We start from the raw sequence: 72,089 nt of genomic DNA on the forward strand, positions 1-72,089 counted from the left end.
TATGTCTCATTGACTGATTAATAAAATAAATATATTACTATGCATAAGTCTTTATTTTTATATATATCCATTACTATACGACCCAAATAAATTTGATTATAATTCAATTCGTGACTCGGTCATTTATATCGTTTTGGTTCAAGATATATATATATATGCTTTTGAATTAAGCTTAGGTTAATCATGCATGATCATGAATATAGCAAAATTAGTACTATAATTATAGCTTATGATACCCAATATATGAATTAGATTTTCTTTACTGCCATCACACTTAAACTGTAGAAAAGGAAAAAAAAATTCCAAAATTATTATTTATTTATTTATTTATTTTTGTAATTCTTTTGTGACATTTTGGCTGGTCGGATGTTAAATTGAGCAATCTTTTCTCACCAAAAAGGTTTTTTTGGGGTTTTTTTAAGTAATTCAAATTTTCAAAATAATTTTTTTTTAACATGTTATGTCATGTCACAAAAATTTAGTTTAACCAATGTTAAAAATTAAACTTCTCGATCCTCAGGGGCGGGATTTAAAATAAATATTTTATAGTTTATTTAATATTACATATATCAACATTTTTCTTTAATATGGTGTAAAATTAGATTGTAAACTACAGTTTTTTTACTCGGGGTCCGAAGTAATTTGATCTATAAACCATGATTTTTATGTTTATGATGTAAAAGTCACGTTTAGACTACAGTTTGTACGGTTGAAATTAGCCTTTAGACTATAGTCTATATAGACCTTTAGACCAGTAAAGTGAAATTTTAGACCACGATGTTGTTAAGGATCCCACATTGATAAAAGAAGGGACTTAACAATGGTTTATAATAGACATGGATGACCAGAGTTTGCTTACTGTAGTGTAAAGTTAGGAGGTTTTAGATTATAAATGCAGACAGCAAATCAATGCCAAATGAGCAACAAACATACCCCAACTAGACCGTTACTAAACTCATAATTCTAGCCACCTTTGGAGCATTTGTATTAATTGGTTAATCCTTTTATTTATTGCATTTGTATCTTTCATAATTTAGGCCGGGATTATTACCGGTGGTTTATCTTACCTTTCTTTATCCTAAAATCAAGTTCTAATTGTTGAATTGCCCTGCCGTCAAATCGGTAGAGGTGATATTGGTGTATAAGATTTATATAGTTTTTGTCTTTGAAAAAGATGTATGAGAATTATTTCAATTGAATCCAGGTTGAATTTGTTTTATGGTATCAGAGCGCCTAAACAAATCGGTAGAGGTGATATTGGTGTATAAGATTTATATAGTTTTTGTCTTTGAAAAAGATGTATGAGAATTATTTCAATTGAATCCAGGTTGAATTTGTTTTATGGTATCAGAGCGCCTAAACAGAAACTGCTCTCAATATACAATCTTTCCACCAATGCACCAGTCTTATCTCAATTAAGCTTAATTCTGGAAACTAATTATTATGGAGATCACAAGTTCTTCCTCTAATCAGGAGCATGGGAATACAACACCATTTGACAAGTGAAGAAGCACCAAGAAGCACCAGATTATGAAACGGAAGACAAGGATGGAACCACAAGTATCAATTCTCTGCATACAGTATGGGCTAACAATGATGGCCTTCTCACCTCATGGTTGTTGGGGATCATATCTGAAGAAATTCTGAGCATGATTGAAGGTACTGAAACGTCATATCAGGTATGGAAATCTCTAGAAGATCAACTCCTTACAATGACCAAAGAAAGTGAAATTCACATAAGTGAAAATCTTCTTACTTTGAAGAAGGGTTCTCTAACTTTAGATGAATACTGGAAGAAATTCAAGGGATTATGTGATAAACTTGCTGCAATCAAAAAGCCCTGGGATGATCTCACAAAAGTATTTCATTTAGCTAGAGGACTAGGAACTAAATATCAAGGTTTTCGAACAGCAATGTTGTCAAAGCCCCCATATCCTACTTTTAATCAGTTTATCTTGGCTCTCAAAGCACATGGTCAAATGCTATCTGTTGAAGTTGAAGAAGAAAAATTCTCCCAAATCAATCACAATCATGCTTACTATAGTCAAAGAGGGAGAAGTAGAGTTCGAGGAAGACAATTTTCTTCTAGAGGAAGGGGTTTCCTTCAAAACAGACAACAAAACTTCCACAATTCCAACTCTGCTCAACAGACCTTTCATAAGGAGATCACTCATTCTGCTCCAACAAAACAATTTCCTACCAAATCTAAAGACCAGGTAACATGTCAAATTTGTGGAAAAACAAATCATGTGGCAATTGACTATTGGAATAGGTTTGACCACTCGTATCAATCCGAAGATATACCAAAAGCGCTTGCAGCTATGAGTCTTCTTGAGGATGGAGACCCCATAGTCTACACTGATTCTGGAGCCACAGCACACATCACCAATAACACTGGTAAGATGACTAGTATAAAAAGTTACAATGGTAGAGATAAAGTATATGTAGGCAATGGAGAAGGACTAAAAATTACTCACATAGGCAAGAGCACAATAAACTCAAGAAACAATAAACTCCTTTTAAATGATGTACTAGTAGTTCCTGATATAAAAAAGAACTTGTTATCTGTTAGTAAACTGACCTCGGATAATGATTGCTCTATTGAATTTTTTGCTGACCATTTTATTGTGAAGAACAAATAGGGATTGATCATGGCCAAGAGAGTTAGAAGAGATGGACTCTATGCTTTAAAGGAACAAGAAGTTGCTATCAACAAGGATTTTACTGCTTTCTTTGCTTCTAATAAATGCTCTTCATCTATTTGGCATAAACGCTTAGGCCATCTAAATGAACGAGCCTTAAAATTTTTAGCTGATAAACATCTTATTGATATTTCTAGCTGGAGAAAAGCTGAAAATATTTGTACTAGCTGTCAAATGGGAAAAAGTTGTAAGATTCCCTTTTATCCAAGCTCGACCTTAAGTAAATTCCCCTTAGAAAAGGTTCATTGCGACTTATGGGGTCCTACTCCTATCAACTCCTGTCAAAATTTTAAATATTATGTTTGCTTTATTGATGACTTCTCTAGATTTTCATGGCTCTATCCTTTAAGAAGGAAATTTGACTTTTTTCAATGCTTTATCAAGTTTCAAAAGGAGGTAGAAAATCAACTTGATAGAAGGATAAAAGTTTTTCAAAGTGATGGGGGTGGAGAGTTTACATCTCTTGCTTTTAAAACTCACTTAGAACAACATGGGATTCATCACCAATTCTCATGCCCACACACACCTCAGCAAAATGGTGTTGCTGAAAGAAAACATAGGCATATTGTAGAAACCGGTCTAACACTGCTTTTCCAATCAAATGTTCCTATGAGATATTGGGTTGATGCATTTTTTACTGCTGTTTTCTTGATAAACTGTATGCCTTCTACTACTCTAAAGATGAAATCTCCTTTTTTACAACTTTTTAAAAGAGAGCCCAATTACAATTGTCTAAAAGTATTCGGGTGTAAGTGTTTTCCGTACTTAAGAAGTTATTGCTCAAATAAGTTCTCAAAAAGAACTTATTCATGTGTTTTTATTGGATATAGTCCTATTCACATAGGTTATAGATGTCTTGATCCTCAAAATCATAGAGTCTACATTTCAAGACATGTAATCTTTGATGAAGAAGTTTTTCCTTTATCAAAAACACACACATACCATTCATGATATAACACCTACTCTTGAAGTCACTGAGTTTACAGGTTTTGAAGAATGGATCAAAGATCATGCTTCCAAAAACCAGAACATCAAGTATGATCAGCAAGCAAATTTTGAGGAAGGACATAGCACCAACAGTGAACAACTATCCATTGCTCCAAAACAACAATTGGTCTTTTGAGGAAGATCAACTTGATGGAGAACAACTCACTCCCTCCATCGTCGAACATCAAGGGAACAATTTTGAGGAAGGACAAATAAATCCTTCAAAATGCACTAATAATATGCTAGAGAGTGATCCATGTGCAGGTTTAATTGATGCAGATACAAACCAAGAATTTCATGCCCATGCAGAACATAATGTCTATCACATTCCAACAAATAAGCTCTCTAATCCCTCAAACTTCTCTAATTTATTTGATATTAGTGAGCAACTTTATGTAGACTTACCTATATGTTCTGTAGGTACTCATTCTTTCTCTGAAGCTACTACAACGACCAACCAAAATACTCATCACATGATAACCAGAAGCAAGCTTAAAAGCCATCCCAATTTTGACCAAACTGCACCAGGAGTGATTCACTCAAACCAACATCTTTCCTTCCTAACCTCTACCTCAATCAGTGAACCAAAATTCTACAAAGTTGCTCTTTAGATTCCTCATTGGTACAAAGCTATGGAAGAAGAGATGGATGCTCTCCATAAAAACCATACTTGGGATCTTGTTCCTCATCCTCCAAAAATAAATATTGTAGGATCGAAATGGGTGTTTAAAACCAAACTCAAGGAAGATGGATCAATAGATAGATATAAGACTAGATTAGTAGCTCAAGGTTACTCTCAAATAGAAGGGGTTGACTATGCAGAAACCTTTAGCCCCGTTGTCAAACCAGCAACAATTCGTTTAGTTCTTAGCATTGCTGTCACATCCAACTGGCTCCTACGTCAACTAGATGTCAAAAATGCCTTCCTCCATGGGATTCTCAAGGAACAAGTCTACATGGCTCAACCTCCAGGTTTCAAAAATCCTCACCTTCCAAATCATGTTTGCAAACTAAATAAATCTATCTATGGCTTGAAACAAGCTCCTCGTGCTTGGTTTGAGAGGCTTTCAAATTATCTTATGAAACTTGGATTTAGTTGTTGTCATTCAGATCTTTCTCTCTTCATATTTAGGCATAACAACATCATAATTTTCATGCTTATTTATGTTGATGACATAATTTTGACTGGGAACCAACCTACTGAACTTCAAAATCTTATCTCCAATCTTGGTAGCGAATTTGCCTTAAAAAATCTAGGAACACTTCGTTACTTCCTTGGCATTGAAGTTCTTCATACTCCTCAAGGTCTCTTCTTATGTCAAAGCAAATATGCTAAAGACATACTAATCAAAAATCACATGCTTGAAGCATCTCAAATTGGCACTCCTATGGCTGTATCTACCTCTGACTATCCTTCTGATAATGACCAAACTGATGCTACAAACTATCGAAGCATAGTTGGATCACTGCAATATTTGACTCTCACTCGTCCAGATCTTACACAAGCTGTTAACCATGTTTGTCAGCAGCTCCAACATCCCACTGAGAAAGACTTAAGGGCTGTAAAACGCATTCTTCGTTATATAAAGGGAACTTTAAATTATGGAATTCCAATTCTTAAACATAGTAATCTTAATCTCTATGTTTTTTGTGATGCAGATTGGGTCGGATGTTCCACAACAAGGCGCAGTACCACTGGCTTTTGTATCTTCCTTGGATCCAATTGCATCTCTTGGTCCTCCAAGAAACAATCTACAGTAGCTAGATCAAGTGCGGAAGCTGAATATCGAGTCATGGCTAGTGCTACAGCTGAACTCAAATGGATAACATTCTTACTTCGCAACTTGGGTATCCCTCTCTATCGAACACCACAACTATTTTGTGACAATATGAGTGCGCTCCATTTGTGTTCCATGCTAGAACCAAGCACATTGAACTTGACTATCACTTTGTCAGAGAAAAAGTGGCTAATGGCTCCCTAGTCACTCAATTTGTTCCTTCTTGCAAACAATTGGCGGACATTCTTACAAAACCATTGACTAAAGCGTCTTTTCGGTATTTTCGACACAAACTTGGAGTTCAAGCTGCGCCACACTCTAGTTTGAGGAAGGATATAAATGCAGACAGCAAATCAATGCCAAATGAGCAACAAACATACACCAACTGGACCGTTACTAAACTCATAATTCTAGCCACCTTTGGAGCATTTGTATTAATTGGTTATTTATGGCATTTGTATCTTTCATAATTTAGGCCATAAAGAGATTATTACCGTTGGTTTATCTTACCTTTCTTTATCCTAAAATCAAGTTCTAATTGTTGTCAATTACCTCCTTAATTGACAGCCACCCCTGCCGTCAAATCCTTTCCTAAATTGACAGCAGGTATAGGTGATATTGGCGTATAAGATTTATATAGTTTTTATCTTTGAAAAAGATGTACGAGAATTATTTCAATTGAATCAAGGTTGAATTTGTTTTATAGATGACAGTTTTTTCCATTGTTGTAGTCTATTATAGGCGTTTAGATGGTTATGCTAAAATCAGTAGAAATTTGTATATTTTTTTAGACCACAATTTACATCAATTTCTACTGTATTAGACTAAAAGTTTTTTAAAAAATCATGATTGAAAGTATAAAAGCTAGTGTAGTCTATTCCTAATTTTGAAGGAGTGAGATGTGTAAGATTATTTTGTTATATTCTAATTTTATAGATGAAAATATGAATTAAGTTTATAATTTGCAACACATCATATGTGTTAAATCACCAGTAAACCCAAAATATATTATATTATAGAGATTTGAACGCACCTATTCTGATAACACCTTAAATTACCATTTAACAAAAAAGCTTAAACTAAATGTATGGTTCAAATGGTAACCTTTTTGCAAGCGTTTCAAATACACCACCGAACATGAGCAATAGTTCGATGGTAAATGACATCTACTCCCTCCTTCGAGAGGTTGGAGATTAAAATTCACATATATGTCATTTTAAATATATCCCAACACAATTTCCATCTCAATATTTTTTCAACTGTATATTATAAAGTATCTCACGTTAAAAAGAAAATGGACCTTACATAGAAATTGGTTTTGAGATAGAACCACATGAATATTAATATGGTATCAAAGCCCAAAACACTCAAACAAGCAACCGGTCCAAAAATGGGATCTAGCCAAGATCGATGAGCCAAAATAGCTACGGTCTTGAGAGTATATGTTAAGGATCGCACGTTGAAAAGAAAAGTGATCTTACATACGTTTATAATAGACACCAGATACTCAGCCAATTGATTTTGAGATGAAACCCATAAATATTAATATATATTTCTCCAAATATATAATTTAACCTACTAATTCCACTGTAGAGTTCAAATTTTGTGAATTTCTCTTCGAATTTTAAAATCAGAAGTGAAATTTAAAGGAAAAAAGAATGATACGTTCAAACAAAGTATAAACAAAGCGAAAAACAAGTAGATGATAATAATTAAGAGAATCTTAAGTTCCATTCTTCCACATAATTATGAATGAAAAATTAAGCGCGTTTCTTCATAACCAATTCAATTTTATATTTTTTGTTTTTCAAAAATCATTTTGAAATTGAATGTAAATTTCAATCAATCAAAAAACAAAAACAAAATAGTTTTAAAAAAACAGGCAACTTTTTTTTTCTCTCATATTTATCAGGAAAAAAATTCTTTTTGACTCTAAAATTTTTTCTTTCTAAATTTATCTCTAAAAAATTTATTTTTCTCTCAATAAAATTTCCATAATTTTAAATATCTATTATTATTTGTCTCTCTCTAAATTTTTTATTTCTATGTATTTTTTTTCTAACAGGTCAATTTAATTTCTCCCTCTAAAAATTTAATATTTTTCCGAATTTTTTTCTCTCTAACATTTTGTCTTTTATAATTTTTCTTTCTTTTCGTAATCTACTTTTTCTTCTAAAAGTTATATCTTCTTTTTTTATTCAATTTTATTTCACTGTAACTTTTATTTATCTCTATATTTATTTATTTTCTCTTAAAAGTATATTTTAAATCTTGTTTTTATCTTTAAATTTTTTAACTTATATTTTCTCGTCTCTACATTAGAGATGACAAAAATTTCCGCAGGGTTGGGCCCTACTTCAAAATAGGAAATGCATGTCCCGACCCCGTTCCTGATTCGATTTTTTAAATAATTAATATACATTTATTACACTTTTTATTTTTTAAATTCTAATAATAATTAAAATTAATTATACGACCAGCAATTTTTTTTTAGAACATCTCTTGGACCGAAGAATAAGATGGAGACAGGAGACTAAATAGTTTACGACCACGAGAATGGCGGAGAACATCCTCATTTCCACCCATATCATTGTCATCTCTACTCTATATATAAATTTTTCTAATATGTATATTCAATTTTCTAACTTTTTAAAAACAAAAAAAAAATGGTTACCAAACATGTTTGGTTTTTTGTATTTTAAAAAGAAAAAATAAAAAATGGTTATCAAACATATATGATTTTTGTTTTTTAAAAACAGAAAACTAAAAACAAAAAATTAAGGACCCGTTTGATAACCATTTTAGTTTTTGGTTTTTTTTCTTTTTAGTTTTGGGTTCTTAGTTTTCTGTTTTTAAAAAACAAAAACTTTGATAACCATTTTTTGTTTTTTTGTTTTTAAAAAACAGAAAACCAAAATATGTTTGGTAACCATTTTTTGTTTTTTGTTTTTAAAAAGTTAGAAAATTGAAAATACATATTAGAGAGAGAAAATTTTATGTAGAGTAGAGATGACAATGGTGTGGATGCGAGTGAGGATGCTCTCCCCCATTCTCGTGCAGAAAATTTTTAGTCTCCGTCTCCACCTCGTTTTTGGGTCCAAGAGATGTTCTTGAGAAAAATTATCAGTTTTATAATTGTTTATAATTATTTTTAGAATTTAAGTATAAAAAAAGTGTAATAAATATATATTAATTTTTAAAAAAATAGAATTGGAGATGGGGTCGGGACATGCATTTCCTATTTTTGGGACACAACCTGCGGAAAATTTTGTCTTCCCCTAATGTATAGAGATGAAAATACAAGTTTCGAAAGATGTAAATAAACTTTTGGAAGATAAATTTTAGAGAGATAAATAAAAAAATTTAGAAAGAAAATAGTGAAAGAAAAGTTAAAGACAAAGAGAGAAAAATTGTAGAGAAAAAAAATAAAGTCAGAGGAAAAAAATGTTAAAAAAAAATTATAAAGAAAGTGAAAATTTATAGTGGAAACAAATTTGGAGAATAAAAACAAGATTCAAAATATAATTTTTAAAGAAAAATAAATAAATACAAAGATAAAATAAAAGTTACAGTGAAAGAAAATTGAACGAGAAAATAAAATATAATTCACAGAGAAAAAAAAGATTACAAAGAGAAAGAAAATTTATAAAATATGAAATTTTAGAGAGAAAAAAGTTAGGAAAAATATTAAATTTTTAGATAGAGAAATAAAACTGGTCTATTAAAAAAGCAAAAATACATAAAGTTTTGGAGAGAGATAAATAATAATAAATATTCAAAATATGAAAATTTTAGAAAGAGATTTAGAAATAGAAAAAATTAGAGTGAGAAATAAATTTTTTAGACATGAATATGAGAAAAGAAAAAAAGTTGAGTATTTGAAGAAAAAAAATCATATTTTGGAAAAAAAAACCTGTTCTTGGAAACTACTTTTTTTTTTTAAATTTATATAGAATTTCAAAATGGTCTACCTTTCATTCCAATAAAAAAAAACCCGGGTATAATTTAAATATGAATATTTTGTTTACGAAATGCTTGGTGAAACTAGAATTAACTTATATTATTTTTATAAAAATATATTAATAGAGGGTGGAAAAAAATAATTTAAATTCATAGGGCTCATACTCGGGACCAAAGAGAGGAAGGGCACAATTACGTAGGATAAGCATACTACTATACCAAATACTATTTTCTACTTGTTTCATGGAGTATTTGGGGAAACTATTAAGCATAAATCTATACTCGATGCAACCAGACAACCCCGAAATAATTATTATCGTTAACAAGGCTGCAGTTTTTCCGATATAAATGAAACGTGCTCAAAAGCATTTGTTTTTGCATGTTATACATTCTCAAGATGGTCTAGGTAATTGTCATGGAATACTTGAATTTTTTTTATTTTTCTTGACAATTATAAAATGTCATAAAAGCATGAAAATTTTCGTAAATTGCCGTTTTTTCCCGCCAAAATCGCTCCCTCCACCATTTCGTGACAGTTTTTCACTGTCATTGAAAATTCAATTCTGTGACAGTTTGTCATAAAACTTACAAAATTCGAAAAATAGAGTTTTTTCCTGCAAAAAACGCGCCTCCATCATTTATAACAATTTTTTTTCCTCCAAACATTTTTACTGTTCACAACTGTGATGGAATACCACTTTTCTACTAGTGCATACTAATTTGTAATCTAATAAAAAACATAAGGCATGACTAATGATTGAACATCATACCACAATAGACCCGAACAATAGCTTCATTTCATAAGAAAAGATCAAGCAAAACTGTTCAAACAAACCTTCCATGAGACAAAATATCAAACTCCTACATGTGGTGGCCAACAAAATGCATGTTTGTATCAATGGGTAAGCCAAAAAACAAAATACCACTATTGTCTCGTTTAGTTGGCTCATTTAATACTTATACTTCTAGCTTATCGTCCTTTGAAATTCTTAAGACTATCGGTACGCAAAGGGAGGCAGATAGGAACGCACCTGGTTCAAATTGTTCGTCACTATTAATATTCATGGGGTTTCATCTCAAAATCAATTGGCAATGAGAGGAGTAACTCATGTCTATCATAAACCTATGTAAGGTCCATTCTTGGGATCCTTAACAGTCACCGTTGGGAGATGGACGCTACCGGTGATCGTGGCTGTTGCCAGGAGTTGATCGCCGCGGGGTTCGCTTCAATTTTCCGCCATTGAGATCTCACGAATAGCGCACCAAGTGGGGAGGGGTGTGAAAAACGTGTGATGAGGGAGTGAGATAATTTGCTTTATATATTTTTTTAACAAATGGATATAATTTACCCTCTTTTATTTTGTTTCTTTATTTCTTTCTTTTTTTTTCTGAACAAAGGAATATTATTTTCATTTTGTTTGAACAAAAGGATAGAATTTGTATTTTTTGTTTTTTTTTACAAAGGTTTATAATTTGCTATTAAAAAGGAAACCTGGGCCATTATGGTGGGGATGGGCATGGGATTGATTGAAGTTCAATAAACCATAAAAATATCATAATAACAAAACTAACACAAGAAAAACTCAAAAAGTAAAACAAGTCACGAACTATTTGTGACTGACGCGGAACATACGGTAAGAAAAAGTATTGAATTCTTGCAAAAAGCAAAAACAAGCTGATCAAAACTATTTGTGACATTTTTTTTTGTATAATCCAAAATGGTTAAATAAAGTTGTGATAGGTAAAAAATGTTTTTTATTTCTGAAAATGATGGCAATACTCTATATATCATGTTTTTTTTTTAATTGTAATGAAATCCTAAAAAAATAAAAATAAAATAAAAACTGTCATTGAATCAAAAGAAAATTTTACAATTCGAAATTATACAAAATTAAAAAATTAGCGTTCTTCGTGCCAAAATTGTGCCTCTACCATTCCTTCACAATTTCTAATTGTCCTTGACTAAAATAAAAATACAGTTTTCATGACAGTTTTTAACTATAAAAAATTTAAACAAAATTCGAAAATTAGCATTTTTTTCCCGCCCAAATCGTACCTCTATGACAATTTTTAACTGTCATTGAATCAAAGAAAAAATCTCAATTTTCGTGACAGTTAAAAACTATCATAAAATTTTAAAAATCTTAAAAATAACGTTTTCTCCCGCAAAAAATGTGCCCCCACTATTTGAGACAGTTTTTTTTCCAAACTTTTTTTACTGTTCATAACTCTCCTGGAAGGCGTGTAGTACTGTTTTATTTATATTTTTATGAGTTTACCGTACCTTTGAGCTTTCTATTACCCCTACGTGTGTGAGTTTTTTTTATATATATTCTAATTTTATAGATGAAAAATATGAATTAAGTTTATAATTTTCAAAACTTATATTATATGTCTTAAATAACCATTGAATCTAGGACACAGAGGAGTCAAAGATAATATTTCATATGCTGATTACGTTAAGTAACCATAGAATCTAAAAGCTTAAACTAACAGATGAACCATGTTATCAATATTTTAACAATATATGAACCAAAAAGTAACTTTTAGAAACTAGCCAATATGAGCCTAGGTTAATAATAAATGACATATCTACTTATTTATACGAGATTGGAGGTTCAAATCCTCATATATATGTCATATTTAAATATAGTTAAAACAGTTGAAAGTTCAACTGTTAGCCCTCACATTTGTTGAAATAGGTATATTTCTCCAAATAATTTAACCCTACTTTTGAGTATAGAGGATTTTATTTTATTTTTTCATTATTATTAGTATAGAGTTCAAATGTAGGGAATTTCTCCTCTTCATATTATCCAATTAGAAGTGAAATTCAAAAAAGAAAAAAAAAAGAGTGATACGTTCAAACAGAAATATAAACCAAGCGAAAAACAAGAAGTAGAGACGATATAGTTAAAAAGAAGCATAGCAACATTCTTCCACATAATTATGAACGTAAAATTAATTAGCCAGTTTGGGACTGTGTTTTCTGAAATATGGCACTGAATTATTGTTACCTTAAACAACTCATTTAATGGAAGGCAGAAAATTAAAAAAAGCTACCAATTACTGATACGAAGCCTAACATATATTCTATACTTAGAATTTTTCCACAACGCCCAAAATTAAGATATGAAACCAATTTTAAATTTTGTTCCAACTTCGTAAATATGGTTTTCTCATTAAACATGAATAAATAGGGCTTCTGATTATGAATAAAAATATCCAAGAAAAACCCTCTCATTTCCTTTGCAGCTAAAGAAAAAAAAAGGACATCTGTAAAAAGAAAACCCTAGCTTTGGAAGCAACTTTAAGAATATATTATAGTTTACTATGGCCATGGCTAGAAGTTTTAAGCTCCTTCAAACCCTTTTCTTAGTATTTTCTTGGCAGTCCTGTGGGAAGACTTCTGCCGCTCTCGATACCATCTCCGACGCGGTGAATGATCTCGATGCTGTTTTGAGCAGCGGTAATAGAGGCCGCGGCAAAGTTTACGATGTTAGAAAGTATGGAGCTAAAGCGAATGGAAAGAATGATGATGTTCAGGTATGAAAATTAAATATCAAACAAAAAAATTCTCTCTCTTAAGAAAAAATGAAATGAAGTACTTTAATTTGTTTGATTACACCTTCTTAAACTCTTGAATCGAACGCTTGATAACAGACACGTATCAATAACAGCTGAAAGTCGTTTAATAAAAAGATGTACTTCCTAACTTAAATAACAAGAATTTGTAATTTGGTTTAAGTTTCATCCAAACAAATTAATCAGACTGCTAATTATTGTTTGATTAATTTTGCCACACAGGCATTCATGACAGCGTGGATTGCAGCCTGCCGGAACACCAGCGGTCCGGCGACGCTTCTGATTCCCGGCGGCCGATTTCTGGTGGGTCCGCTGGTATTTGCCGGTCCGTGCCGAAGCTCGCCAATCACCCTCGAAATTCAGGGAACTGTAAAAGCCACTACCGATATCAGCGAATATTCTTCCCCAGAATGGTTCTCCATCGAAGATATCAAAAACTTCATCCTCACCGGCGCCGGCGTCTTCGACGGTCAAGGCGCCGCCGCCTGGCCCTACAACAACTGCAAGAAGGACATCTCCTGCCAAAGTCTTCCAATTGTAAACTAAAATTCTCTAACTCCAATCACCTCTCCATTTTCGATAATTATATTGAAATAATCATGATTAATTAATAGATTTCTTTCTTTTTTATTGATTTTTTGTAGTCGATTAAATTCTCGAGATTGAACCATACGATTGTGAACGGGCTGACTTCTGTGAACAGCAAAGGTTTCCACACCTCTGTTTTCGACTGCTATAACTTCACGGCGATGAACATGAAGATAACGGCCCCCGGAAACAGCCCCAACACCGACGGTATGCACCTCAGCACCTCGAAATTGGTCACCATTTCTGATAGCGTCATCGGCACCGGTGATGGCTGCGTCTCCATCGGCCACAGCTGTGAAAAAGTCACCGTCACCAACGTCACCTGCGGCCCCGGAAATGGCCTCAGGTAAAACATAACCTAATTAAGATGACTTTCCAATTTGATTTAAACGCGTGTTCGTCAATATTATATTTTCAACGTGGAATCCTTAACAACAAACAATATAATATTCAGTGTGGGCAGCCTCGACAAGTACCCAAAGGAGAAAAGCGTGGTCGGCGTTCTTGTGAAGAACTGCACCATTTTCAACACCACCAACGGTGCTAGAATCAAGACATGGGCAGGGACGGTGTCAGGGTTAGCAACGAAAATTATCTTCGAAGACATCATCATGAGAAACGTCAAGAACCCCATAATCATCGACCAAACCTACGGGACAAAGCAAAAAAAGGTAACACAAAACACAACATAAATCTATAATCTATCTTCTATCTTCGCGTTTAAACAGCCTTAACTAAAACTCGATGATTAATCTCTAACTTTCAGGAGTCCAAGTGGAAGATCAGTGACGTCCACTTCAAGAACATTCGCGGTACGTCGACGACAAATGTGGCGGTGTTGTTGGAGTGCAGCGCATTGTTTCCATGCGAGGGGGTTGAGCTGAAAGACTGTTAACTTGGCTTACAGCGGCACCAACTCGAGAAACACTACCATCGTCTCGTCGGGTTTGAATGCCAAGATAGCTACTTCTGGGGTGCAGATCCCTCCTCCTTGTGATGTATAATTTCTATAATATATTAGATCTCTTACAGGGGATTTGATTCAAAAAATTTTGTTTGTTTCCAAAGGATGAATGAAGAATGTCAAAATCTGATACTCTTTTTTCTTCCTTGCAATCGTAATCATTGATATATCTTTCCTTTTTCCTTTTGATCTACATGGAGTTAGAGAACCTGCAATACTGAAAAATGTTTATTATTAGTCTATGCTTACTTGGGCTTCAACCCCAATTCCCTCTCTCTAATTTCATTTCCTTAATTTTGATTGAATAATGGAATCTAAGTTGGGTTTTATTAAAAATGTAAAAAGAAGACGTACCTAATTGGAGACATTTCGTTGTGTAAATATAGTCTCACACAAATTAGAAAGTCTGGAATATTTAAGTTTATAAGGTAATTGGAGCATGCTCTCCCGATTCCTTCCATAACTCACACCAAACTCGATTATCAGGGAATCGAAGACCTGCAAAATTGAACACAACTAGATCGGTGTGATTGAGTCACACCGGGCTCCGATGCCTAAGTTAGCAAGGAGAGTAGTTGAGCAATGGAACTCAAGTGTAGAATTCGGCTTACCTTAGGGTTAGGCTACATGACCTACTTATAGTCGCTTGAAAGATTTCAGATCTTTCTAAATGTGCCCTAATTCATTGTTGCAGGGCCCAAGGTGCATGGAGATTAGAAGAGGGCGAGTGTCGGGCTTGGCCATGGGCCGAGCTCGGCTGCACCGAGCACGGGTCGGGACTGAGCCGTGCTCAGCTCGATTCGTCTGGTTCGTCTGGTAGTCTCTTTGATTCTCTTCTCGTTGCTTTGTCGTTTGTCCTTTGTATAACAATTGCCTCCTACTCCTAAGGCGATGACTTTGTCTCCGTCTCCTTGGGAGTATGTTGATAGGAGTTTTGGGACACGCGAACAAGGAGCTTTATCAAGGGTGGTCAGATCATACTTAACCTTTCACAACTTGCTAGCTATCATACAGGAAAGACCTTCTCGGCTGTCCTGCCCCCACAGTAGTCGTGACTTGCCATGCTATGTCAGGCCCGTGACTGGGGAAGTCACAAGCTTTTCGGGTACTGAGCCGAGCATGCCTCGATCTCATGGTTAAAGTCTTTCAGTCCAGGCTAGCCGAGTTGTCCATTATCACGAGACCCGAGAAGGTCAGAATTGTCCCCTCACTGTAAGACTCGTGACCGAGAAGATCATAGGTTTCTCGGGTACCGAGCCGAGAAGGTCTCGGACCGATGGTCAAAGACCATCAGTCCGAGAACTATACTCCTATGTTGAGGGCTATTTAAACCCCCTTCAATCCTTCCAGTGTTGATCATCCCTTCAACTAAGGTACATTTCTCTTTACTTTGCTTTTGTTGTGTTTCCTTACCACCATAGAATCTGATCTTAACTTCGAGTGGACCTCTTTTGATGACGGGTCGTCGTCGAATCCTTCTTCTGGGTCTCGACCCTACCGTCCCTCTTGGGTAGATAATTTTACTCTTACAACGAGGGACCTACGTCGGTTGCATTCGAAATACCGCAATCCTGATTCGGTTAGCCTTCATCTTCCGAATCTGAGAGAAAGCATTGACGGGCCTTTCCCTAGAGAGGTTGTATTTTACGTAGCCATGTTCCAATTCAATGTGATCCGTTTACCGTTGTCTCTATTTCATCAAAAATTTTTAGCTTTCAATCAAGTAGCTCCTTCTGATCAAATTGTTCCCAACGGGTGGTCTACCATGATTAGTTGCTTCATTTTGTGGTCCTACCTCGGGGGTGAACAACCTCTAACCGCGACCAATTTTATGTCGCTCTATTTCCTCAAGATACCTCTAAGGATAATTTCCAGGAGGCTGTTGGCCTGATCCAAGGAGGAGAGAGCTCGATCCAACTCCTCCCAAGGGGCATAATGACATAAACCTACAAGAATCTTGGTCTTGCTTTGAGCATGTGCATTGTTGGTCTTCCTAATATCGCATTATAGGAGGATGCATAGTCGACGACCAAAAAGTTTACCATTTTAGTGATGCTTTTTGGCCCGCTTCTGAGTATCACCGGCAATTCTATTCTCCCTTCAGGAATGACCCGTTCTCCTCCAAACCCTACTAGTGGTACCGGGGTACTTTTAAGCCATTTTTCTCCTAGATCCATGGCTTTGTTGGTGCCAAGGAGATGATATCTGCCCAGCTGCCCCCATCTACCAAGATCCAGTGCACATTTGCATTGGCTATTTGTAGAGTGATGACCAGTGCATCGTTATGTGAGTGGAGAAGGTGAGTCGCCTCATCCTCTAAGAACTCGATTTTTGCCGGTTGCTCTACAACAAATGCATGGTAGATCTCATGTCGTCCGAGGCTCGTCCGGGTTTCTCGTATGCTCGCCTTTCTCTTTCTGCAAGATTCTCTCTCTACCGAACCTCCCATTATTGTTCGGATTTCTCGAGCGGGTGACTTACAATTATTCACACTATTTTGCGTCGCTTTAGGATCTTCCACATATTTTTTGAGATATCTTCTCCAGATGAGTCCTTCCACTTCTTCTTTGAGGTCAAAGCAATCCAGAGTAGCATGGTCGTGGTCTCGATGGAAAAGGCAATATCGCCCTTTCTTTCTTTTACTTGGAGATGCCTTCATCCTCTCTGGCCATTTGAGCAATCTTTGGTCTTGGATCTCCATCAATACTTGTTCGAGTGGGACCGTAGTTGGGGTATATCTCTCGAACTTCTGGGGTGGATCCTTCTGGCTAGTCCGATCTCTTTTCTCCCATCTCGACAACTGTGGCTTATCCTAGATCTCTCTCTCTTTAGTCGGACCGTTTTTCCTCTGGCTCTTTCTTTGAGTGGAAGAACTCTCCGGCGCTCATATACTTCTGAGCTCGGCTCAGTGCCTCCGAGAAGGTGCTCGGTGTCTTTTCTCCAAAAGAGAATGAAAGGTGTTCGTCCTTGATGCCGGACATGAAAGCTAGTAGAGGTACTGCATCCGTGAGACTGTCAACCTATTTCTCCTCATTAAACCAAGTCACATAGTCATGAAGGCTCTTTGTTGCCCTCTGTTTGATGGTCACAAGATAAGCCACGGGTCGGCTTCAACTTCGGCTTCGTCCTCCTATGAACTGGATCACAAATGCCCTAGCCAGGTTCTTGAAGCTCAAGATCGAACCTCGCTTCAGCTGTCAAAACCATACCCTGGCTGATCCACTCAAAGTTGTCGATAACACTCGGCATCTGATCGCCTCTGACACCCTGTAAATATCCATCCATTCTCGGTAGGCGTCAAGGTGGTCTATCGGGTCGGCCGACCCGTCGAATTGTTTCACCATCAGTAGCTTGAATTTTGGAGGGACCTTCTCCCCCATGATTTCTTCTATAAATGGCGAGTCGACTTGATCCAGCAGCTCTTCGAGATCGAACCCCTTCTCCTTTTGACTTTGTTGCTTTTCTGACAACTCGGACCGACTACCGGTTTGTCTTTGTCGAGGTTTATGGGCTCCGCGTTTTGTTTATCTTGGTTGCTCTTGCCCCCATCTGGTATCAGGGATTTATGTCGCTTTTTGCCCTTTTGCTGGCCTCAGGAGTTGAAAATCCGAGTTTGTCGTTTGATATTCCCTCCTAGCCTCAGCTTTCTCCCTGCATTGTCCGTTGATTCTTCAGTCTCACTCTCAACTGGGCATTTTCCATTTGGGGGGTCTCTGACGAGGGGTACCTCGCTGGTCTCTCGTTGTTGTAGTTGTTGAAGTAGCTGAGTCATGCGTCGACACATGCTCTCTACCTTTTTTTCCAAGGCTGCGAACTGACTTTGATGTTGTCCAGGGACTGTTGTTGTAGGTACCTCAGGCGGCCCTTCTTGGCATTCCAAGTTTTGTCGACTCAATCCCGTCTCGCCCTCGAGTCCTCATATCTGGGGGTCATCCAAATCTAACTTCTTCTTTGCATGGCTGTCGTCGTCAGAGCATCATGGACTTCTTTCCAGCGTCATGCTATTCGACTGTACGACTTGTTTCGTCCCCACAGACGGTGCCAATTGTTGATGCGTAGAATATGCTCTCTCGGTTCCTTCCGTGGCTCGCACCAAACTCGACTATCAGGGAATCGAAAACCTGCAAAATCGAACACAACTAGACCGATGTGACTCTTGTCACACGGGATCCGATGCCTAAGTTAGCAAAGAGAGTAGTTGAGCAATGGAACTCAAGTGTAGAATTCAGCTTACGTTAGGGTTAGGGTACATGGCCTACTTATAGTCGCTCGAAAGTTATAGATCTTTATAAATGTGCCCTAATTCATTGCTGCAGGGCCCATGGTGCATGAAGATTAGAAGAGGGCGAGTGTCGGGCTTGGCCCAAGGTACGTCGGTTCGTTCGGTTCGTCTGGTAGTCTCTTTGATTCTCTTCTCATTGCTTTGTCATTTGTCCTTTGTATAACAGTAATGTACAATATTTCTATTGATATGAGATTCGTTTGAGTGATATAGAAAGTAAAACTACATGGATTTGTTTGTGTAATATCGAAAGTAAAACTACATAGATTTAAATTAAAAGGGTAGATTATTGTATACTTTTGAAAATATTAATGGTATTCCAAGTCATCTTTGGACTTAACTACATAGTTGGATTTTTATTCGATCCAAGGGGAAGATTGTTAAGGGTACTGGGTTGATGCAGGATTCTACCGAGCTTTGATCGAGGTTGGTCACATGGCAACTGGTTGAGCTAATGAGGTGCGAGCTCATACAAAGTAAGACCTGCAAAAAGGAAATAAACACTCCGACAATCAAGTCAAGGTCGTTTCTTGAGAAAATTTGCATACTTGGGTCAGAGGCATGAGTGTCTTTTTATAAGTCAAGTGAAAGGACAAGTCTATTATGACCCTTAAGACAAGGCAGTTGGACGGTTACAAATTGTCGAACCATAGGTCAGTAATGACTGATGTCGGCTATTCATCCTTTCATATGGATGAGCTTGGTAGCTTTGTAGTAGATGAGCTTAGTAGCTCAGTAGTAGATGAACTTAGTAGCTCAGCCATGGATGAGCTTAAAAGTTTGGCGGTGGATGAGCTTAGTAGCTTAGTAGTAGATGAACTTAGTAGCTCGGCCATGGATGAGCTTAGGAGCTTGACGATGGATGAGCTTGGGAGCTTGGCGATTGTTGAATCAAGAAATTGACCAACTCTGCGAACGTCGGTTCGGATTGGATGAGCTGGATGGTGAACTCCGAATATCACGTAGAAGACCTGCAAAACAGAGTAAGCACTCTGATGTTAAAGTCAGTGAAAGTCCGAACTAAATTGAGAGAGAATCGAAATGTTCTCGTACATCTAAATGAACGGAATGATTCTATTTATAGGCGAAAACCCCGACAGCATTCCCGACAAGGCCTCAACGGCTCTTTAAGGTTATCGTGAAACGCGGCGTGTTGTCGTGGAGGGTGTCGGAGGTATACCCGAGCTGAGGTAAGCTAATAAGTTCAACCAGTGATATGGGAACGAGATTATGAACATGCATGTTCGGCTCGGCCATCGAAGCGGTTCGGCACAGTCAAATGGATGAGCCCAAACGTGCACACGGGATAGTTTTCTGCGAAATCTAGGAGCCATGTGTCACATTTCATATACACTCGCCTCCTACCACGTGTATGCTGAAATCTACCTCCAATAGCAGTAGATGAACTTGGAAGCTCGATGGTAAGAGCTTGGAAGCTTGATGGTAGATGAGCTTTAGAGTTTGATCATATCTTGTCACTTGATATGTTATATATTTGCCCCCAACATTTACCACAATAGGAGATGTACCACTATCTGAGAGAAATTTTATTTTGGTAGGAACACATAACCTCACATCAATTAGAAATTGTAAAATGATAAGGCACAGATCCATTACACAATACCATACTATTTTACTTTTCAAGAAAATAACAATGTCATAGAAATACGAGGTGGGGATGATTTATTTGTTTCTTGGTAAATTATTTTCAATTAAGCTTCAAAAATAATCTCATTTATAAAGTACCTTCTTGGAAGAAAACAAAATTTTATTAGAAAAAAGAAATAGGTAAAATACAGTTGCATCCTTAGATTTTGGACATAGTTTCTATTTTATCTCAATTTTCAAAACCTATCACTTTTAATCCTCAAAATTTTTATTTAGGCCTAATGTTTGATTCTTAAAAGTTTGAGTTCTTTTTTTAAAATATTATAATTTAATTTCTAATTGATCCCTAAGTTCGAGTCGAAATTAAATTTAAATTTTTATAGATGAAAAGTGATTGGTTTTAATCTAAAAACAAATCTTAGGAAAGCACTAGAAACCTTGCTTTATAAATGGGGTTGATCAGTTTACAAGTAACGAACTTGATACACTTTTTTAAGTGTATCTTCAAAAAGTTTCAAAAAAAAAATCTCCGATTTAGCCTCTCACTTAGAACCGCCTCCATCTTCCACAACAAATATCAATGGCGTCCGACGACGAAACAAAAACAACAACAACGACAAAGAAGAATCAAACCCAGATTCGTATCGCCCAAAACGGCGCCGTTGGGAGCCTCGTGGCCTGGGGTGGAGCCTTCGCTTTCGCCTGCTTACTCGCCGCTTCCACGTTCAAGAGGAACAGGAAGATCAGATCCGCCGAGAGGAGTAAAGATGACGGTGGCTCTGGCCAAAGCGCCGCCCGCTGCGGCGGCGAGCCTCCGCAGATGGAAGGGCTGCGGCTTCTTCTCCAGTCTTCGTCCACTGATTTCATCAGTTCATGGTTAGAAACTTAGAAAAGAATCCTCAACTTTCATTATTATTTTGTTAATAAAATTCTCATCTTTTTAATTTTATATCTATTAAAGATTTATTTATTTGACTCAATATTAATAGGGTTGAATGATATGGACATTTAGGAATTTGCTAAATTTACCATCTAATTAAAAATTTTAAGTACTGCAGATTTGGCATTTTGTAGTTAAACTAAATTACAAAGTTTGTTCATTTCCAGGAAGGAAAAAAAAATTACGAAGTTGGTCTCTACCATCAAGATTTTGGTTTCATTTTGTTGTCTATAATTTGGTTAAATTTTACAAATTTTGTTTGTTGTATGAGAAATTATTGGAGGGTTACAATTTTTTAATTACTTTTTTTCCTGGTTTAGGAACCATTTCTAAATTCTTTGCTACCAAATTGGAACTTGAAAAATTTAATTCCTAAATTCTAGAGATTGAATTCACGACCTCGAACTCATTTCTTTAACAAAATAATTAAAATTAAAAAAAAAAGTGTAACTTTCAAATGGGAAGCACCAAATTTACGGATTAATATTTTTGTTTGGCATATTCATTTAACCTTTGGAGGGTTTGTTCCGCAGCCGCACGGCGCCTGAAATGTCAAAGAAGAAAGCCTTCCATAAACCGACGGCGGAGATGACGACGGCGTCCGTCAACCACGTGTCAGTAGGAGACTCCGATTGCAACGAAAATGGAACGCCGGAGGACGAGAAAATGGTGGTTATTATTTATGAAGAAGAGCAAGATGAAGAGTACAGGGCAGATTATGAAAAATATGAAAAAATCCCAAAAGTTGCAGAGGAGGGCTCTTCAATTGGGATTCACGACGACGAAGCCACGTGGCTGGCGGAGTGGACGACGGATGAATCTTCGTCCTCATCGGAGGAAGAAGAAGAAGAAAAGAAAGTTACGGCGTAAGAAGATGGCGACGCCATTGATGTAATTATTGAGCTTGCTTGGTATTTGCGGCGAACAGAGTGGAGGAGACGACTATCGGAAAATTTGGATCTCTTTTGTGGAGAATATAATAATAATAATTACATTTTAAAAATGAGAGAAATTTCATAACAAAAAATATTACAACTTTTTCTTTTTTTTTTTGTTAAATTAAGAAAATCCATAAAATTTGGAATGATGTGATAATTAAGTTAATTAATATGAAATTTAACGTGATCAATTGTGGATCCATGGTTATTTTCGTCAAAATATTTACGAATATTTGCTGAAAAAAATTTAAACCTTTATTAGGGGTCTAAAGGTAAGTATTGAAACATTTTAATAGGGATAAGAGATATTTTTGAAATAAATGACAAAGATGAGAGATATTTTTTTTCTTTTTTTTTTTTTAATAATTCCTTTATGTTAACATATTTTCACAAAATTTCAGACTTCCTCTGCTATATTTAAAAATACATACTTATTATGACATTTGAAGTGCAAAGTCTCACAACCTATCCATGGTCAGGAAACTGCACACATTTTAATAATTTTGGGTTGTGCCCACATTTTAATAAGTTTGAGTTGTACCCCTAATTTTCTTAGGACTGTAGTTCAATCCATCCTACTTTTTTTTGGCTAATGGCCTATAGTTCCAAGTGAAAAGTGAAATCCAAATTTTGATTCATAGCAAAATTGTTTGGGTTAAGCATATAGTTTTGTTGGAGAGATTTTTATTTTTATTTTTTATTTTTTACCAGTATATGGGAGTGAGAGATCGAACTTACAACTCATCTTTACGTTGAGATTATTAATTTAATATAAAAGTAAAAGACAAAATCTATGCTAATTAAGAGGAGACTTATTCTAAGCTTTGGACTAGTGCTAAGTTTCTAGACTAAAATTTACCTCAAATTCATAAATGAATTTTAACTATTTTTTAAAAATATTTTTTTCTATTCAAATGTGTTATATTTTAAAATTAATATAGGATTAAATAATTGAAAATCAAGTTAAAAATAGAGGTGTCATTTTTTTTCCGGGGGAGGGAGGAAATTTTCCCATTTCAGTTTTGGGGCGTTCCCTGTCCTCAATTTCCGTTACTCGCTTAATATATATATATATATATATATATATATATATATATATATATTAATATAAATTATAAAAGAAAAAATTATAACAACGGGAAATTGAGGGCGATTGCTCATTTATTGAAAAAAAAAATTGTAAATTGAGAAAAAAATTTGTCAGGACTCAGGAGCTTAGAAAAATATACAACCGGACAAACTCTTTTAACTTAATGGAAGAAATTGATTAAAGAGTTCTTGATTGTTCCCATTTTTTATCAATAATTTGGGGTCGTTAGGATAATATAATTTCTGTTTTTAATTTTGGTCTTTTTATTTTTAGTTTTCAGTTTTAAAAAAAAAACAAAAACAAAAACAATGTAGGTTTGATAACTATTTTTTTTTTCAAAAACCAAACATATTAGATGAACATTTTTTGTTTTATATTTCTGAAAAGATAAAGAGTTGAAAAAATATGCTAAATAAACATGAAAATAAAAATTTAGGAGATAAAAAAAATTCAAGAGAAATTTTAAAGAGAATAAATTTAGAGAGTCAAATAAAAAGATTTAGAGAAAAATTTTAGTGTGAGCAAAGTTAAAATTTTTACAGTAAAGTTGAGAGTAAAAATATGTTAGAGAAAAAATAGATAGACCAAAAATTCAAGATATCCGTGGTGAGAGAAAAATAAATAAATTAAAAGATAAATAAAAATTATAGTAAAAGAAAATTGAAAAATAAAATTAGAGAGAGAAAAGTTGAAGATATATTTACTCAGAGAAATAAAAGTTATAAAATGCAAAATTTTAGAGAGAATTTTTCGACCATATTAAATTTTTAGGTAGAGAAGAATAAGAATGATATGTTAGATAAAGATGAAAATTTTTGATAGAGAAGGAAATAATAGTAAATCTTGGAGAAATGAAAAATTTTAGAGAGATAAATATAAATGTTTTAAAGAGAAAAATCTAAGCATTAGAGGGAGATTTTTAAAAATATAAATCTACATTTAAAAACTAATTTTCTTTGCAAAATCGTTTAAAAAAAATAAATTGATTATCATGTTTTTCAAAAGCCAAACACTAAAAACATAAAATAGAAGGATCATTTTCAAATAATTTCTGTTCGTGTGGATTTACCAACCCATTAATTATAGTGCATTATCTTTTTCATGTTTCCTTAGTTTGTTAATTTTGATATTTAAAACTTTCTTATACACGGATTATGATTCTTTTTCTTTCCACGGGAACCCTTGTTGACTTTGTATGTATAACAAGTCGAGCTTTTGTAGACAAATATTGCTCAAGGAAGTAAAATACGGTCCCAATTCAACATAGATTAATAAATTTATAAACTCCCATTTTTTGGAGTGGGAATGAAAAAGAGTTTCATATGGTGACATTCTTCATTCATCCTTGGAAAATGGACAACTTAATTTTAAATGGTAGAGATCATTATACATCACAAGGAGGAGGGATCTGCACCCCAGAAGTAGCTATCTTGGCATTCAAACACGACGAGACGATGGTAGTGTTTCTCGAGTTGGTGCCGCTGTAAGCCAAGTTAATGTCTTTTAGCTCGACCCCCTCGCATGGAAACAATGCGCTGCACTCCAACAACACCGCCACATTTGTCGTCGACGTACCGCGAATGTTCTTGAAGTGAACGTCGCTGATCTGCCACTTGGATTCCTGAAAGTTAGAGATTAATCATCGAGTTTTAGTTAAGGTTGTTTAAGCGCGAAGATAGATTATAGATTATAATTATATGTTGTGTTTTGTGTTACCTTTTTTTGCTTTGTCCCGTAGGTTTGGTCGATGATTATGGGGTTCTTGACGTTTCTCATGATGATGTCTTCGAAGATAATTTCCGTTGCCGACCCTGACACCGTCCCCGCCCATGTCTTGATTCTAGCACCGTTGGTGGTGTTGAATATGGTGCAGTTCTTCACTAGAACACCGACCACGCTTTTCTCCTTTGGGTACTTGCCCAGACTGCCCACACTAAATATTATATCGTTGTTAAGGATCCCACCTTGAAAAGAAGGTAATATTGTCGAATACGTGCTTAAATCAAATTTGAAAGTCATCTCAATTAGGTTATGTTTTACCTGAGGCCATGTCCGGGGCCGCAGGTGACGTTGGTGACGGTGACTTTTTCACAGCTGTGGCCGATGGAGATGCAGTCGTCACCGGTGCCGATGACGCTATCAGAAATGGTGACCAATTTCGAGGTGCTGAGGTGCATACCGTCGGTGTTGGGGCTGTTTCCCGGGGCCCTTATCTTCATGTTGATCGCCGTGAAGTTATAGCAGTCGAAAACAGAGGTGTGGAAACCTTTGCTGTTAACAGAAGTCAGCCCATCCACAATCGTATGGTTCAATCTCGAGAATTTAATCGACTAAAAAAAAAGAAGAAAGAAATCTATTAATTAATCATGATTATTTCAATATAATTAGCGAAAATGGAGAGGTGATTGGTGTTAGAGATTTTTAGTTTACAATTGGAAGACTTTGGCAGGAGATGTCCTTCTTGCAATTGTTGTAGGGCCAGGCGGCGGCCCCTTGACCGTCGAAGACGCCGGCGCCGGTGAGGATGAAGTTTTTGATATCTTCGATAGAGAACCATTCTGGGGAAGAATATTCGCTGATATCGGTTGTCGCTTTTATAGTTCCCTGAATTTCGACGGTGATCGGCGAGCTTCGGCATGGACCGGCAAATACCAGCGGACCCACCAGAAATCTGCCGCTGGGAATCAGAAGCGTCGCCGGACCGCTGGTATTCCGACAGGCTGCAATCCACGCTGTCATGAATGCCTGTGTGGTAAAATTAATCAAACATTAATTAGCAGTCTGATTAATTTGTTTGGATGAAACTTAAACCGAATTACAAAATTTTATTATTTAAGTTAGGAACTAGATTTTTTTATTAAACAGCTTTCCGCCGTTCTTATACCTATCTTTCATCCAGAGGATTTAGAGTTTATGAAGGTGTAATTAAACAAATTAAAGTATTTTATTTTTATTTTTATTTTTTCTTAAAATATATAACTTTACTGTTTGATATTTAATTTTCATTACCTGAACATCATCGGTCTTTCCATTCGCTTTTGCTCCATATTTTCTAACATCAAAAACCTTGCCGCGGCTGCTACCACCGCTGCCCAAAACAGCATCGAGATCATTCACCACGTCGGAGTTGGTATCGAGAGCGGCAGACACCTTCCCACAGGACTGCCAAGCAAATACTAAGAAAAGGGTTTGAAGGAGCTTAAAACTTCTAGCCATTGCCATAAAGTATAATATATTCTTAAAGTTGCTTCCAAAGCTAGGGTTTTCCTTTTACAGATGTCCTTTTTTTTCCTTTAGCTGCAAAAGAAAGGAGAGGGATTTTCTTGGATTTTTTGATTCATGATCAGAAGCCCTATTTATTCATGTTTAATGAGAAAACCATATTTAGAAAGTTGGAATAAAGTTTTTTATTGGTTTCAAATCTTAATTTTGGGCGTTGTGGAAAAATTCTAAGTATAGAATATATGTTAGGCTTTGTATCAGTAATTGGTAGCTTTTTTTAATTTTCTGCCTTCCATTAAATGAGTTGTTTAAGGTAACAGTAATTCAGTTCCATGGCTCTAAAAAAACAGTCCAAATTTGTTAATTTTACGTTCATAATTATGTGGAAGAATGTTGCTATGATTCTTTTTAACTATATCATTTCTACTTCTTGTTTTTCTCTTGGTTTATATTTCTGTTTGAACGTATCACTCTTTTTTTTTTCTTTTTTGGATTTCACTTCTAATTTGATAACATGAAGAGGAGAAATTCCCTACATTTGAACTCTATACTAATAAAAAATAAAAAAAATCCTCTATACTCAAAGTAGGGTTAAATTTTTTTGGAGAAATATACATATTTTCAAATATTTTTTTCTAAGTTCAACAAATTTCAGGACCAGAAGTTGAACTTTCAACTATCTTTAGCTATAAATAAGTAGAGATGTCATTTGTCAGTTCAACTATCTTTAGCTATAAATAAGTAGAGATGTCATTTGTCACCGAGCTATGTTCATATTAACTAGTTTATAAAAGTTACCTTTTGTCCAAAATATTGATAACATGGTTAAAATGGACTGTAATCTGTTAGTTTATGCTTTTAGATTCTATGGTGGCTTGACGTAATCAAAGTATGAAATACAAGTGTGTTCCTATCCGCCTCCCTCTGTACCATTTCACTAATCTTTTTCAAAAATTCTTTCTTGTAGTCTTCCCCCATTTCTGACTCCAACCAATACATTATTTTTCACAATTCTAAACTCCCTTCTTTCAAAACCTCACTCGTAAACATCTATTGTTTCTTGGAAGATAAGATTTGACAGTGAGGTCTTTTGTCATTGGGTTTATAGCTTTAACCATTATGAAGCTTCTTGTGCTATGTTGTTTCATTTTTTCGTGTATACTATTAGATGAGAGTTGGGATGAGATGAATTTAGGTTTTTAGTAGTTAAATAAAAAGTAGTTGAGATTAGTCATACATAATGTGAAGTGTTTTTTAGGTAATGGAGATGGAGGGTTTATGGATAAGATGGAGGGTTTATGGGTAAGGTGGATGAAAAATAGTTGAGTTCACTTTATGTTCATAAGCTGTTTGGTGAAATGCCTCACAGTAATATTTGAAGTTTCTTTCCTCTTTAATCAAATTGGTATACGGCCGAAGTTAAGTTTTATGTGAATTGGTTTCTTGTAGCTCTATGACTGTTTGCAATTTTATGTTCTCCGAAAGCTACCTTTACTTTTGAAAGTGTCCAACCGATTGATTTTAGTTAATTTTTTATTCTCTTTTGGCTTTTGTTCTTGCTTTCTGCAGGGAATATATGTAAATCATGTTTATCTCAATATGTTTGGTTTTGTATTTTCTAATTTTTTTAAATCTCTGCGATTGGTTTTGCTTCTCTTCATCATAATATAGGTGGATTTGATACATCATATGCACAGTGAGAACCCCTCTCTTTCTAATTAAAAAGATAGGTTGGACACAATTTAAATTTAGTCAAAATGGGAAATTTTGTTATTGTGCAAGGTTTATGATAGAACAACCATTAAATTTTGAGAAGTTCAGGCGGACATAAACTTCAAACATCGAAGATTACAAAGAAGATTTAAAACAGGTCTCGTCTTTATTTTTTTATATCTTTAATTAAATAGTATTGCACGAAATTGAAATTATGAAATGGAAAGAACTCAGAAATTGAATACCGGTGGCAAAATATGGTTGTCGTAAATAATGTTGATGGTACTCATCTATGTGTTACTTCATGTTATGATATATTTTGAAAATGCATCATTTGACCTTCAAAGTTGCTGAGAAGTATTGAAATTGTTGGCCGTTATCATCCGTGGCTACAAAAATGTTTTATTTAGAATAGGAAATATTCTAATTTTGTCCATGATTATGTATCTCGTTGAAAATTTATCTCGAATTTTTGTTTCATTTGTCTTTGAATATAAAATTAAATCAAGATAACATTAGATCTTGAAAGGTAGAAAAATGTTTAGATTTTTTTGTGTAGTATAATTTGTCGATATTTTTTTTAGGACGTTATTTATTTTCCCTTTCTGTTTTCTCATAAGATTTGAGGAGGTGAACAATAGTGAGTCTTAAGAATTTCAAAGGACGATGAGCTAGAAGTATAAGTATTAAATGAGACAACTAAGTGAGACAATAATGTTTCTTGGCTTACTGACACAAACATGCATTTTGTTGGCTACCATATGTAGGAGTTTGATATTTTGTTTCGTGAAAGGTTTGTTTGAACACTTTTGCTAGATCTTTTTCGTATGAAATGGAGCAATTGTTCAGGTCTATTGTTGTATGATTTTCAATCATTAGTCATGCCTTATGTTTTTTATTGGATTACAAATTAGTATGTGTCACGTAATTGTTGCATTGTTCTAATGTTCCTTAGTTAATGTTGCATGAAGGATTTATACTTATTGTTGAACTGGAACATGGATCATGACTTCTGAAAAGAATTTTGTTAATTGGCCACCACATGTAGGAGTTGGAGATTTTGTTTCGTGGAAGATTTGTTCAAACACTTTTGCTTGATCTCCTTGTTATGAAATTGAGTTAATGATTGAGGTATGATTCTCGGTCATTTGTCATTCCTCGTGTTCTTCATTCGATTACAAATTAGTATGTCTCAGGAATATGCTGCATTGTTTTAATGTTCTCTAGTTTATGTTACATGAGAGATTTGTACTTATCATTAAACTAGAACATGTCAGAAAAGCATGCAAATTAGAGTGAGCTTTTTTTAATTGTTTATTTTATTATGTCGAAGGAGTAACTTGTGGGTATCAATATTTTGAGAAAGGAAAACGTTGAAGAAAGGATTTTTTAGTTGGTTTGATGTGTACGGGGTATATATCTTACCCAACAATCCCCTCCCACGCGCAATAATTTTCATACATTTTATTTGATATTTTCATACAGTGAGAGAAAGTTATAATAATTGTTGTGGCGATACTTAGTTCAAATTAGTATTTTTAATATAATATCTTATCTCAAACACGAATCCACCTCCCCTCATACCTGCATCAAATTAGTATTTCTCGTACATATGTTGAACTGAAAGAATGACACTTAGTTATGAATTTATTTGTATAGTACGTTTAGCTTAAACGATTTGTTCTTATGATTTGTGAACAACATGCTGGTTAGAGTGCAAGTATTCGTTCTAGACAAGCCAATGTATAAGTTCATATATTAATGTTTTCTTAATGCATTAAGAAAACATATGGTTTGTTTTTAATATGTTGTTATAGCCGTGAGAGTGAGGTTTCGAGAAATGTTGTTGAAAAAATTTTGGCGTACCATCAATGTGTGTACACGGTATAAACTGTCCATAGAATTATAAAATGTTAGCTACATACTACCCGTTCACAAACTATGTTATGGATGAATATTTTACATTGTTTCCATTGCTTAGGTCTTGTGAGAACACTAGTAGAAATTTGAGCTTCAATAACAATTAAATACTATCATTAATATAATTCATGACAGTTATATAACTGTCGTGGATATTAAGGCATTAAGGAAGAAGAGAACGTGACATTTATTGAAATATTGTCATCAATACAATTAGAGCGACTGTTATAAGCTGTCACGAATTGATCATCTACCACAATTTAAAAATGTCACAAATTACTTATTTATTGATAGTTTATAATTGTCAATGAATGAAGCAGAAACTATACTCGTAAAAAAAATGTATTGACAACAATTTATAATTGTCACGAACAGTATTATTATGATAATTAATACATATCATGAAAATGTTTATAATGATAAATTAAAAATGTCATGGAACAGTAAATAATGACATTCTATACATGTCACGAAATTTTTTTAACAACAATTTAAAACTATCACGGTATATTTAATATTGACATTTATTTAAAATCATGAAAAATTGTATAATGATCTTGATCTTAAGCATGAATAAACCACCACTCAACCCAAAAGCTTAAGCTAGTAGGTTGGGGTAAATTTTCCCGCTCTGATACTATCTTAAGTATGAATGAACCACTACTAAACCAAAAGCTTAAGCTAGTAGGTTGGGGTAAATTTAATTCATATATTAGATATCTAATAAATGACAACTTAAAAATCTCATGGAAGATTAAATAATGACATTCTATACATATCACGAAAAGTTGTATAACAAAAAATCTATCATGGAATATTTAATAATAAAATTTATTAAAATCACAAAAAATTGTATAATGACAACTTATGTGTTTTGGACAAGGGTTCAAAAACGTCAATAAAAGTTCGACAATGACATTTTTTAATTGTCACGAAACGATTTTCAAATACCTTTTTTTTGTCACGAAATCTCTTTTGTTGACATTTATAAATGTAATTTTTTCATATAAACTGGTTTTGAAAGGTTTTAAGAAATGGCTTTCCATAATTGTACCTAATACCTGTAAATTGTGACGTATTTTAGATACAAAAGCATATATATCTATTAGTACTGTAACCCCATACAAATATAAAGTGTATATACATATTGTAAATTATATATACAAAAACAAAGTATTCATACATAACATAAACAAATTATATTCAAACGTACATCAACTCCATACATAAACAAACTATATTCCAAGAAACTGCTAACCCAACAAAAAATGGCCCAAAAGTCATTCTTCACTTCTAAGCTCGCAATGGTTCTCCAGACTCTTCTTAAAAGACCTAAACAATGGAAAAAAACCTCAAATATTTCACAATAGTATCCGTTAATGGTCAAACTACAAAATGTAGCTAACATATTACTCTTATATGTTGTTAGAGTCCATACCGCGTAAACGTGAAAATACATTAAGATATTTCATTAACATCGTCTAGAAACTCTCGCTCCTGTTTTCTTGAACCCTCGCTCCTACAAGCTAAACAACATATTCAAAACAACCAATTAAGAAAATATGAATCTAACTCCATATATTGGTTTGTCCAGAATTAATACTCGTTCAACAAATTGTGATTTGTAGCAAGCATATCCAAAATAATTAAATATATTTTTCTCCTACCAAATTGGAACTAGGTATAGCCACAATAATTATATTACCTTCTCCATTCCTATAGAAACATAACAAACATAATGCCTAACTAATTTTATGGGGGGTGATTGACACACTATATGATAGAGATATAAGGTCTATACCATAACTTAAACTCTAGCTCTAACGTAATTACTGATAACAAAGACAATAAATTTTGTCTACTGTTTCAAATATCCTTAGTTGCCTCTATAATCAACAAGTTAGTAATTATTCATGATCAAAAACAATAGTGAGAGAGCAACAGAAAATTAAAAAAAAAAATTTATAACGAGGCGTAAAACTGAAGCAAGCTATCAAGTAGAGCAATGAAAGACGAAGTGAAAAGAAATGAAGTGAGACAAACTTGTGGTCACAATTCAATAGAAGTTATATAGAAGATGAAGAAGAACCAAAGGTCTATGCTAATATCGTTAAAAGAACTATCAAAATAAACTGAAGAGAAGATGTCAACAATGTAAATTTTATTTCTAGCTTAAGATAAACTAAAGAGAAAATTTCAATGATGTAGATTTTCTTTCTAGCTGATCTCCCCATGCTCAACTTATAGTTTGTTGTGAATCTGTCTATGAAGAAAAAATAGTATAGTATTTCATGACAATATGGTTAGTATGCTTTGTTGTTATGAAAAAGGCCAATAGAGTTAGCTAATGTATGCGAAGAAATGATCGTAACTTTAAAAAATAAAAAATTTTAGAGGTCAAAATTAACATAGAGAGCCTAAAATGAGAATTATGTTGGGAAATTGATGGCTCTAAATAATTTCCCCTTCCACAGTTATATCCAGTTACCTAAGCAAATCATACACCCCAAGAGAAAAAGAGGAAAAGCAATAAACGACACAACATTTATACTGGTTCACCCCAACCGTTTACCGTTTAGGATACAAAGCAATCAAATATCTCACCCCAATATTTTTCCCCTCTAGAGATCCTAACAAAAGCCCTCTAGCTTCTAAGTATTATAAACACTATACTTATGTACAGAAATGAAAACACTCACAGAATAATCAAGATACAATACCCATAATATGATGATCTTGATCTTCCCAATCTGTACTGCCAATACTCGACCCGCCACCAGAAGTCAGCTGCCAAACACCCCAAAGTCAGCTGTTGAGAAACCCTACGCTGCTACATTGTGACGGTTCAAGAAAACCTAAAATGGAACTGCTGCGTATTTATAATCGTTGTTACAACGCCATGCTGTCCCCCGCGCCATGGCGCTACGGACGGAAACGAACTCCGCCCACGCCCATCAGGACAGAGCCACGGCGCGCTGTGCTTCCTCGGCTCTCCTGGCCTGCAACGCCCCGCTTCACCTATTTTCATCCCTACTTCGTCCCGACGTGTCCCGACTTGATCTCGACTCTTCCTTAGCTCGTTCTGACGTCGTTTTGGCTCCACCAATCCCAACAAATTATACATTCAAGATAGCAAAGTTCCAACTTAAACTACTATACCTTTTAGAATGGATAAAAAATGATTAGTAATTTTTAATAAGATCCAAAAGTATTAACCTATTTCCAAGTAAAAACATAGTAACTACCTCTCGGAAGAAATTTTTTGACATTAGCATTGAACCTTTTGACATCAAGATAAAATTGGATATTTATAAATTTAGAAAAACAAACCAGAACTACAAGTATACTAAATTGTACCTTTTGTATTCTATAAATTCATTTTCATGTCCAATTACTTTTTCCTTTGATCACTAATGTTGAATATTATCTTAACTAAAATATAACACTATTTAAAAGAGAGGGAAAAAAAAAAGGAAAACCAACTGAAAATTTTCAATAATTTCAAACGTAATGAAATATTCCAATGCCAATTTGTTGTTCTCAACTCTGCGACATAATTTGTTATAGTGAAATATTGAAATCAACATGATCATCATGTATAGTTCTGTGTATGTAAATAAAAACACACAGAACTAAGTTAATATAAAAGTTTTGCATAGTTCTGTGCATGGTTCTAAGTTGATATAAAAGTTTTGCTTGTCGCTAAAGTCAAATTCAATCTTGTGGTACAAAAATTCAAAACTACAAAAACGACACTGTTTCTGTCTCAGGTAGTGAAATAAAAAACTAAAACAATATTAGAAGGATACATAAATCTAAATATTTCATTTTATGATTTTAAGGTAGAGAATGATAAATTAGATATGAAGCAAAGATATCTTTCAACAACTCAAATTATTTAATACATAATCAAAAAACCGATATATAAACAAAATGGAAGGTGGAAAAAGATTTATTAGTATACTGACTCTAACCAAAAAATTATTATATATTTAGGAAGATAAATGATAGATATGTAGGAAAAGTACCTATCAAGTATAAATTTCCACTTTTTCTACTTTTAGTTCTTTTTTTATTAAACAAGAATTTTTCAAAAAATGCACTTCACTTACAAAACTTCCACAATAGTATGATGCTGGCAATTTTAGCCTACTACAAAAGTTTCGCTAAATAATAGAAAATCAATTATTTCAAAACAAAAATATAAAAACACCATGCTACATAAACAATAGTAATTGTTCTCAAGGCATATAAAGCCGCAATTTATTTGCTGTGGTATTGAAAATTACGAAACTTTATTTGAAATAAGTTCCATAAATGATTGAGAGAAGACAAGAAAAATATAATCTATAATCATTATGGTTGCAAAATTATCCTTTTAAATTTAGGCAGTTAACTATGAAGATTCAATCCACGAGGAGGCAATAAACTAGAAAAGTAATCTCTAGTTTTAACTAAACTTACTTTGCCAGGAATGCATAGAGTTTTGTCATTTTCCACTCCATATGCAACCACAACTTGATTAAATATGTGTAAAATCATTTAGAAAATAAGAAGTTGTTCATTGTTGTCTTGTCTATAAACCTCAAAGCTAAACGCATGGTACAACTCATCGAAATTCAATAATGAAATGAAACACATCCAAGCCTACAAGCTTCAGATATAGCGAGATCGAACAATAGAGATCTTTTAAAAGTTCAAATAAATCATTGAGGATACTGTGTACAGTTTGTCTCTACGAGTTCCAACTGATATTATATCATTTACATTAATGGAAAACACGATTCGCGCCAACCACAAATGTGAGAGGAAGAAGGAAGCAGCTATGACACAGATGAGGGCGATTAGGAAGACGATTTGCACAAGAGAAAGAATGGAGCAACGAACTAGTGGCAAATGGAGCAACGAATGGAGCGGTGAATGGAGCAACGAATGGAGCTTCGAACTTCAGGTGGTTGCAAAGAAATCTTTGTGCGAAGAAGAAGAGAGTTTCTCAAGATACATCGAGGGTTTTCACAATTTTGGGGGATGGAGCGACGTCGGGATTGACGAGTTTTCAAAAGTTATATATTATATATGTCAATCATTACGATTGCAAGGAAGAAAAAAGAGTTTCAGATTTTGACATTCTTCATTCATCCTTTAGAAACAAACAGCAATTTTTGAATCAAATCCGCTAGAAGAGATCTAATATATTATAGAAATTATACATCACAAGGAGGAGGGATCTGCACCCCAGAAGTAGCTATCTTGGCATTCAAACACGACGAGACGATGGTAGTGTTTCTCGAGTTGGTGCCGCTGTAAGCCAAGTTAATGTCTTTCAGCTCGACCCCCTCGCACGGAAACAATGCGCTGCACTCCAACAACACCGCCACATTTGTCGTCGACGTACCGCGAATGTTCTTGAAGTGAACGTCGCTGATCTTCCACTTGGATTCCTGAAAGTTAGAGATTAATCATCGAGTTTTAGTTAAGGCTGTTTAAGAGCGAAGATAGATTATAGATTATAGATTATAATTATATGTTGTGTTTTGTGTTACCTTTTTTTTCTGTCTCGTAGGTTTGGTCGATGATTATGGGGTTCTTGATGTTTCTCATTATGTTGTCTTCGAAGATAATTTCCGTTGCTGATTTTGACACCATCTCTGCCCATGTCTTGATTCTAGCACCGTTGGTGGTATTGAAAATGGTGCAGTTCTTCACTAGAACACCAACCACACTTTTCTCCTTTGGTACTTGTCCAGGCTGCCCACACTAAAAGGATTCCACATTGAAAATATAATATTGACGAACACGTGTTTAAGTCAAATTTGAAAGTTGTCTCAATTAGGTTATGTTTTACTTGAGGCCATGTCCGAGGCCACAGGTGACGTTGGTGACGGTGACTTTTTCACAACTGTGGCCGATGGAGACGCAGTCGTCACTAGTGTCGATGACGCTATCAGAAATGGTGACCAATTTCGAGGTGGTGAGGTGCATACCGTCAGTGTTGGGGCTATTTCCAGGGGGCTGTTATCTTCATGTTGATCGCCGTGAAGTTATAGAAGTCGAAAATAAAAAATAGATCAAAACTAGGCTAGAGTTTCTTGAAGCCTTACAATCTGTTTATGACAAACGAGATGGCAAAAGAAAGTGTTCTATTATTCACTGGCTTCAACAATGAAAATAAAGAGAAAAATATATTTCCAAAAATTGCTACTGCTCCAAGGACAAAACCTATGTAAATATAGAATTGTGATCCTTTCCATATGGGGTTTAAATAATATATCCAAATTTGAGCCTGCTGTATTAGGTAACTAATTAAAGCTGCTGACAGGGAGAAATCACAAATTTTCTATGGAAGTAACTAATTAAAGCTGTTGACACGGAGAAATCACAAATTTTCTATGGAAGGAAGTTTGATTTAATTATTTATTCTGCTGGTTTTGAGGTGGCTGATGATTGAGCATTTGTTGCTGTAGTGAGAATGTAAATACTGATGTGACTTTTGTTGTATCCTCCATTTTTATCAGAAAACAGAGGTGTGGAAACCTTTGCTGTTCACAGAAGTCAGCCCGTCCACAATCGTATGGTTCAATCTCGAGAATTTAATCGACTACAAAAAATCAAAAAAAAAAAGAAGAAGAAGAAGAAAAAGAAATCTATTAGTTAAACATGATTATTTCAATATAATTAGCGAAAATGGAGAGGTGATTGGAGTTAGAGATTTTTAGTTTACAATTGGAAGACTTTGGTAGGAGACGTCCTTCTTGCAGTTGTTGTAGGGCCAGGCCGCGGCGCCTTGACCGTAGAAGACGCCGGCGCCGGTGAGGATGAAGTTTTTGATATCTTCGATGGAGAACCATTCTGGGGAAGAATATTCGCTGATATCGGTGGTGCTTTTACAGTTCCCTGAATTTCGGTGGTGATTGGCGAGCTTCGGCATGGGCCGGCAAATACCAGCGGACCCACTAGAAATCTGCCGCCGGGAATCAGAAGCGTCGCCGGACCGCTGGTGTTCCGGCAGGCTGCAATCCACGCTGTCATGAATGCCTGTGTGGCAAAATTAATCAAATATTAATTAGCAGTCTGATTAATTTGTTTGGATGAAACTTAAACCAAATTACAAAATCTTGTTATTTAAGTTAGGAAGTTCATCTTTTTATTAAACGACTTTCCGCCATTATTGATACCTATCTGTCATCAAGAGTTCGATTCAAGAGTCTAAGAAGGTGTAATTAAACAAATTAAAGTACTTTATTTTATTTTTTCTTAAGATCAGAGATAATTTTATTATTTGATATTTAATTTTCATACCTGAACATCATCATTCTTTCCATTCGCTTTAGCTCCATACTTTCTAACATCGAAAACTTTGCCGCGGCTGCTACCACCGCTGCTCAAAACAGCATCGACATCATTCACCACGTCGGAGTTGGTATCGAGTGCGGCAGACACCTTCCCACAGGACTGCCAAGCAAATACTAAGAAAAGGGTTTGAAGGAGCTTAAAACTTCTAGCCATTGCCATATAGTAAAGTATAATATATTCTTAAAGTTGCTTCCAAAGCTAGGGTTTTCTTTTTACAGATGTCCTTTCTTTTTCTTTAGCTGCAAAGTAAAGGAGAGGGTTTTTCTTGGATTTTTTGATTGATGATCAGAAGCCCTATTTATTCATGTTTAATGTGAAAACTATATTTAGAAAGTTAGAACAAAGTTTGATATTGGTTAGGCGTTGTGGGAAAATTCTAAGTATAGAATATATGTTAGGCTTTGTATCAGTAATTGGTAGCTTTTTTTAATTTTCTGCCTCCTTTAAATGAGTCGTTTAAGGTAACAATAATTCAGTTCCATAGTTCTGAAAACACATTCCAAATTGGTTAGTTTGACGTTCATAATTATGTGGAAGAATGTTGCTATGATTCTTTTTAATTATATCATCTCTAATTTCTTTGTTTTTTTGGCTTAGTTTATACTTTTGTTTGAACGTATCACTCTCTCTTCGTTTTTTTTTTTCTCCTTAAATTTCACTTCTAATTTGATGATATGAAGAGGAGAAATTCCCTACGTTTGAACTCTATACTAAAAGAAAAAAAAAATCTATACTCAAAGTAGGGTTAAATTATTTGGAGAAATATACATCTTACAATATTTTTTTTTCTAAGTTCGTGAGGTTGGGAAGTGACAACATACCTTTGTTGTGAGCTATATTTAAATATGATGTATATATGAAAATTTTAACCTCCAACCTCATAGAAATGAGAGATGTCTTTTATCACTGGGCTACATTTCATATGGGCTAGTCTCTAAAGGTTACTTTTTGGCCCATATATTATTAAAGTATTGATAACATGGTTAAATTTCATCGTGATCAAATTCTAGGTTGACTTAACATAATCAGAGTATGAAATATCATCTCGACTCCTCTAATGTGTTTTAGATTTAATAGTCATTTAAGACATATAATATATGTTAGAGAAATTATAAGTTTAATGTTAAAGAGACCTAACAAGTGTTTATAATATAAATAGTCTACTCTACCCATTCATAAATTTTCAAGATAGAACCCATAAGAGCTCAAACGAGTTTTTCCAGTACTATCAAAAGTTAGAAAAGCAATGTCTTTTATTAATCCTTCAATGAGATTTATGTTTGGCTGGGTAAGGTAGACCATCACAATATTCATGACTTACATTATTTGTCATGCGATCTGTCGGGTTACACATTACCATGGCCTTTAATAACACCGACGTTGCCGCTGCTCTTTACACCATGAGAAACAACAGCATGACCGAAGCTCTCTGCAGCATTTTGGACAACAACGCTACCGCCACTAATTGCAGCATTTCGGACACCATGAGAAACAACAGGACGACCGAAGCTCTCTGCGGCATTTTGGATAACAACGCTACCGCTGTTCTTTGCAGTATTTTGGACACCATGAGAAACAACAGCACGACCGAAGCTCTCTGCAGCATTTTGGACAACAACGCTACCGCCACTAATTGCAGCATTTCGGACACCATGAGAAACAACAGGACGACCGAAGCTCTCTGCGGCATTTTGGATAACAACGCTACCGCTGTTCTTTGCAGTATTTTGGACACCATGAGAAACAACAGCACGACCGAAGCTCTTTGCAGCATTTTGGACAACAACGCTACCGCCGCTCTTTGCATTTTTGACACCATGAGAAACAACCACGGGACCAATGGTTTTTGCAACATTTTGGACAACAATGCTACCGCCACTCTTTGCGGCATTTTGGACATCATGAGAAACAACAACGCGACCGAAGCTCTTTGCAGCATTTTGGACAACAACCCTACCGCCATTCTTTGCAACTCGGCCGAAGCTCTTTGCAGCAACAATGCTACCGCCGCTCTTTGCATTTTGGACACCATGAGAAACAACGCTACTGATGGTGCTCTTTGTAGTCACACTACCATGAGAAGAAAAAACGTTGCTCATGCTGTTTGTAGTCACACCCTGAGAAGCAACAAAACCGCGGCCAACGCTCTTTACAGTTTTGAGACCTTTTGCAACCACTACGCTGCTGCCCTTTAGAGTTTTCGAACCACGGGTGCCCTTTAGAACCCCGACACCAAAACCACCATTGTCCATCAGCATGGAATGAAATGGGGCAACAAGAGCAATCTTGGACTTCTCTGTAGGACTTTGCATCGGTGCTTCTGTAGGACTTTGCGAGTCTCCACCATGTGGCCCAAATGCACGAAAGGAAAACGACTCACGGAGGCTGGCCTTTGCAACGCCGGTGACATCATTGAAAGTGGCACCCACCTCCCCACAAAACTGCCAAACGAACACTAAGAAAATAGTGTGAAAAAGCTTAGAGCCTCCTCCCATTGCCATGGCTATGGTGAAGTAGATGTCTTAAGGTTTCAGGCACAAGCTGGTTTCACAGAGCAGTTATGGAGGAGCTGTGGGTGCTTGAGAATTTCAGGCATAGGAAGCCCTATATATACTTGTTTGATGGGAAGTTATATTTAGAAAATTTCAACAAATTTAGACTGCTTCAAATATTTTTGGTTCACAGTTTTGTATGAATACGGATTTTAAGGGCATAATCACCAATCATTCTTAGTTGTAGACCAAGAATTCCTGCTGTCCACACATGTGTACCAATAAGGTTTTATCCTGATAGGTTTTCTTTTTTATAGGTATTTTTTTTGGTTTAAATACTATTCAACTTTAATTCTCTGGTTCAATTACAACGTCTATTTTAGTCCTTATCATTTTAAATTTGGTTCATTTTAATTTAAGGGAGGATCATTTTACTCATTCGTTTTCATTTTGGGTTTCTAGTGTTTAAAATTTTTGTTAAAAATTTGCCAAATAGAGGTCGAATTATTCAGTAGAGCCACCAAAATAGAAGTTTTAAAAGTATGAAGACTAAACGAACATGGTTGAAAATATAAGGACTAAAATAAATCTCCTTAATTTTGTTTTCGTATTTAAGTTCGTAACTTTTAAACTTATACATGTAGTCATGAGGGTTTTTTTTTTTAAATAATGCATTAGAAAATTATTACAGAAATAGGTAATAAATTTGTCATTAGCCGTGATTTCTGGTAGCGTGAGTCTTTGTGATATCACCTATCATGAAGTCTTGTGTTAGGTCCTTCTGTTTCTTTGAATAGCCAACGAATCTTGGTTACAAAAATCCACTAGGTGTTTATCTCGATGCAAGTTTCATTTTTTAAGAGTCTTATGTTGGGTCTTTTTTGAGAGCCTCATAGAAGTCTTATGTTGGGTCCTAGAAGTCTTCTGTTGGGTCTTTCTGTTTCTCTAAATAGCCAACGAATCTTGGTTACAAAAATCCACTAGGTGTTTATCTCGGCAAGTTTGTTTCTGTAAATAACCAACGAATCTTGGTTACAAAAATCCACTAGGTGTTTATCTCGCAGGTGTTTATCTCGATGCAAGTTTAAGAGTCTTAGAGAAGTCTTGTCTTGGGCCCTTCTGTTTCTCTAAATAAATAACGAATCTTGGTTACAAAAATCCACTAGGTGTTTATCTCGATGCAAGTTTCATACTACGTAGAGAAGATGATGCTGTTTATCTCGATGCAAGTTTCATTTTTTAAGAGTCTTAGAGAAGTCTTGTGTTGGGCCCTTCTGTTTCTCTAAATAAACAACGAATCTTGGTTACAAAAATCCACTAGGTGTTTATCTCAATGCAAGTTTCATACTACGTAGAGAAGATGATGCAAGCTATTTTTTAAAAGTCTTAAAGAACTATAAAGACTAAAATGAACAAAGCCAACCTACGGAGAAGAAAATAGTATTTTACTAAAATATACTTTTATTAATCCTTCAATGAGATTTATGTTTGGCTGGGTAATTTAGACCGTCACAATATTCATGACTTACATTATTTATCATGCCATCTGTCGGGTTACACATTACCATGGCCGTTACTAACACCGACGTTGCCGTTGCTCTTTGCGGCATTTTGGACACCATGAGAAACAACAGCATCACCGAAGCTCTCTGCAGCATTTTGGACAACAACGCTACCGCCACTCTTTGCAGCATTTTGGACAACATGAGAAACAACAGGACGACCGAAGCTCTCTGCGGCATTTTGGATAACAACGCTACCGCCACTCTTTGCAGCATTTTGGACAACATGAGAAACAACAGGACGACCGAAGCTCTCTGCGGCATTTTGGATAACAACGCTACCGCTGTTCTTTGCAGCATTTTGGACACCATGAGAAACAACGGCACGACCGAAGCTCTTTGCAGCATTTTGGACAACAACGCTACCGCCGCTCTTTGCATTTTTGACACCATGAGAAACAACCACGGGACCAATGGTTTTTGCAACATTTTGGACAACAATGCTACCGCCACTCTTTGCGGCATTTTGGACATCATGAGAAACAACAACGGGACCGAAGCTCTTTGCAGCATTTTGGACAACAACGCTACCGCCACTCTTTGCAATTCGGCCGAAGCTCTTTGCAGCAACAATGCTACCGCCGCTCTTTGCATTTTGGACACCATGAGAAACAACGCTACTGCTGGTGCTCTTTGTAGTCACACTACCATGAGATGAAAAAACGTTGCTCATGCTCTTTGTAGTCACACCCTGAGAAGCAACAAAACCGCGGCCAACGCTCTTTACAGTTTTGAGACCTTTTGCAACCACTACGCTGCCGCCCTTTAGAGTTTTCGAACCACGGGTGCCCTTTAGAACCCCGACACCAAAACCACCATTGTCCATCAGCATGGAATGAAATGGGACAACAGGAGCAATCTTGGACTTCTCTGTAGGACTTTGCATCGGTGCTTCTGTAGGACTCTGCGAGTCTCCACCATGTGGCCCAAATGCACGAAAGGAAAACGACTCACGGAGGCCAGCCTTTGCAACGCCGGTGACATCATTGAAAGTGGCACCCACCTCTCCACCAAACTGCCAAACGAACACTAAGAAAATGGTGTGAAAAAGCTTAGAGCCTCCTCCCATTGCCATGGCTATGGTGAAGTATATGTCTTAAGTTTCAGGCACAAGCTGGTTTCACAGAGCAGTTATGGAGGAGCTGTGGGTGCTTGAGAATTTCAGGCATAGGAAGCCCTATATATACTTGTTTGATGGGAAGTTATATTTAGAAAATTTCAACAAATTTAGATTGCATCAAATATTTTTTGTTCACAGTTTTGTATGAATACGGATTTTAAGGGCATAATCACCAGTCATTCTTAGTTGTAGAGCAAGAATTCCTTCTGTTCACACGTGTACAAATAAGGTTTTATCCTGATAGGTTTTCTTTTTTATAAATATTTTTTTGGTTTAAATATTATTCAACTTTAATTCTCTGGTTCAATTACAACGTCTATTTTAGTCCTTATCATTTTAACATTTTAGTTCAAGGGAGGATCATTTTACTTATTCATTTTCATTTTTATATCTATTTTCCATCATAATTTTAGTAGAACACTTTTGTTCATCAAATGACTTTGAAGTGTTGCAAGAAATTTGTTTAAAGGGTTTCTAGTGTTTAAAATTTTTGTTAAAAATTTGCCAAATAGAGGTCGAATTATTCAGTAGAGCCACCAAAATAGAAGTTTTAAAAGTATCAAGACTAAAACGAACATGGTTGAAAATATAAGGACTAAAATAACCAAAACAGTATTTAAAACTTTTTTTTAATTAGTTTTCTCCTTAATTTTGTTTTCGTATTCTAGTAGCGTGGGTCTTTGTGATATCACCTATCATGAAGTCTTGTATTAGGTCCTTCTGTTTCTCTAAATAGCCAATCTTGGTTACAGAAATCCACTAGGTGTTTATCTCGCAAGTTTCATTCCACTAGGTGTTTATCTCGATGCAAGTTTCATTTTTTAAGAGTCTTAGAGAAGTCTTGTGTTGGGTCCTTCTGTTTTCTCAATACAAGTTGAGCCTTAGAGAAATCTTGTGTTGGGCCCTTCTGTTTCTCTAAATAACCAACGAATCTTGGTTACAAAAATCCTTTTTTAAGAGTCTTAGAGAAGTCTTGTGTTGGGTTCTTCTGTTTCTCAATCTTGGTTACAAAAATCCACTAGGTGTTTATCTCAATGCAAGTTTCATTTTTTAAGAGTCTTAGAGAAGTCTTGTGTTGGGTCCTTCTGTTTCTCTAAATAGCCAACGAATCTTGGTTAAAAAAATCCACTACGTGTTTATCTCGATGCAGAAAAGATGATGCAAGCTATTTTTTAAGAGTCTCGTAGAAGTATAAAGACTAAAATAAACAAAGCCAACCTACGGAGAAGAAAATAGTATTTTACTAAAATATACTTTTATTAATCCTTCAATGAGATTTATGTTTGGCTGGGTAGACCATCACAATATTCATGACATACATTATTTGTCATGTCATCTATTGAGTTACACATTACCATGACCGTTACTAACATCGATGCTGCCGCTGCTCTTTGCTCTTTGTGGCATTTTGGACACCATGGGAAACAACAGTGCGACCGAAGCTCTCTGCAGCATTTTGGACAACAACGCTACCACCGTTCTTTGCGGCATTTTGGACACCATGGGAAACAACAGTGCGACCGAAGCTCTCTGCAGCATTTTGGACAACAACGCTACCGCCGCTCTTTGCGGCATTTTGGACACCATGGGAAACAACAGTGTGACCGAAGCTCTCTGCAGCATTTTGGACAACAACGCTACCGCCGCTCTTTGCCGCATTTTGGACACCATGGGAAACAACAACGCTACCGCCGCTCTTTGCCGCATTTTGGACACCATGGGAAACAACAACGCTACCGCCGCTCTTTGCCGCATTTTGGACAACGAAGCTACCGCCGCTCTTTGCGGCATTTTGGACAACGAAGCTACCGCCCCTCTTTGCCGCATTTTGGACACCATGGGAAACAACAGCACGACCACCGCTCTTTGCAGCATTTTGGACACCATGGGAAACAACAGCGCGACCGAAGCTCTCTGCAGCATTTTGGACAACAACGCTACCACCGTTCTTTGCGGCATTTTGGACACCATGGGAAACAACAGTGCGACCGAAGCTCTCTTCAGCATTTTGGACAACAACGCTACCGCCGCTCTTTGCCGTATTTTGGACACCATGGGAAACAACAACGCTACCGCCGCTCTTTGCCGCATTTCCGCTCTTTGCCGCATTTTGGACACCATGGGAAACAACAGCACGACCACCGCTCTTTGCGGCATTTTGGACACCATGGGAAACAACAGAGCGACCGAAGCTCTCTGCAGCATTTTGGACAACAACGCTACCGCCGCTCTTTGCAGCATTTTGGACAACAATATTACCACCGTTGTTTGCAGCATTTTGGACACCATGAGAAACAACACCGCTGCTGGTGCTCTTTGTAGTCAAACTACCTTGAGAAGAAAAAAAGTTGCTGATGCTCTTTGTAGTCACACCGTGAGAAGCAATAAAACCGCGGCCAACGCTCTTTACAGTTTTGGTACCCTTCAGAACTCCGACACCAAAACCACCATTGTCCACCAGCTTTGTATGAAATGGCACAAGTTCCGGAGCAATCTTGAACTTCTCTATAGGACTTTGCATTGGTGCTTCTGTAGGACTCTGCGAGTCTCCACCATGTGGCCCAAATGCGCGGAAGGAAAACGGCTCATGGAGGCCGGTCTTTGCAACGCCGGTGATATCATTGAAAGTGGCACCCACCTCCCCACAAAACTGCCAAACAAACACTAAGAAAAGAGTGTGAAAAAACTTAGAGCCTCTTCCCATTGCCATGGCTATGGTGAAGTATATGTCTTAAAGTTTTAGGCACAAGCTGGTTTCACAGAGCAGTTATGGAGGGCTGTGGGTGCTTGAGAATTTCAGGTATAGGAAGCCCTATATATACTTGTTTGATTAGAAGTTATATTTAGAAAAGTTCAACAAATTTAGACTGCTTCAAATATTTTTGGTTCACAGTTTTGTATGCATACGGATTTTAATGGAATCGCCATCAATAATTCTAGAGCAAGAATTCCTGCTGTTCACACATGTGTACCAATAACATTTTATCGTTATAGGTTTTCTTTTTATAAGTATTTTTTTTTTTACAAAGTCTATTTTGGTGTTTGTAATTTTAATTTTTCTTGGTCTCGAAGGATCATTTTAGTCATTCATTTTCACTTTTTTTTTCTCTTCTTCCATCGTAATTTTAGCTTAATACTTTTAGTCGTCAAATATTTTTAAATGTAACCAGAAATTTATTTAAAAAGTTTCCATTGTGTATAAAATTTTTGTTAAAAGTTTACAAATATGGATCAAATTGTTCACTTTTTAAAAGTAAAGCAACCAAAACAGATGTTTTAAAATTACTAGAACTAAAACGAACAATAGTTGAAAGTATAAAGACTAAAATGAATTAAAGTATAAAATAGTATTATCGATTATATATAACAAAGCCGCATTGTTGTTTAACTTGTGGAAGGCAAATGTTTTCCTAAAGAGTTTTTGATGAGTTGCATTGTGTTGGATTAATCTATAATTGTTCAAAGTTATAAATTTATCTAATTTAAACACATTCTAATTAGATGATGGGCTCAATTCATCCCTAAAGTATACAATAGAGGTTTGGTTGGTTTAATTTAATTGGGTTAATTGTAAGGAAAAAAATGGAGAAAATAATAATGTTAGTGTTTTTCTTTTATTTAATTATTTATTAATGTTCAAACATTGAATTGAACTAATAAGTCAATACTAACTAGTGTACTGCGGAAAATTAAACATCCAGAAATTACTTTATAAAAGTGAGCTATTGTAGAGTAGATCCTATTGAATTGTTAAATGAAAACGAACTAAAATAGATATATAAATATATCTAATTTTATGCCAAACCGAATATAACTCAAATGGTTTAGACACCTATCTCTGACCACAAGGTCATGTGTACTAAAAAAAATTTTATATATCTAATTTTATGGTAAGTAAATGGGATAGGTTGTTTCATTAATAGTTAAATTCTGAGTTGAATCATTTATAATATATTTTTTTATTATATTTAACATAAGAATACCAAGATTTTTTTTATTATCCCGGAGTCGGTAGCCCTTTGATCTAGGGGTGTTCAAAAACCCCGACAACTCGATCAACTCGATCAGAATGGGTCGATTCTCGGGTTCGATCTTTAAAAAATCGGGTCAACCCAACCCAACCCGAATTTATACTTATATATATATATAATAATATCTTTATCTTCAATGCCAACCGTCCATTTAGTGTTAATCCTACCCCTTCATTTAAAATTTTCATATTATCTTCTTCCATTTTGGAACTTAATCTCAGCCGTCCATTCAGTTCAAATCCTAAATCCTAGTTGTCGTTGTGATAATTAAAAATTAAAAATTAAAAAGAAAAATCGACAACCCAACCCAGAAATTAGGTCGAGTTGACCATCCAATTCAAACCCGTCAGTTCCTATAATATGGTCAATCTAAAAATTCAGGTTGGTCCCAAAACTCCTCCTAACCCGACCCAACCTAATCCGTGAACACCCCTACTTTGACATTCATGTCCCTATAAAACCCAAGACCTCAAGGAAAGCCTCAAGCCACCCAAACTATCCATTGGAAACTAACACTACCAAGAATTTTAAAATCTCAAAATAATTATTATTTTAACATATATACCTTACACTTATTTCTTGCTTTAAAAGCTATTTCAATAATTTAACAAAGTTTGAACATGAAAAGTTTTACCCCTGAAAACTCCTACGGGACACGATTATTCGAAGATGTCTGTTGAGATAAATTAATCTAAAAGAGATGTGATTGTTCAATAAAGCGACGATGCATCCATCCACGTATAGGTGTGATTGCAAACCACCTATAAAAGAAAATAAACCTATGTATTTTTTTATTTTGCCCAAAACTCATGTTCGAAACATTGTAAAACTTCCTTGTGAATTGTATGGCTGGGCAAAAACATGTGGTGCAAGTGATTGATAATGATGAAAGAAAATGAAAGTAATGAGAGTTTGAAAATTGGAGACCTCCATCAGCGACGATGAAGACGACGTTGGCATCATATATCTGTAATTGGAGGTTTGTTTTTTCTTTAATTGTTGATCAATCATATATATGGATTTGAGTCTCTAATGTCCTATTTTAAATGGTTAAAGATGTTTTGGTTCAATTTCCTTTGGTTCGCATTGATCTATAAGATAAGTTTTTTTATTTCCATATTCAAAAGTTATGAAATAAGTTTTTAGATCACATCCATTCGTGAAAGATCTTTTGGTTTATTAAAAAGGGCGAATATCACCAAAAACCTGATACCCTATCATCTTCTGAGCGAAAATCAACAAAAATTGAAGATACTACTAATTTGAGGAAGGAGATTCAACAAGAACTTGATAAGATCATATAAAATGTAAGTCCTAAATCATTTGAATATATTTTAATTTATTTTCTAAAACCCTTTACATTAATTATTCAAACAAAATGTTCATACTAATTATTTACTAATTTATATTGAACATTTTTTTTACTATTCATATTATATTTCTAAATTTTAATGGATTAACTTTCAATGCAACGTTGTCGTTCAAACTTTCTATACAATGTTATTAACTTCAAATATTTTCTTAAAATTCTTTTCCAATATGTCATCATACTAGAAACTTTGTATACTATACATATGATTTATTTTTTCTAAAATTTGTAACGATACAATTTTATGGTAATATTATTTTTTTTTTCAAATTTGTTTAATGTCTTACTTTCCTGGATTGAATATATTATGAATAATATATTGTTAAAACTTTTGAAGTATTATAGGAAATAATAATAAGAAGCAAATTCATAGAAAATAAAAATAAGAGGCAATTTTCTTCATAAACTAAAAAATTGACAGCATTTTAAATTTTAGTTTTTAGAATCTATGGGGAGAAAAAGTTTGTTTCGTGTCATACTTTATTCATAAAATATTATAAGTGAAATATACGTGAAAATTTTAAAATATAATTTAATAGATGTTTTATAAAAATAAGAACAAATTCATAAAAAAAAATCTCTTTTTTTTTCAAAAACTAAAGATTTTATACATTTTAAACAGAGAAGGCAAGAAATCTATAGAATAATAATAAAAAAAAAAGTAGGATCACCCCATTCAATTGTTTAAGGCCCGTTTGATAATCATTTTAGTTTTTAGTTTTTGATTTTTCTTGTTTTTAGTTTTTGATTTTTGGTTTTCTATTTTTAAAAAACAAAACCTATTTGATAACCATTTTTTGTTTTTTGTTTTTAAAAAATAGAAAACCAAAATATGTTTGGTAACCATTTTTAGTTTTTTGTTTTTAAAAAGTTTGAAAATTGAAAATACATATTAGAGAGAAAATTTTATGTAGAGTAGAGATGACAATTATGGTGTGGGTGCGAGTGAGGATGTTCTCCCTCATTCTCGTGCTCGTGAAAATTTTTAGTCTCCATCTCCACCTCGTTATTGGGTCCGAGAGATGCTCTCGAGAAAAATTATCGGTTTTATAATTATTTTTAATTATTTTTAGAATTTAAGTATAAAAAAGTGTAATAAATATATATTAATTATTTAAAAAATGGAATCGGGGACGGGGATGGGGTTGGGACATGCATTTCCTATTTTTGGGACCCGACCATGCATAAATTTTTGTTTTTCCCGGTAGAGACATGAAAATACAAGTTTAGAGAGATGTAAATAAACTTTTGGAAGATAAATTTTAGAGAGATACATAAAAAGATTAAAAAAAAAAGAGTGAAAGAAAAGTTAAAAGACAAAAAGAGAAAAATTATAGAGAAAAAAAATAAAGTCGAGAGTAAAATATATGTTAAAGAAAAAAAATTATAAAGAAAGAGAAAAATTATAGTGGAACAAATTTAGAGATAATAACATGATTCAAAATATAATTTTTAGAGAAAATAAATAAATACAAAGATAAATAAATGTTACTGTGAAATAAAATTGAACGAGAAAATAAAATATAATTTTTAGAGGAAAAAATAGATTACGAAGATAAAGAAAAGTTATAAGAGATGAAATTTTAGAGAGAAAAAAGTTAGGAAAAATATTAAATTTTTAGAGACACAGATGAAAGTAATTTTGGAGAGAGACAAATAGTAATAAATATTCAAAATATGAAAATTTTAGATAGAAAAAAATAAAATTGGTAGAGAGAAATTTAGAATAAAAAATTTTAGAGTGAGAAATAAATTTTTTAGAGATATATATGAGAAAGAAAAAAAAGTTGAGTATTTGAAGAAAAAATCGAAAACTACTTTTTTTTTTTAAATTTACATAGAATTTCAAAATGGTTTTTGAAAACAAAAAACAAAAAATAAAAAATTGAACTGATTATCAAACAACCCTATTTTTGAAAAACCAAAAACGAAAAACGAAATGGTTATCAAATGGGCCCTTAATAACTACTGCTCCATGATTCACATGATTTAACCGTGAAAAACTACTTTTTTATGGATGAACAAAAAACTTAGTATAATATCAACATATTTTTTAGTTGTCTATGTATTTTCACTCTTAATTAATTACAAATTTTTACCAGTATACATTTTTGTGTTAGAAAAAAAAATATCTTTCAAAGAAAACCAATAATTATATTAAATAATTACTTAATCTAAAATAACTGTATTAAAAAAATATTTCCTAACTTTTATTTATTTACTATGTAATGATAGTCTAATTATCATGTAATTACTTTTATCAATTTTTTTTAAGAATTCTTAGTTTTATATATATATTTATATATTTATTTAAAATGTAAAGTTTCGCCACAAAATATATTATGTTCCAAAATTTCTAAACCACGTGGATTACACGTGAATCTAACTAGTTTATATAAAAGAATGAATGTTAGCCCAAAATTTCCAATTTGTAATTGTGAGGTCAAAACTCCTATACATACCTTCTTTCAATTCCAAAGAGTTAACGAGTTCTGGTGGTGATGTGTTCCTGCGCTTCAGTTTAATTCAACAACTACTCCAAATTTCGCATCAGTATCGGAAGTTTGGAGCGACGAAATCAGCTTGGATAATTTGGAAGTTGCGACAGTGGTATGTTGGTCGATTTGGAACGACAGAAATAAGAGAATCCATCACTATGGTGCTTGGGGATCATACTCCGAGAAGTGAGCTTTATTTTTTTTTCTACTTTTGTTCTCCCTCATTTTGTTCATTTTTCGAGTCTATGAAATTTTAGAAGTAAGTCAAGATGTTGTATGATATATTAAGAGACCATGATATAGACTCATATTATAGTTAGGATTTGCCTAACCATTATTAAGTAAGACGTAAGCATATTTTGCTTATATTATAAGCTTTCTTTTTTAGGAAGTTTGCATATAGATATTGTTGTTTTACAGGTATTGTTTTTGTCTCTTATTCGTGTTATTATAAAATGAAATTAAATTAGGAATACTTCGTGCAAATGCAGAGACAGTCTAATAATTTTAGATCATTTCAAATATTTTACCTTTGCTAGATTTATATTTTCAAAGAGATTTCACTAGAATTCTAAGCCTAGAATGTTGGAAAATCATAAATTAAAAAGTACTATTACCCTTTGGTGTTAAAAGAAAATTCAATGAATGATCTTAAATTCCGTGGTCTAAAATCCGAGAAATTATTTTAAATTTTTTATCGTATTTGGAACTGATTTGAAATGAATTAAATTAATTTTTTTGTTTGGATGTTAGCTGGAAAGGAAAAAATATAAAAATATTTACTAATTTAGGGTTTTAATCTAAATTTATTAGTTAGAAATTAAAATATGACAAGGTAAAATAGGTAATTTACTTTTAAATTTTATGAAATTATTTAAAATCCGACCATTTTGATCCCACCATGAAAACATGATTTGAATTCTACCAAGAAACAGCATTAATTAGTACCAAACAGAGTATTAACAAATTTAGGATCGATTTGCCAAAGTAAGCATACTTGAGCAGTAATTGACATATATCTCTAAACTATGAGCTTTGTGAGTTCGATCCCCCAACCCCACATATCATACTAAAAAAATTAGGATCGATTTATAGGATTGTGACAGAACCATAGCCGTTTTTTATGTTTGATAAAACTGATTGCAGATTAATGTAAATACCATGACTTTTAAAATATGTTTATTACAAAATCTATTTATCACTAACTCTAAAGGGCCGTTTGTTTCCTGGAATCCAAGATTCTCTTGGGACGGACATCTAGATTCTCACGTTTGTTTTGCAATAATGTAAGATATCCGGGTATCTCGAGATGTTCGGGTATCCTAAGATGCCCATACGGGAGGCATCTTACGAGTTTTGGATGCCCTTTTGAAACACGGGTTTTCAGGATTGCTGTGTTGAGGGCATCCATTTTTAAATTTTTGCCCTCCATTTTTTTCTCCATATATTTTCTTTCATCAAATTTTTTAAATTTTTCTTAAAAAATTTCTTTATTTTTATTTTTAAGTTTATAATTAAAATAAATTAATATACTTATGGTTTAATAAATAACTTTATGCTATTAAGTATATTGGTACATTATATTTACATGTAAAATAAACTACAATTAAATTATATAATAATATCCATCTATTTTTAATATTGTGAAAGAATTACATTATCAATAATGAAAGAATTACATTATTAATAATATTTATTATCATAAATAATTGTAAAGCAACATTTTTTTAAGGTATGTTACGGCCAACATACCTGTGATATTTTTCCTCTTAAAGAAAATTATAATGTGATGATAGGATAAATAAATTTTATCTAATATAACATAAATTATCCTTTTGGAAAACTATTAAAGTTAGAAAATGAAATTTATATTAAATTAATAATAAATTAATTTGTTCTACAAAATAAACTATAATTAAATTATATAATAATATCCATCTTTTTTTTTAAAGAATAATATCGATCTATTTTTAATATCGTGAAAGAATTACATTATCAATAATGAAAGAATTACATTATTAATAATATTTATTATCATAAATATATAATTGTAAAGCAACATTTTTTTACGGTCAACATACCCGTGATATTTTTCCTCTTAAAGAAAAATATAATGTGATGATAGGATAAATAAATTTTATCCAATATAACATAAATTATCCTAAACTATTAAAGTTAGAAAATGAAACTTATATTAAATTAATAATAAATTAATTTGTTCTACAAAATAACATATAAGAAATAAAAATAGTAAATTAATTCAAATAAATCTGAGATGAATTTATAAATTATATAAATATTTGTGAGAGCATTTTTGAAACCTCCTATAAATTTAACACAGATAAACCTTGTAAAACAAACATGATATTCATGCCAGACATCTCAAATTCCAGGCATCTCTAGTTGTCGTCGGTCATTTAAATTTCCAAAAAAAAAAACGATAGCTAAAATTAAAAGTGGGATTTTCCTTTTTATCAAAAAAAAATAGTGGGATTTTCGTAAAATCAAGTGCTTGCTCACAAATTTTCAATTTTTTAATATTTCTTTTATCAAATTTAACATTTATTTCTCTCCACTCTTTCTCAAACAATCAAATTCTATCAAATAGTGTTTCAAATTGATTAGTTTAACACAACATTTTTTTTTTAATTATACTTTTCTTTTAAATACAATTCGTTATAATAATTGTTTCTCTTAATATTTAAGAGCTAAATCTAGTGTAAACATAATAATAATTGAAATTGAAACAAAAATATATATAGTTTTATGTCTATTTTAGTCAGTAAAACTAAATCACAGTATTTAGTCATACTATAATATGTTTTTTTTTATATTTAAAATAATTGAACCAATTCAGCCAGTTTTGCTTCGCTCAGTTTTCTCAATTTCATGAATATCTCTAGAATATGTACCCTTGGGCTGTGAGAGGGTTGCCATAATTTCTATATTTTTAATCTATATGGATGTTTTCAAAACCCTAAACAACGTCTTAAAATTTAAGGTCTGTTGTTAGGTATAATTGAAGTACTTAAGGGACTAAGTCAAAATGATCATCTTCTATTTCAAATAAAGAAATGTTTATATAATTAGAATTGGACTTTTAGAAAAGATGACTGATTTTTTAGGATCTGGCAAGTTTTTTTTTTTATTATTATTATTATATTTTTCTTGCTTCCAAACAAATTAGAGTAACAAAAAAAATAGCTATGTAAAATTAATAAATTTACCACATCATTGACGTTTAAATACTATAGTCCACGTACTTTAAATTTTTGTTCATGGACTCTACATAGCTGCTTCGATATGACTCTACATTGCTGCTCCTGCGACGGGACCTTCCACGGGAGCTACTCCGGTGGCGGTGGGACCCGCTGGGGCTGCTCCGGCAACGACGGGACCCTCGATTGGCGCTACTCCGACGACAACGGGACCCTCCACTGGACCTTCCAAGGCGACGGCGGGACCCTCCACTGGACCTTCCATGACGGCATTGGGACCCTCCACTGGACCTTCCACGTCTGCGTTGGGACCCTCCATTGGGGCTTCCACGATGGCGGTGGGACCCTCCACTAGACCTTCCACATCTGCATTGGGACTTTCCACTGGGGCTTCCACGATGGCGGTGGGACCCTCCACTGGACCTTCCACGTCTGCGTTGGGACCTTCCACTGGACCTTCCACGGCGGCAACGGGACCCTCCACGGTGGCAACGGGACCCTCCACGGGAGCAGCTCCGACGGCGGCGGGACCCTCCACTGGACTCACTCCTACGGGTCCCTGTACTGGTGCTCCCACAGGACTCTTCAAGTCTTCACCATGTGATCCGAATGCACGGAAGGAAAAAGGGCGATTGAAGTCAGCCTCTGCAATGCCCGTGACATCATTGAAAGTAGCACCCACCTCCCCATAAAACTGCCAAACAAACACTAAGAAAAGGGTGTGAAAAAGCTTAGAGCCTCTTGCCATTGCCATGGCGAAGAATATATCTTAAAGTCTGAGGCACAAGCTTGGTTTCACAGATGATGGTTTATTACGCAATTATAACGAAGCTGTGGGTGCTTGAGAATTTTAGATGATCAGAAGCCCTATATATACTTCATTGATGGGAAGTTATATATAGAAAAATTCACAAATTTAGACTGCTTCTAATATTTTGCGTTCAAAGTTTTCTATGCTTACGATTTTTAAGGGCATAACAACCAATAATTCCTCGTTGTAGCAACAATTCCTGCTGTTCACGCATGTGGGACCAATCATTTTGATGACACGCTGAGTTTTATCCGAATAGGTCTTTCTTTTGGGTAAGTAATTTTTTGGTTCATGGTCTTTTATATTTTCTAGTTTTGATTCATATTAGTCTATATATTTTCAAAACGCGTTTTCATGTACTTTTAATTTGGATATTCATTTTTTAAGTTCATATAATTCAAAACGTTCCTTCTGTCATGTAAATTTAAAAAAATGATATTTTTGTCCCTTCATTTTTTTTATTTTTATTTTATCTCATTTCTTCCGATCATAATTTCAACATTTGACACTTAACCTACTAAATTTCTTGGATTTAACTATAAATTCTTAATTCGTATTAAAAAGTTTCCATTATGTATATACAATTTGTGTTAATATTTTACGAATAGAAACCCACCTCCCCACCAAATTGCCAATATATGTTTCCTTTTGACCTATATTCTATCATTTGTAAAATTTAAATAAATTACAGAAATCAAACTGAAAATAAAGAAATAGGAGTAGAAACCAAACTTTGTATTTTGTTTTTATAAGAACCAACTTTGTAATTTAATTTAACTATAAATATTAAAGGTAAAATAATTTTTTTGTTGGTGAAATTTAGAGTAGATGTCTATTTGATCCCTAGCTAAAATTTAAAAATGAATTAAGCTAACTTAGGAACATTTTATAGATTTAAAGAACATACTAATTTCTTTTTTTTTTTTTGAAACTCATACTAATTTTATTGTTATAATACAAAATAAAGTACAAAAATAGAATGTGCATATGCACCTGCAATAAACAACTATATTAAAAAACTATAATATTTGAAAATTTTTTTGAATAATTTTATCCTTGAAAATTTTTAAATTTACAAAATATGTCCTTACAATTGATTACTATTAGTATCAATTAGTAATTTATATATATTTTTAAATCATAAAATGTGATTTAAAAAATCTTACCCAATTTAATTCAATAATTATTATCTTTAATTATATTATATAAGAGTCTTAAAATTTCAAAAGAAATATAATTTTAATATATGTACTTTACACTTATTTATTGCTTTAAAAATTATTTCAACAACTTAAACTAAAAAGTTTTGAACATGAAAAGTTTTACCTTTTATTTTCTAAAAATGTAAAAGTTTTATCTTTGATCATACTTAATAATTATAGAATTTAAAATAAGTTGAAATTTTAAAGAGTTTTATAACTATTTAATTCTCTTATTATAAAAGGTATTTTTTCCACCGTTCTTCCACAAACAATATTGAGCTTTATTTTTCTTTTTCTATTTTCGTTCTCTCATTTCCTTTCCTTTTCAAATTTTCGAAATAAGAATCATAAGATAAAATCTATATTATGAATTATAGATTTAATTTGAGATCTTAGTATTGGATTTTGAAGTTAAATGTTTGTCTTGAAATTATCAAGTAATTAGAGGTGAACATATTCTGCTTTATATATTTTTTAGGAAGTTTGTATATAGATATATCCTAACTTTCTTCTTTGTTTACGATTGTTTTTTAATATTATTGGTATTTTTTTCTTTACTTGTGTTTTTAAGAAATTCAATTAAATTAAAAATATTTCGTACATTTACACGTTCTAAAACACTAGTGTTTAGAATAGTCCAATAATTTTAAATAGTTTCAAATATTTTAGATGCACTAGATTTTTTTCTTCCTTTTTTTTTTCAGGGAGGTTTCACTAGAATTCCAAGCCTAGTATGTTTGAAAATCATAGTTAGAAAAGTCTTAACAAATTTAGGATCGAGTTTTGAGAGGATTATTACAGACTGAGAATCATATAGCCGTTTTTCTGTATTACTATTTCAAATATTTTAATTGTATTACTATTCTTTTTTTTTTAATACTAGGGATGGAATATCGAACTTACAACCTTTTGGTTGAACATATATACCAATTATCACTGAGCTATATCGGCAGTTGTATGACTATTTTAGTTATTAGAGTTAAGTCACAGTAATATAGTGTAAGTCTACACTATGATATTTTTTAAATAATTGAACCAAATCAGTCCATTATACTCGATTCCAATCAATTAATTGATTGTTGCATGGACATCTTTAGAATATGTATGCCTTTATTTACTGTACTATGTTAGATTTGATATAATTTCTTTATTTTTAATCCATAAAGATGTTCTCAAAACTCTAAACAAAGTCTTAAATTTTAAGGTTCTTTGTTATATATAATTTAAGTAGTTAAGGAACTAATTTAAAGTGATCATCTTTTATTTTGAACTCAAATGTTTAAATCATTATAATTGGAGACTTGAAAAGTTAGGAAGGATATGATTTGAGTTTTTAGGATCTGGCAGTTTTTTTTTCCTCTCTCTCTTCTTCTTCTTGCATTGATAGAGACAAAAGTATCAAAAAGAATACCTATGTAAAATTTATATAAATTTACCACATCATTTTGGTTTAAATACTACTGAACTAAATTTATTTGTTTAAATACTACAAGTTCGTCTAAGTTGTTCCCATGATTTTGTCTATTTCTTCGTCCGCTTAAAAACCACTCATGATCTTCATCTGGTCAAGAATGTTGAGATTAAAAAAAAATTGTATAATTAATTTTAATTGTTGAATTTCTAAATTGAGGTTAATTTTGTAGTAACCTTATTATTTTGAGTGTATGTTTCCTTGAATTGACGTGGGTTGTTGTTGTTATCTTGATGTGGACTGATTGCTATTTTCTTGTTGACTACTCATTCTTTATTTTATGTTTATATTTTTTAATTAATTAACTTGAATTTCTAAATGGACGTGCTTAGTTTTGACAAATAAATTGTAATGTGATTATAGTGATTGTTGTTCTATTTTGTATTAAATGTTTATATTTTAATTGTTAAATAAATTACTTATTCTGCACATTATTTGCAGGGAACAAAAATTCAAGTCCTAATGTTCAACGAAGTTATAAAAAAAATTGGAAACATTCTTCAGAAAAATAAATACTTTTTCATTGAAAATGGAAATGTGAAAACGGTTAATTTAAATGAAAAGTGATAGGTATAAATTTATATAAAATAATTTATGTATTAAATATTATAATTTGTTATTTGTCATATTAAATCTCTATTTCATTGTGTAGATTTTATTGACATTGTATTCTCTATGAGATTAATGGTAGAAATGACAATGAAGAAATCAAACAAATAAATTTACTTCACAACTTTCATTTGATTACATGATATGTAATTAAATTTTCATTATATATATATTCTCCATCATTTTTCCCTTTTCTTTTTGTTTCTTTTTAAATTCATGTCAAAAGTATTAAATATCTAAATTCAATGAGAAGTACATGCAAAATTTCATTAAAAAAATTATGTTCTAAAAATTTTAAACCACGTGCAAACGCACGTGATTATAACTGGTATAAGTAAAATTCACAATAATAAATAAGTTTCCAACGTGAAATTGAAAATTTAGGGTAAACGAAAACCAACTGCATCGTGCTAACGAGCAAGAAAAGACCCCTTCCTATATCGTGTCCCATAATAGGTCACATTCTTCTACCCTTTCGACCCATCCTCTTTGATTCAGATTGTGGGGCATCAACTTGATGTAGACCAAAAAGAAGAGGCTTCCTCGTGGGCTGGGCTAGCAGAGTATAGTTTTTTGGGGGTGATAGTGGAAAAGTTGACACATAAGTCAACCTTACTGTCACTCGACAGAACCGTACATGAAAGTTCAACTAGTCCCCATGTTCCTCAAATGGATCTCGAGATATGGGTATAGCACAAGCATCTATGAGAGGAAATTCAGGCTCACCATTCGTCTCCATAGCACCGACCCCAACCTCGAGGATAAAATTTAATATTTTCCCATATTTTATTAGGGAAAGAAATAGCAAAAAACGAACTTGAATAACTAAGGGCTCGTTTGATAACCATTTTAGTTTTTGGTTTTTGGTTTTTCTTGTTTTTAGTTTTTGGTTTTTGGTTTTCTGTTTTTTAAAAACAAAAACTTTTATAACCATTTTTTATTTTTTGTTTTTAAAAAAACAGAAAACCAAAACATTTTTGGTAACTATTTTTAGTTTTTTGTTTTTAAAAAGTTAGAAAATTGAAAATACATATTAGAGAGACAAAATTTTAGGTAGAGTAGAGATGACAATAGTGTGGGTGCGAGTGAGGATGTTCTCCCCCATTCTCATGATCGTGAAAATTTTTAGTCTCTGTCTCCACCTCGTTCTTGGGTCCGAGAGATGTTCTCGAGAAAAATTGTTGGTTTTATAATTGTTTATAATTATTTTTAGAATTTAAGTATAAAAAAAGTGTAATAAATATATATTAATTATTTAAAAAATGGAATCGGGGACAGGGACGGGGTCGGGACATGCATTTCCTATTTTTGGGACCCGATGATGAGGAAATTTTTGTCTTCCCCTAACGTAGACATGAAAATAGATGCAAATAAACTTTTGGAATATAAATTTTAGAAAGATAAATAAAAAGATTTAGAAAAAAATAGTGAAAGAAAAGTTAAAAACAAAAAGATAATAAAAAATAAAGTCGAGAGGGAAAGGATGTTAAAGAAAAAAAGAAATTATAAAGAAAGAGAAAAATTATAGTGAAACAAATTTAGAGATAATAACAAGATTCAAAATATAATTTTTTGATAAAATAAATAAATACAAAGATAAATAAAAGTTTCATTAAAAGAAAATTGAACGAGAAAATAAAATCTAATTTTAAGAAGAAAAAATAGATTATGAAGAGAATGAAAAGTTATAAAACATGAAATTTTAGAGAGAAAAAGATAGGAAAAATATTAAATTTTTAGAGTGACAAATGAAATTGGTCTATTAAAAAAAAAGAACAAAAATACAGAAAATTTCGGAGGGAGACAAATAATAATAATAAAATATGAAAAATATGAAAAATTTAGAGAGAAAAATAAAGTTTGTGCACATAAATTTAGAAATAAAAAAAATAAAATGAAAAGTAAATTTTTTAGAGATAAAAATGAGAAAGAAAAAAAAAAGTTGAATATTAGAAGAAAAAAAAGATTTTGAAAAAAAATTGTTTTTAAAAACTATATATTTTTTTTTAAATTTACAAAGAATTTTAAAATAGTTTTTAAAAGGATTATAACAGACCTAAATTTTTCTTTTTCATTTTATCTTTTGGTGTGCTCTCGCACAAATGGCATTTTATTTTCAATAATATATATATATATATATATATGAATTTGTTCTCCCTCCAAAATATGACATGCGTGCAGTAAGAATTTTAAAAGTTGACAGCGATAGTCTTGATTCTAGTTTTATGACAATATAACATGCATTCCTAAAAACATAATATTAGTTAAACTAATAAATAACTATTTTATTCTCCTTGTTTGATGGATAACTGCCTATAATCTATAATACATTAAAAAATTAAATTTTATTAAAAAAAAGACGTTGAAAAAATATTTGAAGACACCTTTTTCCTTCTTTAATTTATTAATTTCTATGCTTTCAATAATTTATTATAAATATAAAAAAATTTTTGAGATATTATAAATATTAAATTAATTATTAATTACTAATCATTAAATGTATATAGAACCTAAAAAGTTAGAATAAAAAGGTTTTTCTTCGACACAAAATAAATTTTTGTTTTTCTTCAACACAAAATAAATTTTTTCTTTGATTTAAATTCATGCTAAAAATTTTAAAAAGGTTTGTACTTTTTATCATGTACTATCATGAAGATAGAATTTCTTTTCCCATTTTTTTTTCAACGCTTTCAGCTTTATTCTGTTTTTATTTTTAGTTCTCTCGAAACATTGCTCTTAAATTTTATTCAATCTTGAAAACATCTATCTTGGTGGCATAATATTATTCAAGTTTCAAGAGATGCGTATGTCAAATCAATATCTCAGATCCTAGGATTACAATGTTACCGTTCACAATATCATGAAGCTAAATTGAATATTAGTAGTTTTGAAGCAATCAAGATTGAGCATATCTATTTCAAAAGATGAGTGTATTGCTAGGATTTGGATTTTTTATTTTATTACTTTTTTATTTTATAATTAGTGTACTTTTTAAATTTATAATATTTATTTATAAAGATAGTAATGTGTTGATGGATTACAAACTCATATTTTAGTTTCTTCTGTTGAAAAAAAATGATGTAAGTTGATACCTTCAAAAAGTTTTAATTAATTTAAATTATAAATTAATAAACTAATTATCAACAATAATTTATATAGAACCTAAAAGGTTAGAATATAAAATTTGTTGTCATTTCATTTTACAAGAATACAATTTTAAATTTTAATGATTTTAATTATAATATAAAATTATATAAGTAAAATAATTTTATCTCAAGTTAAAAAGTTTAATATATATAACAAAATGTTAGTTTAAAAATCTTTATATTTTTAATAAACAATAAAAATATTTTAAAAAAATAATGGGCTCAGGTTAATTAACATTTAAAAATAAAAGTATTAAAATACTTATATATCTTTTAATTAATATATTTAAAATAATAAAATGTAGGCTAAAATTCATTAAAAAAATTGTTAGGAGATAACCCATTTCAGATATTTCAGATATTTTTCAAAATTTGTCCATTTTTTTGTAATATGATGAAAATTGTCTTCACGGGCTTCAATGATCCTACCAAAAATTTTGATGATAACAAATTCTATTTACTAATAATTTTAGTGTTTCAAATTGTCCGTGTAGAAGCTTTCGAATTACTCGAATCGGAGATCAAACAAAGAAATTAAAGTCAAACCAAGTTAGTGTTGAAAAATCATACGTGGTAAGTGAAAATGGACAAGTGGAACATTTAGAAGTTGAGACATTGCATAATTAACATACATATATTTTTGTTGATTTGGCATTCAAGAATTTAACAAATGAGAAGATGACATGTGAGAATTTCAAATATGAATAAACCAAATTTCCAAAAATCTCATAGTCTCTAATATACCAATTCACCCTCGAACTCTATTTTAAACCACTAAATCCATAATTCTCTATACCAATTCATCAAGCAAAACTAGCTTTCTCCTCTTCCGTTTTTGCTGTCCAAATCTCTAAATTCTTATTATCTCATATATAAAAAATCTCTGATTATCTCATATATAAAAAATTTCTGATTTTTATTATTGTGAGAGATACAACATTAGAATGAGAGCTGAGTCTATGTATTTGAGCAAATTTATAAATTCAATTCAGTGGTATTTCCTTGTATTATTTAAAATGATCTTGAACTAGTGAAACAGATCGTGTAGGTTGGGTCCTGAACTTGCAAAAAGAGTGGTCGATTGGTATTGTTCTCACCTATAAGAGAACCATTGCAGTAAAATTGTCAAGATGGAGTCTTAGGGAATGAAATAAGGATTTTCAACCTACTATAAAAATTTCTGGTGTCATCCCTCTCCTTACTCCTTAATTTGTGTATTTAAATCTAGTTTGATTTTTTTTTTCTTTTGTTATTCTTAATTTTAGTTTTAAAATCTAAAAATTTGTAAGCAACCATATTCACCTCTATAGTGTTGTTATATCGATCCTACATAAATGTCGATTATTTATCCCTCATATTGATGTCAAACTTATAGATACATGGAAATGTTGATGGACATACTAAGGTGTCAATGGATATTTAATACCATACCTAAGAATACCGAGATTCTTAAAATCTCAAAAGAATCATAATTTTGTTATATATACTTTACACTTATTTACTGCTTTAAAAGTTATTTCAATAATATGAATTCAAACTTAGGTTGAACATGAAAAATTTTACTTTTTGTTTTCTAAAAATTTCAACATTTTATTTCGATCATAATAATTATAGAATTTTAAATAAGCTGAAATCTCATGGACAACATCTTATATGAATTCAAACTTAAAAGTTTGAACATGAAAAATCTACCTTTTGTTTTCTAAAAATTTCAACATTTTATCTTTGATCATAATAATTATAGAATTTTAAATAAGCTGAAATTTCATAAGCAAGATGTTGTGTGATATATTAACGGACCATGAGATACATTAGTCAATTCATACTCAATTCATATTATGAATGTACTAAAAAAATTATGAACGGGAGATGTTATCGCTGAACCATGCTCTGACCATATTATGAATTATTGGTTCGAGATGTTATCGTTTGATTTTGAATCTAGGTTGTGATTTATCTTATTTAATATACATATTTTGAAGAAGTTTATATAGATACATTTTAAATTTCGTCTTTGTTAATTATTGTTTTTCCCCATTAGTAGTACTGTTTTTTTTTTTTTTCTTTTGTTTCAAAGAAGATTCACCAGCCAGAATTCTAAACCTAGAATATTTGAAAATCATATTCAGAAAAGTCTTAACATATATTTCTGAGAGGATTACGAGAGACTGAGAATCATAGCCGTTTTTTTATGTTTCATAAAACTAATTGTAGATGAATATACCTAGAATGTCATTTTTGAAACACCTTTTTAATAAAATCTATTTATTGCTATGCTTTTAAATTAAATGTGAGATTCTCGTAGAATTGTGTGTTTGTTAACAAAATTTGAATTTTTAATTTTGTTTCTTTAATAAATTTACATTGATTTCATATTGATATAGCTATGTATCTTTCTCATACAATCAAATTCCATCAAATATTTTTTCAAATGGATTAGTTTAACACAACAATTTTTTAAGCTTATACCTTTTTAAAAGAATGCAATTTGATATAGTAATTGTTTCTCTTAATATTTAACAAATAAATTTTGAGTAAACATAATGATAATAATTATCTTTAAGAATTTGATAAATTATCAATAACAAATTGTGTAAATTTTAATTGTATAACTATTTAAGTCATTAGAGCTAAATCACGGTAATTTAGTCCATACAATAATTTGTTTTTTCATGTTTAAAATAATTGAACGATTCGGTTCAATAGCTCGGTTTTCTCAGTTTTATGGATTATACTAGGATTGACATAATTTCTTTATTTTTAATAATGTTCTCGAAACGCTAAATAAAGTCAAAGTCTTAAATTTAAGGTCTTTTGTTTTATATTATTTAATCTTTTCATGTAGATTACTTTTAAGTTATATATTCACGGTACCTTTTAATATTTAGTTAATGTTTTTTTCTTGTTTAATTTAATATTTAGTTAATGTTCTTTTCATGTTTTAAAATATATTCACGTTATATTTTAGTATTAGTTTTTCTATTTTATTATTAGATATAAGTTCTTTGATAAAATAAGAGATCTTTGTAGATATTTCGGGAGAAATAAGGTATGAATTCTTTAATTTCCACTCTTTCAATTCCTTTTATAAATGATTTGTAAAGCAATAGACACATTGTTTTGCAACAGACATACCTCTTGATCAATCACACCCATATGGAAAGGGATGCACTGCTTCTCTAAATAGACACATCATTCAAACAATAGCATCCGATAGTACAGACACCTCATTGAAACAATAGCATCTCCTAGAAATATATAGTAGAGAGATGAATGATAAATTGGGTATATTAAAAAATGAAGGCAAAATAGGAAGATAAAAGATTATCCTTATAGTCTCATTTAGATATAACTAGTTAATATCAAGTGCATCGCACGTGGTTATAAACATTTTAATATAATATTTTTAACAATTTAACATATAGAATAACAACCCAACAGAACTTTTAAATGCACTAATATTTTGTTTCAAATAAAATATATTTAATATAATATTTCTACCAATCTAACATATAGAATAACAACTCAACGGAACTTTTAAATGGTACTAATATTTTGTTTCAAATAAAATATATTATTCGTTGTCAATTTTTCTTTTTTAAGAAAACAACAATAATCTTTTTGTGTGTTTTCTTAAATTATTTACTCATTCTTTTATCTTTTGTATATTATGTAATAAGGAAGAATGAACCAAAATTAAAGAATTGAAATTTGAGAGAGAAACTAAATACTACGTATGCCATGAAATCATTGAGAAAATGTGAAATAATATTAAGATAAATAAGAAAACTAATACTAAAATATAACATGAATATATTTTAAAACGTGAAAAGAATCTTAACTAAATATTAAATCAAACTTGAAAATAACATTAACTAAATATTAAAACAAGAAGGTATTATGAATATATAACTTAAAAGTAATCCACATAAAAATATTAAAATAATCTAAAAGAAATCAAAGTTAAAGATAATACGAATACATGATTTTGTTACTCTACCTCTTAACCGATTAAATATGTTTCTGGAATCTCAAATATTTTGTTTGAGATGGTTCAGTTTTCACTCACAGAAATAAGAAAAATTTTCATTAATATTTTGGAAATGAGTTTTAGGTCATAAAAGAAAAAGACATAATCTTTCATTTTATAGATTATTTGTTATGACACTTATACGTGGATAGATGCATCACTTCATCAAATAGTTGTAATTTTCATTGGATTAACTTCTCTCAACACACCTTTTTCACTCAAACAGTTACAACTCTTTTGGATTAAACTCCTTGTTTCATCGAATGGTCACAACTTTTTGGATTTGTTATCTCAACAGACATTTTAACTCGAACAGTCGTGTCTCTCGTAGAAATTTGAAGGGCAAAATAGGTATATATTTAAAAGTTAGGGGCAAAATAGGGAGACAAAGATTCTCCTCCATAGCCCCATTTAGATATAGTAAGTATAGATATAGATATAGATATACAATCTATTAGAATAATTATTTCTCTTAATATTTAAACAAAATAAAATTGGAGTAAACGTAGCAATACATTTAAATTGAAATAAAAAAATAATTATCTTTAAAAAGTTGATAAATTGAAATAAAAATATAATTATCTTTAGAAAGTTGATAAATTATCAATAACAAATTGTGTAAATTTTAATGCTATGTCTTTTTAGTCATTATAGCTAAATCAATCTAATTTAGTCGACATGGTTTTTCATATTTAAAATTGTACCCACCGTATTTGGTCCGGCTTAATTTTTGTTATTTATCTATTTATTTTTATTATTACTTTATTAAGTTGTATTTTAATTGTTTTGGTTTAAAATAACATAAGTTTACTTTATTATAAGTTTTAATTAAGTTAGATTTAATAAAAAAATAAATTTATTTTAAAAATAATTTGATTTGATTTTTTTACTTTTATTTTATAAATTATGTTTTTTTATTTAAACGATTGTTTTTTAATCACAGTTTTTTTCCTCTTTGATTTTTTCCCATCAAAGCTGCGTGGTCTCCTCTCATTTTTCTTCCCATCTCCCTTCTTTTTTGTTACTCTCTTTTACCCTCTCCATATTTTTCATCTGAATAGAGAAGGAAAGTACTAGGACCTTTAGAAAAACTCAGTTGTATTCCTCTCTCTGAGCCACCTTCTCTTTCATCTTCTACCTCTCACCACTCACTCTTTCTCTTTCTTCATCTTCTACCTCTCACCACTCCCTCTTTCTCTTTCTACAACTCTACAGGACCGACATGCATACACGACCAACCCACCAACCCACGCGACCAACGAAACAAGATTCACAGATCGCTGCTGGTAGACGGTATAGTCTGATATTAAATTCTTCAAATAGAGAAGAAAGCCATTTCTCTAAAAAAAATTCTCAATTTTGAGAATCCAAAATTTGTTCATTTCTATTTTTATTTTTCGTTAGTTAAGAGATGGAGATGAATACTCCATTTCATCTCTCACTCATTTCTTATCTAACTTAAAAAAGGAAATCAAAAAGATCTCTTGACTCTTGATCTCCTACAAATTTATCAGGTATCTCACTTTGTCTAGTTTAGATACTTTTCTCTTTTTTTTTAACAAAATTATTTTTTAAAAACATAAAATGATTTATTTTAAATAAACAAAACCTTTAAAATATGTTTAAATATGTTTTTGAAAAATAGTAAATGATTTTGATAAATGGTTTTCTTTTTTTTATAAAAAGAGTTTTTTTTTTCTTTTGGTAAATAAAAGTTGATTTCGAAATAAATAAAAGGTTTTTTATTTTGTTGCTTTAATTTAACAAAATTCCTAACTTTTTTTTTGTTTTAAAAAATAAATTAAAAGTTTTTTTTTTAAAAGAAAACAATATTTGCATTTAGGTTGTTGTCATAGTGATATACATGCCTCAAAATAAATTTATTTTATTTTATTTTTTTACTAAATAATTATTTTAAATAAAAGATTTCGTTTAGAATTTTTTTTAAAACAAAATTAAAAAATACAAAGTTTTTATTTTAAAAAGGAATATAGCTTATAGCTTATGGCGTTGGCACATTGGTAGGATGATTGGTGGCGACTCCAAATCCTTATCGAGACCCTTCAAGGGATGACGTCGACCGCTCCACATCGCTTTGACGTTGCGACAAAAATAATTGAACCAAATTAGTAAATTCTACTCGATTCGGATTAATTGCTCGATTTTTCTCAACATCCCTAAACTATATACCCTTGTGTATATTAAGCAATGCTAGAGTTTAACATAATTTCTTTATTTTTAATTGATAAGGATGTTCTGATCAAGACTCTAAACAAAGGCTTAAATTTTAATGTCTTTTATTATATATGATTTAAGGGACCCAGTTAGATGCTGATCTTTTACTTGAACTCAAAAAGATGCTTACAATCATTAGAATGGGACTTGAAAAAGCTAGGAAGGATAATTGATCTCGCAAGTTTTTTTTTTTCTTTTTTTTTTCCTTGCTTTGAAAGAGACCAAAGTATCGAAAGAATACCTATGTAAACTTTATAAATTTACCACATCATTCATGTTTAAATATTATGGTGGTCCATGTATTTTATTTTGTTCATGAACTCTGCACTGGAGCTGTCCCTCCAGCGGGACCCTCAACTGGAGCGACCCCTGCGGCGGGACCCTCAACTGGAGCGGGACCCTCAACTGGAGCAGGACCCTCAATGGGAGCGGCTCCTGCAGCGGGACCCCCAAATGCGACGGCGGGACCCCCAACTATGGCAGCGGGACCCTCACCTGCGACGGCGGGACCCTCAACGGGACTCGCTGCCCCTATGGCGGTGGGACCCTCAACGGGACTCGCTGCTCCTGCGGCTGGACCCTCAACGGGATTCGCTGCTCCTGCAACTGGACCATCCATCGGACTTGCGGCTGCAGGACCCTCCACCGGACTCATTTCTGCTGCAACAGGACCCTCCACTGGACTCGTTGCTGCTGTAGGACCCTGTACCGGTGCTCCCATAGGACTCTGCACCGGTGCTCCTATAGGACCATGCGACCCGAATGCACGGAAGGAAAAAGGGCGATCGAGGTCAGCCTCTCCAGTGACATCGTTGAAAGTGGCACCCACCTCCCCACAAAACTGCCAAACAAAAATTAAGAAAAGGATGTGAAAAAGCTTAGAGCCTCTGGCCATTGCCATGGTGAAATATGTCTTAAAGTTTGAGGCACAAGCTAGTTTCACAGAGGATGGTTTATTAAGCAATTATAACGAAGTTGTGGGTGCTTGAGAAATTCAGATGATCAATGCCTTATATATACTTGTTTGATGGGAAGTTATATATAGAAAAGTTCAATAAATTTAGACTGCTTCAAACATTTTGGGTTGTACAGTTTTCTATTCTTACGATTTTTAAGGGCATAACCACCAATCATTCCTGCTGTTCACGCATGTGTGCCAATGATTTTTATGACACTCAGTTTTATCTTAATAAGTTTTCTTTTTCAATAAATATATTTTCTTATTGAAATACTATTTTTCTCCTTATAATTTTTTTTTATTTATTTTGGTCTATAAACTTTTAAAATATTCATTTTGATTTATGTACTTTCAACTTGGATTCGTTTAGCCTATAATGATTTATGTACTTTCAACTTGTGTTCGTTTTAGCCTATATATTTTTCTAAAACGTTCATGTTGCCATGTAGTTTTAAAAAGTGATCATCTTCATCCCTTCATTTTTCTTTTTTATCTCATTTCTTTCGATCACAATTTTAACATGATAATTTACCCACTAAATTTGACACTTAATAAAAATTTCTTAGATGCGACCATAAATTTATAATTTGTATTAAAAAGTTTCCATTATACGTATGTATAATTTATGTTAACATCTTAAGAATACAACCCTCCTCGGCCACACCACATTGCCAATATATGTTTTTCTTTCAACCTATATTCTATCATTTATAAAAATTAAACAAATTATAGACATCAAACCGAAATTAAAATGTTTTCCTCAGAGGTTTTGTTGGGATTGCATTGCGTTAGATTAATCCACTTGTTTAAGTTATAAATTTATCTAATTTAAACAAATACTAATTAGATGATGGGCTCGATCTAGTCTTAAAATATACAAGTTTGGTTAATATTGGGGTTATAAGGAGTGCAAACAAAGTCCCACATCGACTACGGAATGAGTGATTCATGGTATATAAGAGATGACAAATTATCTCCATAAGACTTTGGGCAATATCAAACCATTGTGGAGATACTCGGGATACTTGGATACCATTGTCCTTAACAGTTAATTGGTTCGAGAATTTGAAACTCCGACCTCAACTGATTGTAGATGAATCTATTTATCGCTAGCATTTAAAAGTGGGATTATTGTGGAATGGTGAACTTGTACTTAAAAAAAAACAGAAAAATAAGAACTTGCTAACAAAATTTCAATGTTACTCTTTTAACAAATTTAATATTCGATTTTCATATGTCTATGGTGTCTTTCTAACACAATCAAACTCTATCTAATATTTTGTAAAATTGATTAGTTTAACACAGCAATTTTTCTTTTTGAATTATACCATATTTTTGTAATAAGAATACAAGTTGTTATAATACATGTCTCTTAAACAAATAAATTTGGAGTAGCGTAATAATAAAATTGAAATTGAAATTAAAAAGCTAAATAAATTATCTTTAAAAAATTATAAATTATCAATCTTAAATGGTGTAAATTTTAATGATATGTCTATTTTAACTATTATAGCTAAATAAGGGTAATTTAGCAGAAACTATAATATGTTTTTTCATATTTAAATTCGTTGAACCAAATCAGTCAGTTCGACTGGATTCGGTTAAAATTCCTCCATTTTCTCAGTTTCATGGACATCGTACCCTTTATTTATTAGATTATTCTAGACTTCACATAAATTTTTTTTTATTTTTAATCTAAAAAGATGCTCTCAAAACTTCAGAAATCTTAAAATTTAGTCTTTTGTTATCATGATTTTGGAATGAGTATGATTTAAGTAGTTGAGGGACTAAGTTAAAATCTTTACGAAAAAGATGTTTTAATCATTACAATTTCGACTTAAAAAATTGGAAGGATGATTGCTTTACCAAAGTATCGCAACAAAAATACCCAGGTAAATTAAATTTACCACATCATTTAGGTTTAAATACTAATACTAGTGTGGTCCATGTACTTTTTTTTTGTTTTTTTTCATGGACTCTGCATCGGTGTTCCTGCAGTGGGACCCTGCACCGGACTTGCTCCTATTGCGATCGGACCCTCAGCCGGACTGGCTGCTCCTCCAGCTGGACCCTCAGCCGGACTGGCTGCTCCTCCAGCTGGACCCTCAGCCGGACTGGCTGCTCCTCCAGCTGGACCCTCAGCCGGACTGGCTGCTCCTACAGCTGGACCCTCAGCCGGACTGGCTGCTCCTACAGTCGGACTCGATGCTCCTCCAGCTGGACCCTCAGCCGGACTGGCTGCTCCTACAGTCGGACTTGATGCTCCTCCAGCTGGACCCTCAGTCGGACTCGATGCTCCTACAGTCAGACTCGATGCTCCTCCAGCTGGACCCTCAGCCGGACTGGCTGCTCCTCCAGTCGGACTTGATGCTCCTCCAGCCGGACTGGCTGCTCCTCCAGCCGGACTGGCTGCTCCTCCAGCTGGACTGGCTGCTCCTCCAGCTGGACTGGCTGCTCCTCCAGCCGGACTGGCTGCTCCTCCAGCCGGACTGGCTGCTCCTCCAGCTGGACTGGCTGCTCCTCCAGCTGGACCCTCTGCTCCTCCAGCTGGACCCTCAGCTGGACTGGCTGCTCCTCCAGCTGGACCCTCAGCTGGACTGGCTGCTCCTCCAGCTGGACCCTCAACCGGGCTTGCTGCTCCTCCAGTCAGACTGGTTGCTCCTGTGACAGGACCCTCCACCGGACTTGCTGCTCCTCCAGTCGGACTGGCTGCTCTTGCGATAGGACCCTCAACTGGGCTGGTTGCTCCTCCAACCGGACTGACTGCTCCCACGGCAGGACCCTCCACCGGACTGGCTGCTCCACCAGCCGGACTCGATACTCCTGCAGCAATAGGACCCTCCACCGATGCTTCTGCTATAGGATCCTGCATCGGCGCTCCAATAGGACTCTGCATCGGCGCTCCAATAGGACTTTCCTGTGTGTCTGCACCATTTAATCCAAATTTACGGAAGGAAAAGGGGCGATTAAGGTCAGTCTCTGCAATGCCAGTGACATCATTGAAAGTGGCACCCACCTCCCAACAAAACTGCCAAACAAACACTAAGAAAAGGGTGTGAAAAAGCTTAGAGCCTCTCGCCATTGTCATGGTGAATTATGTCTTCAACGGAGATGATGGTTTATTAAGAAATTATGCAGAAGCTGCTTCTTCTTTTTTTTTCTTTTCTTGTTTTTTTTTTGTTTTTGTTTTTTTGGATAATGTAGAACCTGTTGGTGCTTGGGATTTTCGGATGATTGGAAGCCCTATATATACTTGTTTGATTAGAAGTTATATTTAGAAAAGTTCAACAAATTTAGACTGCTTCAAATATTTTTGGTTCACAGATTTTAATGCCTACGAATTTTAAGGGCATAACCTCACCAATAATTCTTAGTTGTAGGAAGAATTCTCGTTGTCCACGCGTGTGTACCAGTAATTTGATGACACCAGGATTTATATTAATAGGTTTAACTTTCTCTGAGTATTTTTTTAAATATTATTTTGGTCGTTATAATTTATTTAAATATTATTTTGGTGGTTATAGTTTCCTTTTTATTCATTTTGATTGTTATATTTTTCGTTTGATTCATTTTGGTCTATATACTTTCAAAATGGTGGTCATGTTCATTTCGTCCCATATACTTTCAAGACATTCATTTTGTCTCTTACTTTTAAATAATTATCATTTTCGACTCTTCATATTTCTTTTTTGTCTCATTTATTTCCA

General features: G+C 33.0%; 4 protein-coding genes across 4 annotated transcripts; 2 read left to right on the forward strand and 2 right to left on the reverse strand.

Moving 5' to 3' along the window:
* The first annotated feature begins 12,760 nt into the window (after window positions 1–12,760).
* Window positions 12,761–14,495, forward strand: LOC111021141 (exopolygalacturonase-like). The gene is made up of 5 exons (XM_022297994.2): window positions 12,761–12,973; window positions 13,235–13,549; window positions 13,657–13,946; window positions 14,055–14,271; window positions 14,367–14,495. The coding sequence occupies exons 1-5, from the start codon at window positions 12,761–12,763 to the stop codon at window positions 14,493–14,495; spliced, it is 1,164 nt and encodes a 387-aa protein (XP_022153686.2).
* A 2,236-nt stretch (window positions 14,496–16,731) lies between these two features.
* Window positions 16,732–17,265, reverse strand: LOC111021131 (uncharacterized). The gene has a single exon (XM_022297986.1). The coding sequence runs from the start codon at window positions 17,263–17,265 to the stop codon at window positions 16,732–16,734; it is 534 nt and encodes a 177-aa protein (XP_022153678.1).
* Window positions 17,266–20,965: 3,700 nt separating this feature from the next.
* LOC111020615 (uncharacterized) lies at window positions 20,966–22,392 on the forward strand. Its single transcript, XM_022297322.2, has 2 exons — window positions 20,966–21,330; window positions 21,928–22,392. The coding sequence occupies exons 1-2, from the start codon at window positions 21,035–21,037 to the stop codon at window positions 22,262–22,264; spliced, it is 633 nt and encodes a 210-aa protein (XP_022153014.1). The 5' UTR covers window positions 20,966–21,034; the 3' UTR covers window positions 22,265–22,392.
* A 2,414-nt stretch (window positions 22,393–24,806) lies between these two features.
* Window positions 24,807–26,638, reverse strand: LOC111021120 (exopolygalacturonase-like). Its single transcript, XM_022297976.1, has 5 exons — window positions 26,432–26,638; window positions 25,853–26,167; window positions 25,463–25,752; window positions 25,139–25,355; window positions 24,807–25,043 (listed from the first exon to the last, which is right to left on the reverse strand). Exons 1-5 carry the CDS (start codon window positions 26,636–26,638, stop codon window positions 24,807–24,809), a joined length of 1,266 nt encoding a protein of 421 aa, XP_022153668.1.
* Window positions 26,639–72,089: the final 45,451 nt, after the last annotated feature.

This window comes from Momordica charantia (assembly GCF_013281855.1).
Source record: "Momordica charantia cultivar OHB3-1 chromosome 9 unlocalized genomic scaffold, Mcharantia_2.0 BLBB01000009.1, whole genome shotgun sequence".
Classification (NCBI taxonomy): Eukaryota; Viridiplantae; Streptophyta; class Magnoliopsida; order Cucurbitales; family Cucurbitaceae; genus Momordica; species Momordica charantia.

What these genes read in the sequence shown, in the direction of transcription:
- LOC111021141 (XM_022297994.2), top strand. Translation starts at nt 12,761, where the DNA reads ATGGCCATGGCTAGAAGTTTTAAGCTCCTTCAAACCCTTTTCTTAGTA. An exon ending in CCTGCCAAAGTCTTCCAATT is followed by an intron (nt 13,550 to 13,656) that starts GTAAACTAAAAT and finishes GATTTTTTGTAG; the next exon opens with TCGATTAAATTCTCGAGATT. An exon ending in GGCCCCGGAAATGGCCTCAG is followed by an intron (nt 13,947 to 14,054) that starts GTAAAACATAAC and finishes TATAATATTCAG; the next exon opens with TGTGGGCAGCCTCGACAAGT.
- LOC111021131 (XM_022297986.1), bottom strand. Translation starts at nt 17,265, where the DNA reads ATGGAGATCCAAGACCAAAGATTGCTCAAATGGCCAGAGAGGATGAAG.
- LOC111020615 (XM_022297322.2), top strand. Translation starts at nt 21,035, where the DNA reads ATGGCGTCCGACGACGAAACAAAAACAACAACAACGACAAAGAAGAAT. An exon ending in ACTGATTTCATCAGTTCATG is followed by an intron (nt 21,331 to 21,927) that starts GTTAGAAACTTA and finishes TTTGTTCCGCAG; the next exon opens with CCGCACGGCGCCTGAAATGT.
- LOC111021120 (XM_022297976.1), bottom strand. Translation starts at nt 26,638, where the DNA reads ATGGCTAGAAGTTTTAAGCTCCTTCAAACCCTTTTCTTAGTATTTGCT. An exon ending in GAAAGACCGATGATGTTCAG is followed by an intron (nt 26,168 to 26,431) that starts GTAATGAAAATT and finishes TTTACCACACAG; the next exon opens with GCATTCATGACAGCGTGGAT. An exon ending in GGCCCCGGACATGGCCTCAG is followed by an intron (nt 25,356 to 25,462) that starts GTAAAACATAAC and finishes TATAATATTTAG; the next exon opens with TGTGGGCAGTCTGGGCAAGT.